Source organism: Lepidochelys kempii, chromosome 1, assembly GCF_965140265.1.
Source record: "Lepidochelys kempii isolate rLepKem1 chromosome 1, rLepKem1.hap2, whole genome shotgun sequence".
NCBI classification, from domain to species: Eukaryota; Metazoa; Chordata; order Testudines; family Cheloniidae; genus Lepidochelys; species Lepidochelys kempii.
In genome coordinates, this window is record NC_133256.1 from 211209735 (window position 1) to 211281823 (window position 72089).

Here is a 72089-nt window from a genome sequence, read left to right on the forward strand (position 1 = left end):
GACCTGCTTATAGCAAATGCAAGCAAGCAGCACCCACACAGCAGCAGCTTTTCTAACCTTTAACTATGTGTAAATGATATTTGTGTGTCTACATGCACCCCACTGACTAAAAGGGCATGTGTCAATGTACCCTGGGACAACCTGGGTACAATCCTGTAGTGAGCAGGGAGTGCACAGAGGACAGCACCAGTACCATATGGAGCAATACACTCTGGGATGTCTTCCTACTCATGCAGCAGGGTAGAGCTGGTTGGGAAATGCCTTTTTTCCACTAAACATTCTGACAAAAACACAATTCTTCAAAATGTAAAATTTTCCTTTTTGTTGAAAAGCTGTTTTTGACCAAAAAAATTTTGATGAATAAATTTCGACCGGCAGCAGGGATGAGATAAAGGAAAATCAGCCAAATAGGTTTCACAGACACATTTTGTGTGTGTGTGTGGGGGGGGGTCCATTAACACAGCAAAATAACAATGTGATGAGCCATTTACAGGAAGAGACATATGCCTCCTTCTGCCTCTGCTGTCCTTGCTTCTATCCCCCCCACCTCTGACTTGATCTCCCTCTACTCCCCTCCCCCCCCCCCCCCCCCGTTGCCAATCCCTCTGCATTTCAATCATGTTCTTTCCTCCTTCTCTTCCTCGCTGCCAAGGTGCCAGAAGGGAGTCACTGAGTGCACAGCGGAGACAGGATCCCTAGTCTCCATCCCCGCATCTAGCCCCACAGCAGCCACAAGGACCAATTACAGGAAAAGTCCTGCTCGGCCCCAGGCTAAAGCATGCTCAGTGAGCTCTGGTGAGGAAGAAGGGTAAAAGAAGTTTTGCGCCAGAATGCTGTCAGCCTCTACCCAGCAGGAGTGAGCCTCCCAGCCCAGGATGACAGACTCGGGCTGATGGGGTTTGCACTAACTCTCTAAAAATAGCTGTGTAGACAATGCTTTGAAGTTGCAGGCCAGGTTGGAGTTTGGGCTTTGAAGCCAAACCCCTGTTCCTAGGCTTCAGTGCCTGAGCCACAGCCCAACTCACAACTTCAAAGTGCTCTCTACAAAGCTATTTTCAGAGCACTAGCATGAGCCCTGCTAGCTCAAGTCAGTCAACCCAGGCTGCGAGGCTCGCTTCTGTAAGCTGTGTAGATATATCCTAAGAAACCACATGTGCAAATGATGGTTTCCAGAAGTGTTTAATTTGGGTGGATTTTCACAGGGCTAGCAAAAAGCAAATCCTTTTCACTATATTGACCCCTTTCCTGCTACCTAATTTCAAATCCCTGCTTCCAATTGGGGATTAATTGGGGATTGGTCCTGCTTTTGAGCAGGGGGTTGGACTAGATGACCTCCTGAGGTCCCTTCCAACCCTGATATTCTATGATTCTATGAAAGCATGGAGGCTACTAATTTTACACCAGTGTAATGCCCATGTGTCACTCCTGATTTCCAACAGTGTGAGGGCAGAATCAGGCCCCATTCAAGGTAAATTCAATAATGCCTGTAAAGTTCTTTGAGGTTCAGAGGTGCTATAGAAACACCAGTTGTTATAATTAGTAGTAGTAACTTCTATGGCTAAGTTTCCAAGGTCTCTGTAACTCTGAGAGCAGCCTAAGGACCCCAGGCTGAAGAGCCAGACCACAGAGCCAGATAACAATAACTCAAGTTACTTCCCACAGCCAATACTTTGCATGAGACATTGGCTGTGGTCACAAGCCACTACATTGGGGGTGACTGCAGAGCTGAATGGCAGGAAGTCAAGAGATTGTCCAGCACTCGCACTCTGCAGTGGTGACATAAGCCGCACTAACTGTGGTCCGGAGTCACCTGCTCACACATCTCCTCTCCTGGGGCACCGTGAAGAATTAATTTGGATAATGATATCCACCTTGAGATTCCTCCTACTCTGCCTTCTCTCTGACGGGGACCTCATGGCAGAGGGTGAGTCTGCAGCTCTGATCAGCCAGTTACATTGAATGCAGATGGTACTGTGCTTGCTAGGGAAGCATGTTGACTTCTCTGGTTTCCTTTCAGAAAGGTGGGGAAGTTATAATTTTAGCATGAAAAATTCACATTGGGTGGGAAATGTGTCAGTTTGGAAGACAGTGGCCTTGTCTGCATGAGAAAGATCCCTGGGTTTAACTTAACATATAATTTAGATAAACCAATGCAAAGGGCTCTTATTTCAGTTTAAAAGTAGTTTATATTAGTTAATCTTAAATCAACTCTGATTGCTGAAAATCAAGAAAATGTCAGTTTTGGAAATTTTGTTGAGAACTCAAAAATTTGTGTAGCAAATTAAAAAAAATTGTAATAAAAAAGTTCATAGGGAAAAAACATTTCACAATCAACTGTACTGGACATACTCCAGTGTGAACACTGAACTGCCCTATTAAGCTTTTTATTGAAAACAAAGATGCATTCACTAAGCTTATGCTTCCTTATTCACTCAGTTCTAATTGCTTTTGATATTTTGACCTTTAAATAGTAGGGAATGTGCAGGGGTCCAGAAACTGTGGAAAATTGGAAAGAATTTTTTTAGGATATTATTATTTTGGAAAGACTCTATTTGTTACTTCTTAAAATGGCCACATCATTAATAATAATTCGGATTTGAGGTTTTTGTTGCCTTTCCTGTTATAGAGAAGACAATGTGATGGATTATATCACATTTACAATTTTAAGCTCGTCTTGTTTCTCTAACTTTTAGTGGCTTTTAAATCAGACAGTAATCGCCAACCCCTACTCTCTGGCCATGTTTTCCCAGACAACTGCTGGCAGATTGTGTCTGACTCCTAATTCTGAAGCTGTAAACTCAAGGTGAATGAAATGGAATCCATTAGAATCACAGAATCATAGAACTGGAAGGGACCTCAAGAGGTCATCTAGTCCAGTCCCCTGAACTCAAGGCAGGACTAAGTATTATCTAGACCATCCCTGACAGGTGTTTGTCCAACCTGCTCTTAAAAATCCCCAATGATGGAGAGTCTACAACCTCCCTAGGCATGCTCTTCTTTTCATCTCACTGATCTGTGGGAGAGATCTCTCTCTCTGCATATTAGGCTCTTACTACCACATTTAACCTTGCATACTGGTCACATAATAATTAATAATACTTTGCACGAGGGCTGTCAAGTGATTAAAAAAATATTGCATGATTAGTCACACTGTTAAACAATAACAGAATACCATTTAAATATTTGTTGATGTTTTCTACATTTTCACATATATTGATTTCAATTACAACACAGAATACAAAGTGTACAGTGCTTTATATTTATTTTTGGTTACAAGTATTTGCTCTGTAAACAAGCAAAATAAATTGTATTTTTCAATTCACCTAATACAAGTAGTGTCTGTGTCATTAAAGTTGAACTTACAAATGTAGAATTATGTAAAAAAAACTACATTCAAAAATAAAACAATGTACACTTTTAGAGCCTGCCAGTCCACTCAGTCCTACTTCTTGTTCAGCCAAGACTCCTTGGGGGAGAATTGTGTCACGAATTTAATTAATACATATTTTTTTTAAATGTGCATCATCAGCATGGAAGCATGTCCTCTGGAATGGTGGCTGATGCATGAAGGGGCATACAAATGTTTAGCATATCTGGCATGTAAATACCTACAAAAGTGTCATGCAAATTCCTGTTCTCACTTTCTGGAGACATTGTAAGTAAGAAGCAGGCAGCATTATCGCCTGTAAATGTGAACAAACTTCTTTGACTGCGCGATTGGCTGAACAAGAAGTAGGACTGAGTGGACTTCCAGGCTCTAAAATTGTACGTTGTTTTGGTTTTGGTGCAGTTATGTAACAAAAAAAATCTGCATTTGTAAATTGCACTTTCATGACATTACTTGTATGAGATGAATTGAAAAAAATATTTTATCATTTTTACAGTGCAAATATTTAATCAAAAATATACACTTTGATTTCAATTACAACACAGAATACAGTACATATGAAAATGTAGAAAAACAGCCAAAATATTTAATGCATTTCAATTGGTATTCTATTGTTTAACAGTGTGATTAAAACTGATTAATCCTGATTAATTTTTTTTAGTTAATTGTGTGAGTTTACTGCAATTAATTGACAGCCGTACTTCATACCTATACAGGAGATTTTTTTACTTAATTTCAAAACATTTTACAGTAGTGGATAAACATAATTATCCCCATTTTCCAGATGCACAGAGAGGTTAAGTGATTTGCCCAAAATCACACAGTGATCGGAATGGAAGTGAGGTCTCCTGTCCACCAGTTTTGTGCCCTAGCCACTGGAGCATGGTGCAATAGTTTGAGATGTGTGTGAGCTTAAAAGGATGGGAGTGCAAGACACCAAGTGATCACATAGTGGCAGAAGACTGTAAGGGAATAATGAAAGGTGGCTACCAGCCCTGAGAACTACTTCAGTTCAGGTTACCTATATATAAACTGACAGGTCACTGGTACGTTGGAGAGTGTGAGAGAATTTCAGCCCTTGGAAAGGAGTACATTGACTCCTCTCATTGATTCTCTTCCCATAGATATTTCTAGTGTGCGACTGGTAGGTGGAGACAACCCCTGCACTGGGTGGTTGGAGGTACTGCATGAAGCCACCTGGGGCACAGTGTGTGATAAGCACTGGGATGCTCATGACTCTGCGGTGGTGTGCAAACAGCTGGGGTGTGGATCTGCATTGGAATCTCCATGGTTCAGCTTTGGACCAGGCTCTGGTCCTGTGTGGCTGGAGGCCACATTCTGCTGTGGTACTGAACAAAATCTCTCCGACACAGGGCCAGTCTCAATCTGCAGTACTTGTCCCCAACCTTGCCCTTTCTCCTGCAGATATCTCTGGTGTGCACCTGGTAGGTGACCAAGGCCCCTGTGTAGGGCGTGTAGAGGTATTTCTCCATGGCAGATGGGGCACTGTGTGCAGCCTGGGCTGGAGCACCGCATCCTCCTCCATCCTCTGTGGCAGTCTGGGCTGTGGATCACCTCTGGAGACATCATCTATGCCAGCATCAGGCCACTCATTGGCACTCCATGGCCTACTCTGTGGCCCTGCAGACCACAACATCTCTCAGTGCAGCTCATGGCTGTCAGAGAGGAAGCTCCACGCTGATGTGAATGCCGTGGTGGTGGTCTGCTCAGACCCAGGTATGACTCAAGGTCTTGTCTTGATCCCACCCCTGATCCCTGTGGTTGAGGAACCCCTTATTCTCCCCAGTCCAAGGCAAAGTGGGCTTGCAGAGGGTAATTGGTGATGGGGAGAAAGTGGGAATGATTTCCTGAGTCCATTAGCCATGAGGAGGGGAACATCACCAGGATAGTAAACCCTTGTGGGAGGCATGTCTCTCTCCTTCCTGCCTCCCACCAGTGGCAGAAAGCCTATGGATTTAGTGTGTAGGTGCTGAGTGGTGCTGGTGGTCTGTGATCTACAAATGGTCAGACAAGATGATCTGGTGGTCCTCTATGACTCTATGGAGGACTGTAGGGTAGCAGAGTAAGCCTGGGAGAGGGGAGTCTTTGGGGAAGGGATCTGAGAGCTGGGGGTGGGGCGAGGCAGGAGTTGTGGGATTGGGAGAATGGCTCTAATCTGGCTCTTCACAGCCCTGGAAACCCTGTGGTTTGGGTTCTTTGTGTGAAGCATGAGGAGGAGGGAGTTTTAAAGGAGTGAGGGCTGAAGGTTTGCCAGGGCTGAATTTTTGGATGCAAATTTTGAGTTGAGTGAGAAGACTTATGGGGGTAGTTGAAATTTGGGGTGAAAGGTCCAAGTTTTTGGAGTGAGAGTTTTGGGTTAGTTTATGCTTGCTTCCACCCTGTCCCTGCTTTCTTAGATGGAGTTTTCAAAGTGAAATTATTTAGCCTGTGTTAGTTTGCATGGAACGCTAACTGATGGCCCTTGGATTTGTCCTGCTGAGTCCTGTCCCGCTTCCTGTTTCCCCAGAGAATTTGTCAGTTGGTCCATCCCGCCACCATGTCTTCTTCTTTTGGAGCTCCTGGATTTTCCGTCTGTTGATCGTCATGGCTGTGTTTGTATCCATTCATCTTGGGACCCACCTGCTGCTTGTCTCCCAGAAACAGAATTAAGATCACAGTCAAGGCTCCTGGGGGGACTGGAAGCTCAGAACAGTCAGGGGATGGGATATGGAGCTTTTCACCTCTTGGTCCCCAGTTTCACTATAGCAGCGGGTCGGGAAGTCTGGGTATCTCAGTATGATTACGGAATGGAATATGACTAAACCATTTTGCTTTGAGTCATGGGACCCTAGGTTAGTAGAGCTGCACAGGGACTAGAATTTCTGCTCTGTGAAAAATTTGTTTTCATTCTAAATCAGAATTTTCCACAGAACACAACTAGATGTTTCATTTCAATAAAAATCAAAGTTTCATTCAAATTTTGACTTTTAAGAGAAAAAAATTTGATACAAAACACTATTCTAAATTAAAAAGTCAAAACATTTCATTGTAAAAATGCTTTTACATTTTATTAAAATGAAATTTTGTCCAAACTGACATGTTTCCACTGGAAGTTTCAATTTTGACAAAATAGCATTTTCAAATAGAAAAAATTCTGTTGGATAAGTTTTGACCAACTCTAATCATGGGTTAATTCCCTCAGCAGCCATTAGATTCCTATAGACCTATAGATACTGTGACCGGGATCCTAGTGGGGGCCAGCTGTGGTCACTCAATTAGGGTGGACTGCAAAGAATGGGGCAGACGATCCCCAAAAAGCTGGTGGATATTCCAATACTTAGATTTACCAAGCCAACATAAAACAGCTTCTTTATTACCTCACTGGTTACTCCAAAGTCCAAACACAGTTCTCTTAAAGTGACCCAGTCTCAGGCCTCCATCGAGGTACCTAAGTCAAACATGATGATTTCCGAAAAATCTTGTTTCATCAAATTAAAGAAAAGGTTCTACCAATCCCAAAGGATCGGACACATTACCTCCCAGGTTAATGCATGTTTCAGATCTTACCCAAATACATGCTACAACCAATTCTTATTAACTAAACTAAAAATTAAAAAACAAACAAGCAAGAGAATGGTTAAAAGATCAATATACGTACAGATGAGAGTTCAATTCACCGAGGTCCAGATTCACAGCAGAAATCTTCTACACTTTCCACAGTATGCATCCGATGAAGTGAGCTGTAGCTCACGAAAGCTTATGCTCAAATAAATTGGTTAGTCTCTAAGGTGCCACAAGTACTCCTTTTCTTTTTGCGAATACAGACTAACACGGCTGTTACTCTGAAAACAGCAGAAATGGTGAGCTTTGTAGTTTCAAAGAGCTCCTTTAGAATTCAGTTCATAGGTTATAATCCAATGTCCAAATATCACATTAAGGTCATACCAGCATAACTGGGACCTCAGTCTTGTGACTCAAAGATGAAGTTTAAGCAGATCTGAGATAAACAGGATCAGGACCCACGGGTCTTTTTATACAGTGTTCTAGCATCCTGGGTAAACAGGCTTTTGATGTAACCTTTTGCTTTCTAAACACCAGTAATTAGTTACACAAATTAACAAAGAGAAATTTATCCATTATCACAAACTTCAAAAAGACAATGACAATGACATATAGACAATGACATTATTTTACCCAAGATTCATCCAAATGTTAATATTCCCTTTTGATCTCTGAATCAGTAGTTACAGTGACAGACAGGAACTGTCTGTTTATGGGTAGCATCTAAGATACACACAATTAGTATTACTTCTAACAATATAGGTTTGCATTTCAAAGTTCTAGCCTATTTATGGCCCTAATTATCATTTGCATACCTTTCTAACAGGACTAAGTCATTCAGCCTGCAAGCTGTTTAACCCTTTCTATCCATGCGTCACACATATCATTAGCAAATATGAGGTTTTATGAGGCCAGCTGGAGGAAGCACAGAGTGAGAGAAGGCGGGATGTAGTTTCTAAAGATAAAGAAGGCTACTCCAGGAAGCCAAAGCCAAAGCGTTTTGTGTCTTTATCTTGGTTAGTAGACGAGACACAGGTTCTCAGAGCAGAGACTATGGCAGTTTTATTGAGCATGGCCAGATAGCCCAGTCTGCAGCATCACAGCTCTAGCAGCCCAGAATACTCCAGTGCAAGAGATCATTTTGTGCACTTTACATGGATCCTCACAGTCTTAGCTTATCACCTTTCTTTCCATGCAATACCATAGCTGCACATTTCTTCCTGACCACTGATGATGGTCAATATATGCCGAGAAGCATATACTGGTGGCCTTGTAATTGTTATCCTAGCTAATTTAACTGCAAGTGCTGTTCTTTCTAGGTTTAAAGAAATTTTGACTCTTCCTAAATTAATTGCCTCTCCTACTTTGAGTTCCTTCAGTACATTACATTAAAATTTTATTTCCTTCCCCCCCCCCCACCATTTTCACTGTTTTCTTTTCATTGCCAGTGGCATTTTACACTTTTGCTCTTTTTAATCTGTTAATCCTGACTCCTTTAAATCCCCCCTGACATATATATGCACATGCAAACATCTCTCATTTTTGTTGCCCTTCTCCAAGCCTGTTTTATTTCTACTATATCTACTTTTTATAAATGAGCAAGCCTGGATGAAGTAGTCAAAGGGTTTGACCCTAACTCCTTCCAAAGTCAATGGGCGGTTTGACAAGGAATTCAATGGGTGGAGGTTCCATTTTAAAGTCAGGATACATGCTAGTGAGGCCTGATTTTCAGTTTGCTCTTAAAAGGGCCAGTTACATTGGTGTCATTTTGTAGGTCACCTCCATGGTCTGATCCTGAGAGCTGGTGAGCACCCTCAATTCCCATGCACTTCCATAGCAGTTGGGAACACTCAACAGCTCTCAGGAGGCGGTCAACACCTTAGAATCATAGAATCATAGAATATCAGGGTTGGAAGGGACCCCTGAAGGTCATCTAGTCCAACCCCCTGCTCGAAGCAGGACCAATTCCCAGTTAAATCATCCCAGCCAGGGCTTTGTCAAGCCTGACCTTAAAAACCTCTAAGGAAGGAGATTCTACCACCTCCCTAGGTAACGCATGAGGGGGGATTTGATAGCTGCTTTCAACTACCTGAAAGGGGGTTCCAAAGAGGATGGATCTAGACTGTTCTCAGTGGTAGCAGATGACAGAATGAGGAGTAATGGTCTCAAGTTGCAGTCGGGGAGGTTTAGGTTGGATATTAGGAAAAAAAATTTCACTAGGAGGGTGGTGAAGCACTGGAATGGGTTACCTAGGGAGGTGGTGGAATCTCCTTCCTTAGAGGTTTTTAAGGTCAGGCTTAACAAAGCCCGGGCTGGGATGATTTAGTTGGGGATTGGTCCTGCTTTGAGCAGGGGGTTGGACTAGATGACCTCCTGAGGTCCCTTCCAACCCTGATATTCTATGATTCTATGATTCCAGTGTTTCACCACCCTCTTAGTGAAAAAGTTTTTCCTAATATCCAATCTAAACCTCCCCCACTGCAACTTGAAAACCTTGCAGAATTGGGCCCCAAATGAGTGACTTTCCCCTACAATTTTGCTGCACCCAGAAATCTCCACTTGCACTTGTTGAATCTCCACTTGCACTGTATGTATGTGCAACTGTTCAATCTCTGGGCCCAGTTCTCCTCTCAGTGAGATCAGTATATCTGCTTTGACTTCAGCATTTATTCCTGATTTACACCTGTGTACTACATATCCTTTGTTTCCTACAGCATTGTTTTTCAGAATGTCTCAATCCAATTAGTTATACCAGAGTGTGACGGTTTATGCCCCTAGGGTCAGGGCAGTGAAGTCTAGTGCCAGAGTCTATGGAGCAGCCCTTATGTGTGTAGGGCTTGGGGGGATATTTTGGGGGAAGACATCTCCAAGTGGTCTCTTCCCTGATTCTTTGTTTAATCACTTGGTGGTGACAGCATACTGTTCAAGGACAAGGTGGAATTTGTGCCTTGGGAAAGTTTTTAACCTAAGCTGGGAAAAATAAGCTTAGGGGGTCTTGCATGCGGGTCCCCACATCTGTACCCCAGAGTTCAGAGTGGGGAAGGAACCCTAACACTGTGCATTTACCAATTTTCCAAAAATCTTTTCAAGGGAACAAGTGTTTCAAGAAAACAATTCTACTCTGAAAAATGATTCCTTGTAAATGGCATCATGGGGCTTCTTGTTTATTGGCTCTCAGTGACTCCAGATCCAATGGGCTCAGTTTACAGGTAAAAATATGTTTATTTCTGATGCCTGGGCTCTGAGAGTCAAACTGAGCTCTTTCCAGCTCAGACATCAGCACCACAAGTAAGGGGTCTGCAGGCTAAATTCTGCCCTGTCACCTGTGCAGCCCTTTTGCCTTCAATGAGTTTGCTCAGGTGGAACTTAATGAATAATTCTGTTCATAGAATCATAGAATATCAGGGTTGGAAGGGACCTCAGGAAGTCATCTAGTCCAACCCCCTGCTCAAAGCAGGACCGATCCCCAATTAAATCATCCCAGCCAGGGCTTTGTCAAGCCTGACCTTAAAAACTTCTCAGGAAGGAGATTCGACCACCTCCCTAGGTAACGCATTCCAGTGTTTCACCACCCTCCTAGTGAAAAAGTTTTTCCTAATATCCAACCTAAATCTCCCTCACTGCAACTTGAGACCATTTCACCTTGTTCTGTCATCTGCTACCACTGAGAACAGTCTAGAGCCATCCTCTTCGGAACCCCCTTTCAGGTAGTTGAAAGCAGCTATCAAATCCCCCCTCATTCTTCTCTTCCGTAGACTAAACATCCCCAGTTCCCTCAGCCTCTCCTCATAAGTCACGTGTTCCAGTCCCCTAATCATTTTTGTTGCCCTCTGCTGGACTCTTTCCAATTTTTCCACATCCTTCTTGTAGTGTGGGGCCCAAAACTGGACACAGTACTCCAGATGAGGCCTCACCATTGTCGAATAGAGGGGAACGATCACGTTCCTCGATCTGTTGGCAATGCCCCTACTTATACATCCCAAAATGCCATTGGTCTTCTTGGCTACAAGGGCACACTGTTGACTTATATCCAGCTTCTCGTCCACTGTAACCCCTAGGTTCTTTTCTGCAGAACTGCTGCCTAGCCATTCGGTCCCTAGTCTGTAGCGGTGCCTTGGATTCTTCCGTCCTAAGTGCAGGACTCTGCACTTGTCCTTGTTGAACCTCATCAGATTTCTTTTGGCCCAATCCTCCAATTTGTCTAGGGCCCTCTGTATCCTATCCCTACCCTCCAGCGTATCTACCTCTCCTCCCAGTTTAGTGTCATCTGCAAACTTGCTGAGGGTGCAATCCACACCATCCTCCAGATCATTAATGAAGATATTGAACAAAACCGGCCCCAGGACAGACCCTTGGGGCATTCCACTTGATACCGGCTGCCAACTAGACGTGGAGCCATTGATCACTACCCGTTGAGCCCGACAATCTAGCCAGCTTTCTATCCACCTTATAGTCCAGTCATCCAGCCCATACTTCTTTAACTTGCTGGCAAGAATACTGTGGGAGACTGTGTCAAAAGCTTTGCTAAAGTCAAGGAACAACACGTCCACTGTTTTCGCTTCATCCACAGAACCAGTAATCTCATCATAGAAGGCAATTAGATTAGTCAAGCATGACTTGCTCTTGGTGAATCCATGATGCTGACTGTTCCTGATCACTTTCCTCTCCTCTAAGTGCTTCAGAATTGATTCCTTGAGGACCCGCTCCACGATTTTTCCAGGGACTGAGGTGAGGCTGACTGGCCTGTAGTTCCCAGGATCCTCCTTCTTCCCTTTTTTAAAGATGGGCACTACATTAGCCTTTTTCCAGTTGTCCGGGACTTCCCCCGATCAGCATGGCCAATGGCTCTGCAATCACATCCGCCAACTCCTTTAGCAGTTTCGGATGCAACGCATCCGGCCCCATGGACTTGTGCACGTCCAGCTTTTCTAAATAGTCCCGAACCATTTCTTTCTCCACAGAGGGCTGGTTACCTCCTCCCCATGCTGTTGATGGTGCACAAGAAGGAATAGACTCCAGTTTCCTCTCATTGAGCTGTGCTGGCTCTGCAGGCAAACATGAGTAAAAAGCAGTAAATATCTGCCTTGTTATTAAATTCAGCAGATTTTACTCTGAATATCCCAAAGGAGCAGGTCTGTTGGGTAGGAAGGGAACATTTTTACCTAATCACTTTTCACAGCAAAACTGCACTTCAGATCATATATCATGTGATATTTTCTCTGGCCAGATGCAACTGTAATTGTAAAAAAAATAACTGGAGAGTAGACACTACCTTTTAGGACTGTGGGTAGCTCAGTTTCTAGCACATATTTGGGTAGGTGGTGTACTCTGGAGGACTAAGTATGCGGTTGCAAGGAAGGATTCCTGAGTTCTAATGCAGGTCTTATGACTGACTTGCTGGCCTTGGGCATGTCATTCACTTCTCTGCCTCAGTTTCCCTGTCTGTAAAATGAGGATAATTATTCTTACTTGCATACATCACAAGTATGTGTGTGTATCTTGAAATCATGATGTCTTTCGTTTCTGTGTAATGCACCTTTAAATTGGTGAAATCTGTGCATTATACAACAACATCCATTTTGTATTCTGAGTGATTCCAGCCTATTATAAGGGAGATACATACACTGTGCTTTCCTTTGCAGGGATCTTATTTTTGTTCTACCGTGTTTTGTTTTCCCATAATCTAAAATAAAAGTCGTTCAAGGTTTGCTTTTTTGAATAGGAAAGCAGCACCCCAGAGGAGTGTTGGCAGAATTTTATAGAATCACAGCTATCATAGAAATGTAGGGCTGAAAGGGACCTCAAGAGGTCATCAAGTCCAGCCCCATGCTCTGAGGCAGGGTCAAGTAAACCTAGAGCATCTCTGACAGGTGTCTGTCCAACTGTTCTTAAAAACCTCCAGTGATGGGGATTCTACAATCTTCTTTGGAAGCCTGTTCCAGAGTTTAACTGTCCTTATAGTTAAGAAGTCTTTTCCTAATATCTAACTGTAGTAATGCAATGCCTCACCAGTGCAGCATCTCCTGCTGCTGGTCCAGGAATTAGCCCTTTCCAGCCTTCGGAGCACCCTCTGCAGGCCAGTGTCTTGCCTCCCACTGGCCCCATGTCCCTCCCAGACCCCAGTGATCTTTACCCAGTGGTTCTGCCCCAACATTCTGGGTGTCCCCTCCCTGGGGAACCCCCAACCCTCTAAACCCACCTTGCCTCAGTGGCTACTGCCAGTCGTCATCTAGCCCCCGCTCACTGGGGCAGACTGCAGTGTAATGGCCACTCATCATTGGCAAGGGGTTAGGATCAGCTGCCTCTGCCTCTGCCTATTCCCAGGTTGCCTGTCTGCAGCCCCAGTAGGTAGGTCTTCACCAAGGCCTGCAGGTTGCCCTGGCTCTGGCCTAGAATAAGCCTCCTTCAGATCCTGGCCCCTAGCCTTCTTATAAGGGCCAGCTGGGCCCTGATTAAGCTGGCTACACCTGTGGTCAGCTACTCACTCAGCTTTTCCCAGCAGCAGCCCTCTCCAGAGCTGCTTTTAACCCCTTCAGGGCCGGAGCGGGGTGACCACCCCGCTACACTAACCTAAATCTCCCTTGCTGCAGATTAAGCCCAGTACTTCTTGTCCAACCTTCAGTGGACATAGAGAACAACTGATCACTATCCTCTTTATACTAGCCCTTAAGATAGTTGAAGACTGTTATCAGGTCCCCCGTCAGTCTTCTTTTCTAAGACTGAACATGGCCAGTTTTTTAACCTTTCCCCATAGACCAGGTTTTCTAAATCTTCTATCATTTTTGTTGTTCTCCTCTGGACTCTCTCCAATTTATCTACATTCTTCCTAAAGTGTGGCACCCAGAACTGGATGCAGAATTCCAGCTGAGGCCTCACCAGTGGGTAGAGCGGGACAATCAACCCCTGTGTCGTACCTATGACACTCCTGTTAATTCACCCCAGACTATTAGCCCAGAGGTCCCCAAACTGTGGGATGTGCCTCCCTAGGGGGGGCGTGAAGGAACATCCAGGGAGGATCGGTGGCGACTGTGCCAGCCCCCACAGGAGGTGGGGAGAGAGTGCCACGCAGCCCATCCCTGCCCCAGCTCTGCTCCGGTCCTGCCCCCAGCTGCGCCTCTGGCTTCTGGCCCTGCACCTGGCCCTTTCCCCAATCTAGGTGTGGTTCTGCTCCTGGCCCTGCACCAGCCCCCAACCGTGGCTGTTGGCTGCGGCTCTGTTCCCAGCCCATGGCCGAAGCTGGGGGAGAGGCTGGAAGTGGAGCCGCACCTAGCCGCAGGACTGGCTACCGGCCCCCACTGCAGCCCAACTGCAGCTGCGCTCCTGCCCCTAGCCTCGACCCCTGGCCGCAGCCAAGCTCCAAGCCCCATCCCCATCCCCAGCTGCAGCCCCAGCCTTAGTTCCCTTATCCCTGGCCGCATCCCACCTGCCCCAGAGCCACAGCCCTGCTCTCAGCTCCAGCTTTGGGGAGGGCGGGGGGAGGGCACAGACAGGTTTAAGGGGATGCAACCCTCAAAAGGTTGGGAACTGCTGTATTAGCCTTTTTGGAGCTGCATCGCGTAATTAGCACCTGAACACAAATAGCACTATACAAGCTCTAAGTATTATGATTAGCTTGAGTCCTTATAACGTCTTGTGTGAAAAGCTTAAACTCAGTATCACGTTTGCGAACTCATGTATACACAAACGAGAACTCAGTGGATCTAGCCTGAAGTGATGTTATAATTAAGTCAGATTCGCTCTTAGAAACCTTTCCCAATTCAGCAGTAAAACCAGGCATTAAAGTTACTCAGGCATTCTCAGTAGGCAGAATTACGCCCAGGGAAAATGACAATAATAGGAAGAGGTAGGTGCTTTACAATTTCTATCTAACACCTTCTCCTATTACCTGCACCTTTGATCTCCTCCCTGCCTCTTGGCTTTCAGCTCCAATCCTCTCTATCTCCTGCCCTCCTTTCCCTGAGGCCCTGAACACCCTGATTTTTCCTCCCTCCCCATGATTATCCACCCCTGCTCTCTTCCTGGCTCTCACATATTTCCTGCTCTTTTCTCTCTGCATCACCTTCCTTCTTCCTTTCCTCCTGTCTCCCCTTCTGCCTCCTTCCCTCCCCCCCCCACCATCCAACCCTCCAGTCTTGCCGCCCTCCAGTCCTTTCCCCTCTTTCCTGGCTTCCCCTGATCTCCCCCACCCCTCTCCATTTTCACCCTTACTTCTGGTTTCTCTCCTTTCCATGGATATCAGGCTCCCTGATCCAGCTTCTGCCTCTTTCATACAAACTCAGCTTCCTGGCCTAAGTGTGCTCTGGCTCCAGGCTGGATTGGCCATTTCCTTCTCTCCAAAGGGCCCACAGAAATGACACTATTCCACCCTCCCTGCCCTAGTCCTATTGTAAGCTTGTCTGCCACCTCCTCTGCTATGAGTTAGACTATCCCACTATCCCTCCTTGACTTGAATGCTAGAGTTTCCTTCCCCTTTTCCCTGCCATGGTTGGCTAAGTTTCCCTGCCATTTGAGCATGGGGAGCCTCATAGGCTTTCTGTCCTCATTCATGGTTGGAGATGAAGAAGCAGGTGGAGGAATGAAAGTAGAAGAGATAGTGTACATAAAGAGGGAGGGAAGGTATGGATAAGGGGTTAAGCAGGGTGCCAGCTGGGCGTGTCACTGAATCTCCATCAGCACTCTCTGCCACTGATGGGCTCTGCCACCTACTGGCTGGTCAGAATGGAGTGACAAAACCCTGAATCAGAGTAACAGTAAATTGGTTAGTCTCTAAGGTGCCACAAGTACTCCTTTTCTTTTTGTGGAAACCCTGAATGGCATCCTCAGTCCTGGCCTATTGGTAAGAGGTGAACTCACCCTGCCCATAGGGTCATCCTTCCACCCTCCACAGTTTGACAGCCTCATGCTGTCTGTGTGTCCTGACTCTCCTCACTCCCCCCACTCCTCCCTTCTCCAGATGACAATGGGATGGTCAGCACTCTTGCTAGCTCTAACAGTATTTGGTGTTTTGCGCTATGTCTCAGCTCCTAGATTCAAGCAATTACTGGAAAATCTCAGCTTTCATATAAAAATAGAAGGAAGTTTCTAGCTCTCATGGTTGCAGAGAAAAGTTTGAAAATGTGAACCCAGTGATCCTGAAAGGCTCCAGAACCAGAAGACAAAGAAACCAACATTTAAAAACAAACAAGCAAACAAAAAACCCTCCTGTTTTTTATGGCAAATTCATAATTTTGTTTCAGAGGAGCAGCCGTGTTAGTCTGTATCTGCAAAAAGAAAAGGAGTACTTACGGCACCTTAGAGACTAACCAATTTATTTGAGCATAAGCTTTCGTGAGCTACAGCTCACTTCATCGGTGGGAAGACTGCTGTTGTATTTCTGCTATCCAGGCCCTCATGCCAATGGGCCAACCCTTTCCCCTGACATGGACAGGCTGCAGCATTATAACAGAACAGAGAACATTCTACGATGTGTTATATTAGCATAATTCACACAACATGTGCCACAGTTTATTTTGCTTGCAGGACAGCCCTGCACTGCATCCTGGGGGCCCAGAGAAGGGATGGGAGAGGAAAGGAATGCAAGGCCTGCTTAAGAGTAGAGTTCTGTACATGGAAAAGGAAGAAAGCCAGTATTGCCATTTCTACAACTCCTGTCACAATCATGGGCCTCAAGGGTTCAGAGCTGTCCTCTGCAGCTCACAGATAAGCTGATAAATGTTCCTGTGACGTCCCCGCTCTGACACCTCTGCCTCCATCAGTGGCCATGAGAAAGTTTCCAGGGAAAAGCATTTTGTCTGCTCTTTCAGTAGCTGATAAGGTGTCTTCGAAGAAATTCATGAGTTAGCAGCAAAAACAACTTCACGTACACAGCACCTTTCCTCCTGAAGGATCCCAAGCTATTTGCAGGCTATATAGACAGTACAGGCATCACTCCTCCATCACAGTCACACTACACAACAGTATAGGGCATGAAGTGCAGAAGAGTTCAATATCCAGTGGAAATATGGACAGTTGAGAGAGATACATGGAGTTTGGCAAGGACACAGGGCTTAACATCCCCTACTCTTGGAGAAAAAACACCATTGAATCTTTAATTGCCAAGGGCCGCTTTATATCACATTTAGATGACTCACAGCACCTTCTTATTGAATTACTAATCACTCTCCCTGCAATCCAGGACTATGCTAGGGCACACACCCCTACTGAGTCACCCTTGGCAGTGCCCACTAACTCCATTCTGGGGCATTCGGGTCAGTGCTGACTCAGAGGGGAGAGCACCCCAAACTGAGCCACCCATACTGCTGCAACACAGCACCCTCTAGTGCCATGCTTAGTCATTGCAGTGAGCACTGACAGAGGGCTGAGTGGTCTCTGTTGAAGAAATGGCACTACTTCCTGAAGCACCCTAGATCTCCGTGGAGGTCTCCTATCCAAGAACTGTTGAAGTTCAGCCCTGTTTAGCTTGTGAGATCTGAAACAGCTCACAATCATCCAAAATGGTCTAGATACTGTACCACGGAGAATACATAGCAGGGTCATAATAATAGGAATTACATTTCTCCCACTGGTGGGGCATACGTTAAAAAAAGCCTATCAGTGCCTAGCATCTGGTTAAGAGATTAACTTAAACAAGTTAACTCCAGTCTCATTCTCTCATTGATGTTTTCCAATGTTGATTGTTGGCCAATTCACGTTTCATAGTAATTTTAAAACCAAATATGTTTGGGGCCTCATTTTCAGAGGGCCTGAGCTGCAACAGCTCCCAAGGACTTCCATCAAAGTTGCAAGGCTTAAATTCTTATAGATTATTTATCAGGGCCACCCCCCCCCCCACACACACACATACGATAAAAACTCCAAGGCCCATCAGGGATGGGGGCATGGTCAGCGCCCTTGGCTTCAGCTGCAGGCTTGTGGGGAGCTCAGGGCTTCTGCCCTGCGACAGAGTGGTGGGGCTAAGGGTTTCTGCCCTGAGGTTCAGTGGGGTTCTGGGCTTCAGCTGCAGGGCAGGGTGTCTCAGGGCTTTAGCCCCATAGGGGGTAGCACTGGGTCTCAGGACCTCAGCCCTATGAGAGACACTGGGCTTGGGGCTTTAGCCCTATGGGAGGGCGCTCTGGCTCGGGCCTTCTGCCTCATGAGTTTAAAAATTTTTACCGAAGCTCTACTCTGGACACCTCTGGCTGAATTTAAGCCCTGCAAAGTTGTAAATGTTCAGCAACTCCGAAAGCTTGACCCCTGCTTCCTTTACTCTGTGTGTGTTTTTAGATGGTTTTTGTTGGCAGCTATTCCTCCATCTGAGCTTTCAATGTACTAATCAAAATTTTGTTTTTCAAGGGTGTGGGTGAACTTCAAGGAAAGGAGATAAAATGTTATTTAAAAGATAGGGCCTAAACAAGCATCAAAATTTCTGGGTCAGGAAAGCTGAATCTAGTTTGCTGAATAGCAGGAAAATTGATCCTATTTAGCAAACCAAATTATTTTAAATTGTATCATGCCCAAAGCATTCTAGGCACTTTACATACAAAAACGGAAATAAGGTCTGCGCCTCAAAGAGCATACAAAGCCCAGCCCCTACTAACTGGAGAGAAGAGAGATAAATACTACTTTATGAGTACATTCCTTAATTTTAGGAGGCTGTCAGGTACCTCAGTTACAGGCAGCATTTAAGTAGCTAGCTAGATATGTAAACAGTTAGAATAAGTTTTCTTCTATCCTCTATTGATGAACCGGGGGAAGAGACTTTAGGAGCAGACTGTATTTGCATAGACACACCTGATTAGCAGAGAGACCTGCTTTGCGAAAGTAATCAATTTTGGCTGTTTTGGGTTAATATGCACTTTAATCTTGGACCTGGGGATAATGAAATGTTATTATCCTGATTGTATGATGAAAGGGCAGCAGAACTTAATGTGTCCTAATTGAGGGGGTTACCCTCACTTTAACCTCACTCTCTTACCTCGCTCATTAAGCAGGGAGTAGTGAAGCCAAATCCAAGGGAAAGTCAGAGAGGATTGGAATGGGTGTTCCTACTGGGTGATGTGGTGTTACTTAAAGAGCCTGTACCAGTTGATACTCCCCTCCAGTGTCTAAAGACAGAGCTGATCAGACTCAAAGGAGAGTCCTTGTCTCTGCTCACTAATTACTCACTAGAGGTGAAATCACTGATGGCAAGGTCTAGGGCAGCACTTCTCAAACTGGGGTCTGTGGACCCCTGGGGGTCTGCAAGGGTACTCCAGGGGGCTTGTGGGCCCCACTGATCAACTCCTCCCCCTCCCTCCCAGCGTCTCCTGCGAACTGGAGAACATCTGTTCAGTGGCGTGCAGGAGGCGCTGGTAGGGAGCGGGAGGAATGGGGACGGGGTGCACTTGGGGGAGGGTGTGGAAAGAGTCAGGGAAGAGGAGTAGCAGAGGTGGAGCGGGGATGGGAAGAGGTGCAATGGGTGATGGGGCCTGGGGCTGATCGGGAGGTTTGGGGATCCATGAAAATTTTAAAATCAAAATGGGGGTCCTCAGGTTGCTAAAGTTTGAGAACCGCTGGTCTAGGGGGTTGAACCTTAGACCTTGCGTAGAGACAGTATTGCACTGAAATACAACACAAAGGATACAGCAACAGTAAGGTTCCCAATGAAATCACTAAGAATCACTACCCAATGAAATCACTAAGAACTGGACTAGGTAGTGGAATCATCACAGCTAGATGCAGAGGTGGCAGGCAACAGGATAGACAACAGCGGTAGCAGTGAGCAGCAGAAGGGGCATTGCTCAATGCCCCCCTCAGGGGTGGGAGCTGAACCCACGTGAAAGCACCCCTGACTTCTGGGACTTTGCTGACTTTGGACAACTGACTGTGAGTGAGGTGCAGCATGTTAAAGGGACATTTGTCTGTCAGGCTTTCACTCCACCAGGTGAGAAATTGAGGCAAAGGACACTGCCCAAGATATTGTGGGGAGGTGTTCACTTGTAGTTTGCATATTTTTGAATCATTATTGTGGTGTTTTCCCAAATTAATGCTGCATTTCCTTTCCCTTGCAATAAAAGTTTTCTTTTGTTATTCACAGACTCCTGTTTGCAAGAGGGGAAGTATTGCCTCTTAGAGGTGCCTGGGATGGTATTTAGTTCTCCCAGCTTTTTGTGTGGGGATGTTAGGATATAGATATTCAGGCCTGTCGGTAAAGGCCTATACTCTAAGAATTTAGGTGTATTCTTATCACTTAGCTAGTTACAGAGATATAAAAGAAAGAATCAAAATCACTGTCTGCTGGTGTAAGAGTCTTCTCTGACTGTGACAGTCTGAGGCCCTGTTCTTAGGCCTTTGGTTAAGCAGCAGAGGCAGCCATAAGCTGGGAAGCGAACGGTCACATCCTCACATTCCAAACTAGCCACACTGAAATAAAGTGCTATTGGGCTGTTAGGAATACTGTCCTGTCCTGATAATGCCTATCGCCTCCAGAGAAAGGGAAGTGCCTAGAAGACATAAAAGGAAACTTAGTTTGATAGCATCCTGTTTGGTAAGAACTCACTTATCAATCGACGCAGCTGGGAAACCCTTATGTCTTTATAGATGTAGTTGTGAAATCCTCTCTTCTGTATTGTTTTGTCATTATACTTCCCACTTTGCTATTGTTTATTTGCATGGTCTCTGTCTGGTTCTGTGATTGTTTCTGTCTGCTGTATAATTAATTTTCCTGGGTGTAAACTAATTAAGGTAGTGGGATATAATTGGTTGGCTAATCATGTTACAATATGTTAGGATTGGTTAGTTAAATTTCAGTAAAATGATTGGTTAAGGTATAGCTAAGTAGAACTCAAGTTTTACTATATAGTCTGCAGTCAATGAGGAAGTAAAGGGGGGAATGGGAAGAGGGAATGGGGGTGGGGAAGTTGGAATCATGTTTTGCTAAGGGGGGGAATGGGAACAGGGACACAGGTAAGGCTCTCTGGTGTCAGAACTGGGAAGGGGGACACTGAGGAAGGAAACTGGAATCATGCTTGCTGGAAGTTCACCCTAATAAACATTGAATTGTTTGCACCTTTGGACTTTGGGTATTATTGCTCTCTATTCATGCGAGAAGGATCAGGGAAGTAAGCGGGAAAAGGAATAAGCCCCTAACAGGGGGCTTGAGGCATTTCTGTTTTGCAATATTAACAGGAATCTCTAGATATGGAACCTGGCCCTTGTTGCTGCCAGCACCACCAGGTGTAAGCAGGGGTGCTAGAACAATTTGTATAGTGGGGGTGCTGAAAGCCATTTAGCCAAACTCTAAACTGTATATAATGGAAACCACTTCAAGCCAGTGCGTGTGGCAGCACCCCCAGGACCCCTAGTTCCAGCACCTCTCAGACCAAGGGTGACAGAGGGACAGAGTCAGAGAGCAGATAGAAGTGAAGAAATTTGGCTAGTTTATTCACAGATGCTTATAGGTGTCATGGAAGATTTATGTTTTGAAAAGGGATATGAAGGAGGAGAGGATGGAATGGGGGACCTATGGATGAAGAGTACAGGAGTGTGAGCCCCAGAGTGAAGGCACAGAGACAAGTGTGGCAGAGGGACATGAAAGGATCAGCTAGACACAGCTTGGAAGGGTCAGGGAGCAAAAGTAATCATGAGCTGTGCAGTAGGTAGAAGTTAAATTGTGCAGGGCCTTGAAGGCAAAGACAAAGAGCTTGAATATGAATATAAATACTGCTGTGATTCATCTTGCCAGTTGTCTGAGAGAACACATACCAAAGTGAAGACATGGGCATGAGGGTCCAGGCCACCTGTCAGGAGAGCCTTATCAACCAATCTGAGGACAGATTGAGTACCTCAGTCACATGATATAAATCACTCTGTCACTTCACAGTTATTCTCCCTACCCTGGTTGGGGACAATAGTTTATGTTGCTCAGGGGATGACAGAGGCTGTGCTAAATAAAGGAACCACGAGGCTGAAGTGGGTTACCTATTCCCACCCTATTCAGGATCCTGGTTCATTGTTCAGGGGCTCCTAATTTAAATAAGTAACTGGTGGTTTGACATAACATCTCTCAGGTCACACCAAGTCATGTGTCCCTGTGTCTGTCAAATGGTTCTGAACATTCTGAGACATGATGCCCTCAGTCTCAGAGACTTGATTTGGGGTGACCCAAGAGCTATTTTCTCATACACAGCTAGATGCAAATTCGAGGAGCATTTGTAAAATGAAGGCTGAGCTGGGGGTGACACAGGATAAAACACTGCACAAAAAGAAAACTTCTACAGGGACCTCCATGTTCCAGGCTATTCAGAATCATCAGATGGATATGGAAATGTATGACTTGGGGTGACACAGAAGTACAAGGAACTGGGGATAAGTAATTGACTTCAGCTTCATAAGGGATCAATATCCTTATCTCATAATTATAAAACTATGAATCTGCATGTGCACGTCACGGATACACAAATAACCTCACTTTAAGATCTTTTTTGGGGGGGCGCTAATATTTGGGAAATTTCTGAATGCCTGAACTGGAATCCAAGCCTATTTGTATATCCCAAAGGCAGTGTGGGAAGACAATAGCACATTCATCTGGAGAGTCTGTCAGAGTGGAGTGGTGAGGGAGGACCCTGCCCCTGGACCTCTGCTCAGGTCTAACCTTTCTGTAAACTCTCACCCCCCCCAAATAGGGCCCAGCCACCCCTCTGTAACTGTCCTTCCCTGTCACTGAGCTTTAGGGGTCTTGAGGGAAGTAACCTAGACTCCCACTCCACTCATGAAACCTTCAAGGGACCACCAGCTGGTTTCTCTAAGCAGAGGAACCACGCCTCTTAAATCCTCCCAGGAACGGTCTTCAGGGAAGTGGGCTGCTGCTATTTTGTACCAAGCTGGAATGCACACAGGGTGCACCTGCCACCCTGGAATGTATACTGGGTGCAGAAGGAAGAGAATCAGAATTCCATTTCTTCTCCTGCTGGAAATAGATACTGGTGCTTTTGTAGAAGCAGCAGGAGAAGCACATCTGGATTTTTGCACCTTCTGTGGGTGGAGGAGCACCAGAATGTGCTCCTCATTATAAGTGTCATTATCTTGGAGGTTAGCAGAGGCCTCAGGGCCCAAAACAGCAGGTTCAGACAGGCAGTTAGAATATCAGAGCAGGCATGTGGAGTGGAGGGAACAGCAGGGCAGCTGGGGTAGGAAAGAAGAAGCGGTGAGTTGGCAGGGGGAAAAAATTGCATATTTGTGACCAACATGGGTTCCTGGCATGGCGGAGAGGGGGCAGGTCCACAGGGTAACTCAGACAGATAGGCTGTGGTGGAACCTTGTTCCCCCAAAGGGAAGGAGAAAGCGAAAATGCACTGACGGGGGAGGAACGGGTATCACAAGGAGAAGGTGGGCGGGGAGTTGCAGAAATGTATCCATATCTCTCTCTCTCGGCCTCTTGTTTTCTTTAAGGGTGTTTTTCAAAGCCCTTTTTCTCATCTCCTCCTCCTCCGAGCACTCAGCCAAGGTGGGAAAGAGAGACTGTCTGTGATCTGAACTGTGTTCTTTACCAGCTCTTGGGGAGGAGTAGGGCATAAACAACCTAGCAGCAGCAGCAGTAACCATACAGGGAGCAGGAGAGTCTCCACAATGAATGGCATAAGGACGCCTCAGCAGGTAGGGAAAGAGCTCTAGTCCCCTATTCATATCATTTAACACACTTGTGCTCCCTCTCTTTTCCTTCCTTTCTATGTCTCTCTTTCACTCTTATCCTGCTCTGTGCCCTAAGGGGGGTTGAACAGCTGGACTCAATCGCACTTGAGAGTTGGGGTACAAAAGCACTTGCACAGGGCCCAGCACTAGGGGTTCAGGTTCCAGCATGGGGATCTACAAAGTTTGAGTTTCAACTTTGTTTTGGATTTGCCTAATTTACACATAGATAACTCCTGGCCCTCCCTCCCTGCTGCCGGTGAGACAAGATATCAGAGTTTTCTGTCTCTATATTTATCTGTATCCCCTGCTTTGCCCACATTTGTCTCCATATCTCTGTATCAGAGTGAGTGAATTTGCAGGGGAGGCTCATTTTGCACGATTCCAGTTGGTAACTGCTGCTAGAACCACCAGCTACAATTCAGAGTCATCCGAGTGGACAGTTTTGTCTTGGAGTTGCTGTCCACAGTTAAAGATTTTAGAAAACTGGTTCCCACTGGTGGCCATTTTGAGGTTATACTGAGACCTAAGTGAACAATTTGCAACAAATAATGTATCTGATGAGGTTTTTTTTATAGTATCCACAATATGTCCACACACAAATTGCAGAATTCCAGATACACTCTTTATTCAGAATTATTTGCAATTTTTTTCAACATTTTTTTTTTAGTGTGAGCTCATTCTTCAGTTGGAAATATTTGCAAATTGAAAATCACATTGTATTGGCTAATTATATGTCATGTGGTTTTGTTTCTCTTTCCTGACTAGATGTCTTATGTAATTAATCAACATAACTGCACATTTATAATCAAATGTACATTTGCCAAGCAGTGCTAATTTGGTTAAATATATAAGATCCAAATGGAACAGAAACAATACCATATGAGTTATGTAACTAATCAACATAACATTAATTTCAAAATGTCTATTAGGTTATAATTAAAGCTGTTGAATTCAGCAAAAAGCAGAGTTCATAAGCCTTTGTTTGTATTCTAAATTGCTGTTCCATTTGTTCGTGTTCATACCCATTTTTATTTTCTGTTCAGACAAATGGGGTTTTGTTGGCATGTATATTTGGGGAATGGCTGTTTTACATACAAATACCCACATTCTCATGAGAACAAGAGTAGTTGTCATTCATTATTTCAATTTTTTATTGGCTGTTTTTATGCTTCACACTTTTCAGTCTTCCAGGCCAGGGTTCAGCAAACCATCTCTGTTCAGCAAAGCACTTTAGTCTATGCTTCACTTTCAATGTGTGCTTCAATCCCACATTTTCCAGGGATTTATGCACGTGCTTAAGTGCCTTGCTAAACAGAGATGGATTTAAGCATGTGCTAAAGTGTTTTGCTGGATTGGGGCTCCAAATCTGAGAGGATAAGGTCTTTGGTGCAAGTGCATCCACGGAAATCAGGCCCAGATTAACCAATGTGCACTGGGTGCACTTGCACAGGGCCCCCCATATCAGGTTTTGCCCAGTTGCCCCTCCACTATGATGGAGGGGTGTTGGGGCCCTCTGCACCAGGTTGCAGCACCACTCAGGTTTGGATCAGCCAGTCCTCTGTCATGATGGAGGAGGGCGCTGGGCCAAATCTGAGTGGTAGTGTGACCCTGGGTGCCAGGTCACAATGCCTGGAGCAGGGAGCCGGACAGAGCCCCGTGGGACAGAAACCGCTGCCCGGGTGGTGAGTGTGAGGCAGGCTTGTTCTCCAACCCACCCACTTCACCCACCGCTCCCTGGGACCTCCCATCTGCCATGGGACAGTATTAGGATTGTAGTGCTGAGGTGGAGGGTGCTGCTGCTTGTGGCCAGTGCTCCCGCAGCAGGGCAAGGAGGAGAGGCATTGTGCTTCCCATTGAATCGGGAGACTACATCCACCCCTGCATGTGATTACTGTGGCAAATCATGCCTCAGGCCCACTGAATAGCAAATGGTCAAAGTGAACAGTTTGTGAACAACCCAATGGCTGAAAATAATTCATTCAAGTTATTTAGAGAATACTTACAAATAATAGCTCTGATTCACCACTGCCTTGCACCTTTTGTTTCATCATTTACACCCATACTAACTGAGTGCAAATTAGATATAAAATGCTACCATTCTGCTTTGGTAGTGTTTTACACCTGCTTTGTGCTCATTTTGCACAAGTATAAATGTTAATGACAAGGGAGAACCAGGCCCAGTGAATGCATAGGCAGAAATCTGTCACAAACAGAAAAAGGGCTAAATTATTTGGAGAATTTATTTGCAACAAATAATTCTACTAGCTTTAACTGTAACAGTCTCAGTTCATGTCCTCTTAGTTTATAAATCACATGGTTGTTGTATCAACCAGACAAGGTACTAACAAGCTTCAAGAGGACTTTATTTTCAAAGTGGAAACCTTTTTACCAAGCTGCTTTTGCACCCTCTCTAGCTCTCTCCCAGCCTCTCAACTCCTCCCCCCTCCTTCCTGTTTCCTGTCCTTTCAGACTCCCAACAGCCCGTGCTCCCAATTCTAATAATTACAAACAACATCTAAACACCACATTTCCTCCTTTCTTAAGAAACTCTCTCAATTAAAATAAACATTGTTGTTCTAACCACAGGAACAAATATGAAACACGACACTATATTGTTGGCAAAAATATTACACTGAAAACACTGTAGATACTACATAAATCGTCTCTAGTCCAGACAGGAGGTCGTCTGGGTCTGACAGGCCGTCTCTCAAGCCCTGGTTCCAGTGTAATGTCTTGTGGTGTTGGTATTACGGTGAAGTCATCCACTGCAGACTGGGTGTTGGCATAATTTCCTCTTGGTGGATAGGCAGGTGCAAGATAATAAGCATTCCATACCCACCCATCAGAAAGTCAATCGGTGTAAGGTCCTTTCTTCTCCATGATTTTAAGAGGAGCTGTGAATTTATGGTCCCCTTTGCATAAAATTCTTGGTTTTCGTATTCTAACAAAGGAACTACACTCAAACTTTGGTTCCTTAGCATCTCACTGCTTGTCTGTGAAAGCCTTATACTTTGCTTGGCTCTGTTCAGCTGTTTTTCTCACATCGTCCTTGTTTGGGGCATCAGGTCTTGCCTTTAACAATCCAGCAATGTTCAGTTTAGTTTTCATCTGTTTTCCACGCAGTAACTCTGTGGGTGATCTTTGCGTTGTGGCATATCTTGTAGCCTGGTATGCTTGCAAGAAAATCAGTAGTGAAGGGTATCCACAATCGTCCTTCCAGTATAGCCGTTTGCATACTCTCTTTCAAACTTCTGTTAAACGGTTCGATTTCCCCATTGGCTTGAGGGTAATATAGGGATGACCTTCTGTGTAAAATGTTCCTCTGTGCTAGAAAAATTTCAAACTCCAGGGAAGTAAATTGACTACCATTATCTGAAACCAGTCCTTTGGGGTTACATTCCCTGCTAAAAACTGAAGAGAGGAACTTAATTACTGTATCAGAATAGATTTGCGATGTAAACACAAATGTTTACTGTTTACTCAGGCCATTTACTGAAATAGTCTATTAAAGTCATGGCATAATGGCAGTCAGTTGGAGCAGTATCAAAGGGTCCTACAATGTCAATTGCCACTTTTTCCCATGCAGATTCAGGAAGAGGAACAGGCTGTAATGGAGGGGTACATATCACTGCTGTCTTATCATGCATTTGGCAAGTGACACAGGATTTTATGAGTGCTTCAGTTTGAGAGTCCATCTGTGGCCACCAATCCAGATCCTGTAGTCATTGTTTGGTTCAGACAATTCCCTGATGTGTATCTTGTGCCAGGTGTATGAGTTTTGACTGTAATTCTTCTGGCACAAGGAGCCAGTGTGTACCTCGTAGCACACAGCCATCAAACAAAGAAAGTTCATCCCGAACTCTAAAATAAGGCAGCAAAACTGAGTAGATGATTTATGTAATTAACCTACGCACTGTAAATTCCAAATTGTGTATTTTACTCTTAAATAATCAGTTAGAAATTAGCTTCCAGTGACTATTCAAGCATTTGGGCTGACATGGCAAATTTGGCAAGAGTTGGTGTTAGTAAAACTTGAGTGCCTGAATTTTCATGGGAAGCAAATAGGATTGTGAACATGGCTGAGTCAAAGTACACCTTCCCCTTCAGACTAATATTCTTAGAAAATTGTTTCCTTGCTTTGTTCACCTCTAGATATATCTTTGCTTTAAATTCTTTCTCTTTCCTCTCCCTCCAACCACCAAGAATTTCTCCCACATTCAGCACTTCAGTATCTGAGCACTTTACAAAATTATCATTACCACAAGACAAAAGCTTCTTCCTTAGACACTCTGGGTTGTTTTTTTTCAGCGATTTCCTCTCCTCCTCTATCATCCCCGTTATTGCAGATGTGGGGAAAGATCAGCTGAAGAAACAAGTTTTATACTTTGCACTAAGAGCTGTGAGCTCTGAGCTTATTTTTCATGGGAAGTGAATTCTATCCGCTTGAGACAACTGCTGAAAAAGCTCTGCCTTCTCCTCTCCCAGGATTAATTCTCCAGACTAACATTTTCATAGTTCCTTATTAGACATCTATGGAGATGGACAAAGATCTTTTCTAGCACTGCACTAGTTGAAATTATGGGCCAAAGATTCAGCAAAAAAATTCAAAAGTAAATTGAACAGTTTTGTTTTGTTCAAAATTTTTCACATTGTTTTCAATTTTTGAAAAAAAAAGGGAAAAGAAAATTACTTTTGAAAAAATGTGTTTTGAATTTCTGGATTCCCCGCCCCCCATATCAGTTTTTACTTCTGCCCATTTTTTAAAAAGGCAAGGGGGTGTAAAAATGCGGGGGAGGGGAGTGATTTTCTCTCACTATATATACACATTTTCATACATTTCCTGTAGTGAATCATTTAAATAGAGATAGTCGGGTTTTTCCACGTATTTCTCTAACTTCTTTACCTTTCCTATCCCCCTTTTTCAGGGGAAGGAAGTTAGGAAGTAAGTAAAATTGAGAGAAACTGGGAAATTTCCAACTATTTTGAAATAAAAAATTCAAACGTTTAAAAGTTTTGGATATTTTAACATTTGTGTTTAGAAATTTTTCTAAACAAACAAGTCATCAACAATAATATATTTTTTATATATTTATTCACCAAAAAAAATGAATTAAACCCTATTTTTGGAGTCACACACACGCACACACACACACACAAGTGTATCTGCCCAGGTGTTTACTTGGCTTGGCTTGATTCTGTGTCTAACCTTAAAGACTGAAACAGAAAATTTGAATTTGGCCATTTATTCTGTGAGGAGCTCATGAAGTAAGCAGAGCTTTTGGGAGATCTGCTTTTATTGACATTGGAGCTTACCTTAGCCCTGCTGCACTGCCGAATGGACTTTTAACGGCCTGGTCAGCGGTGCTGACCAGAGCCACCAGGGTCCCTTTTCGACCAGGTGTTCTGGTCGAAAACTGGATGCCTGGCAATCCTATCTTTATTAACATATGTAACCTATAAATGACAGGGTCCATACCCCATTTGCCCATGCCCATCCCCCACCCTGGAATATCCAGTCCCCACAACATGGAGCAGCACTGGAAATGTGACCCACTCCTCAGTCTCCTGTAAACCATTCAGACTCCACACTCCTTCATGAATTGAAGCTAGTGATGGCTTGGAGGTGAAAGGCTCTCTATCCTCTTCCTCAGTCTCCTCCAACCAGACAGCCAGTTTACCCACTCACTCCTCTCTTACCTGGAAGGGGCAACCTGCACATGATAGGCTCCATATCCCATTCCTCAGTCCCCTGTAAGCTATCCAACTGTCTTGCACCCCACAGCTTCAGGCCAGATTGGAAGATGTAAAAGCTTCCATATCCCATTGCCAAAACCCTTTGAGTATCCAGACCTACCTGAGCTGAGACCAGACTGAAGCCAGAGACTATTTGAAAAATTCTGTAGATCAGTGGCACCCCTTGCCCCCTACAGTTTCCCAGAGACATTTTATCCCCTTTGGACCTAAGGTCAAGGGTAGTTAGTTTGTGTTGGGCCATGTGTATCTAGCCATGAGAGGCAGAGGAGGCATTCCCCCATTCTGTATCTTCTTCCCACAGCACTAAGGGAGGAGATCAGTGTCCTTCTGAGCAGACCCAGGACATTGTTATTTCAAAAGTTGAATGTCATTCCTTCAAACCCAACATAAAATACAGATAAGCTAAATCCAAACGCTATTATTTAGGAAATATGAAATGTTTTAGGAACATTTGTTCTTGTCATGATCTTCACAGCACAGACCCTAAAATCTCAGCTTCTTCGCATTATTCAGAATTGTGGGTTTGGAGGGAGCACTGTAAATATCCGGTTTGTTTGCTTGCTTGCTTGCTTCTTTGTTTTAATCACTGTTCTTTAAACAGAGGCATTATTTAATAAGGAACATATTAATACACTTTATGTAGGGTCTACTGTGAATTATAGATTACACAGCGAATGAAAAGTCATATCTTGCTGCTTCCTGTCTTCTTATACCACAACTTTCAGCATTTGAGGAGATATAAGTACCCTTCAAAGACCACAAGACCACAGTACTCCAGGATTTTGAACACCTTGTAATCAGGCTGCCAACCTGAAAAACAGAGAAACATATTGCAGGGGCAAGGAGGGGGCACAAGGGATAGTTTTGGAGGGAGTGAAGGAGTTGCACACAGAAGAAAAGGGTACCCACTCCTCTCTGTTCTTAAGCCATGCAAATTCTCCCTCCCTTTCCACCCCCTCCCTGAGACTGTCTTCACTTTTAGAGTAAAACCCAGTGTGTGTTACCGTCACAGTGAGGTGGAAGAAAACCATTTTTCTTCTTTTTTTGTGTTTGGTCTGGTCACTTTCTATGTTTTCTACCCTATATGTGTAGGCCCAGCTCCTGTGTATTTGATTTCCTTTCTCCTATTCCAAATCCTGCCTTAATTAGTTGGGGGCAGATTTTCAAAGGCACAGTTATGCACCCATTGAAGGCCAATGGGAACTGGGCACCTAACTGGAATGTCTGCCTTTGAAAATCCCACATTAATGATTGTGCTGCCTTTCAAGGATGTAAAATACTAGATGTGCTAAGCATTATGGCCCCAGATCCATAAAAATATTGAGGCAGGTTCCTAAATTCCATTGAAATCAATGGAAGTTAGAAGCCTCAATACCTTTGTGGATCTGGGGCTAGAACCCTGCTTTTTGCTCTTCTTCTATTCAGCTCTGTATAGGATCTTATATCATGCTCATCACTATAGTGTGTGAGCAGCTTCCAGCAGAGATAGGAGCACTTTCCAGCAGTGCATTAAGCAGCGGGACTAACGTCTGCCATGTCTGGTTAGTTCTCTTATATTCTCACATGGGGAGAAGAGTGTGTAGGAGTGTCATAAAAATAAAGGGAAGGGTAACCACCTTTCTGTATACAGTGCTATAAAATCCCTCCTGACCAGAGGCAAAACCGTTTTACCTGTAAAGGGTTAAGAAGCTAAGATAACCTCGCTGGCACCTGACCAAAATGACCAATGAGATGACAAGATACTTTCAAAGCTGGGGGGGAGGAAGAGAACAAAGGGTCTGTCTGTCTGTGTGATGCTTTTGCCAGGAACAGATCAGGAATGCAGTTTCAGAACTTCTGTTAGTTAGTAAGTAATCTAGCTAGAAATGCGATTTCCTTTTGTTTAATGACTGGCAAAATAAGCTGTGCTGAATGGAATGTATATTCCTGCTTTTGTATCTTTTTGTAACTTAAGGTTTTGCCTAGAGGGATTCTCTATGTTTTGAATCTGATTACCCTGTAAGGTATTTACCATCCTTAGTTTCTGGAGGAGTCCATTCCACGCTCTCAGATCAGCCCCTGAGAAAGCTCTGTCTCCTGCACCAATGACCTTATAGAATCATAGAATATCAGGGTTGGAAGGGACCACAGGAGGTCATCTAATCCAACCCCCTGCTCGAAGTAGGACCAATCCCCAATTTTTGCCCCAGATCCCTAAATGGCTCCCTCAAGGATTGAACTCACAACCCTGGGTTTGAGCAGGCCAATGCTCAGACTACTGAGCTATCCCTCCCCCTTCTGTTTCTATACCATCTCCACATTCCTCCTCCCCCACCTGGTTTTTCTGTTATCTTTTCTCTGCTTTTATTATGATTATTGTTTATTATTAATCATGTTTATGGCAGTAGTGCCCAAGGCCTAGATACAAACACAAAGCAGCTGCTGGTCCCAGCCCAAAAGAGCTTACAGTCTGAACAGACCAGAGAGACACAGGGTTGGGGCAAGGGGGTAAAACACAAGCAGAATGAACAATGGGATGGCAGCATGTTAGTGCCATGATTTTGGGGGAGGATTTGGGGAGTCAGCTAAATGGAAAGAAAGGGAAGGATCGCTGCAGTTGGTGAGGAAGAGGTGCAGAAACTGCTGTTGAGGGTTCTGCAAGGCATGGATAGAAGCAACTGGGGAACTGGTACAATTAGTAATGTCTCTGGTTACCACCCCTCCTGTGTCAATACTAGTTGAACAGGTGGAGCTAGGAGGGCATGTGACCTGGTGTGACTTTAATAGGAATGTTTCTCTCTTCATCTCCTCTCTTTTCCTCACTCCCCCTTTTCAGGCCTGTGAGGAGGATCCGAGAGAGGCTTCAAAGAAAGGAAGATGGCTCCGGGGGAAGAGCCTGCTCCTGTGTGCTCTCATGCTCAGCACTGTCCTTGGGTTTGCATTGCTTCTTGCCTACACCATCCTGACCGGTGGCCTGGGTACAAGACATGACAGTCCTTCTCCTTTCCCTCACACCCGACCCACCAGTGAGACCCCTTCCTCTCTCCTCTCCCTTCATTGCCTTTTGGGCTGAGCATCTATGCTAGGTCCAGGCCCTGGATGATTCCTAAATCTTAGGAAAACAAATGTCTGAAGTAAATAAATTGTAATAAAGAGATATTGCCCTACCCCTCTCCAAGCCCTCCCTGCCATGTGAAGGCCTCCTCACTCCCAAGCTCCCACACTTCCCAACCTAGTGTGGCCTGGCCCAGCTTCCATGAAGAGCAGCATTGCACCTTCTAAAAGCTATTGTATTACAGTACTCTCATCCCCTCTCTCTTACCCACAGCTTCTGTATCCCTGAGCAGTATTGGTCTGTCTGTAGGTGACCCAGCAGAAATAGGGATAAGTCTGGAATTTGGGGCTGGGGCTTGGAATTGCCCTTCCTTTCCATCCCTGAATTCATAGGCCCGTCTTAGTTTTCACAGATCCAACCAATGGAATCCTTGTACTAATAAGACAATTAGAGAGTTCCTGTCAGTGGCAGAGCTGGAAATAGAGCCCAGGAATCCAGATCCACAAGCAGTCCACTTTTCTAACCACTAGACAGATCTCTGCTATAAAGGATCTATAAATATGAAGAGGCCAAGTCATACATATCCTGTTCCCCAGTTTACTTATTTTCCCCTTAGCTGGCATTTCCTTTTAACTCCTCTCCTATCCTTTCCCCATTTGTGAGGGCTGGGGATACCCTCACTATAGACCCCTAGAAGGCTGCATTATTTCAAATCTCCCACCTTTTCCCACGTACATCATACCAACCAGCGATGGTCTGAGCCCTACTTGTATATTATACAGAATTTGTTTAGGTCAGTTTCCTATGTCTCAGACAATGGCCCTTCCACCCTTCACCTTGAGACATTATGCTGCAGCCTATGGCCTTGTCTAGACACAAACATCCAAGGGTTTAACTAAAGATGTATTATTATTTTGACTGAAGAGTAGCTTATTTCAGCGAAGAACTGACTTAACTGGAAACCAACATAAACCACTCTTAAAACAAAATAAGAGTGTCTACCCAGGAGTTTACACAGGCTTAATTAAATCAGTTTTTAAATCAACATAAGTTGGACTGGTACAACTTTCCTCTGTAGAAAAGGTCTGACAGATTTCACTTTTGGGAAATGCTTCCTGATATATCATTGTTCAGGTTTCTCTCTTTTCCCCTAGCTATGCCCTTCTCTTCCTCTCTGGTGTTTACACCCTTCCTAACCTTGTAGTGGTTATCATGTTCCCTTGGGGTCATTACTTGGCCAAACACCCACTGACACAGTGAATGTGGTAAGAAGATGGAAATAGGAGAAGTTCGCTGATAATCAGCTTTGTGGCCGCTTGGGTTGTGCCAAGATGGGACCTCCTCCCTGGGGTGACCCTACAGCCTTTATTTTAATGGCTTCCCTTAATTGGTACTTATTGTCATCCATCCACAAAGTCAGACATAGGATAACACTTTATCCTCTGTTCAGCAATCGTTTTTCAAAGAATCCAACACTGTGCCAAAAGCATAGGATTTTTACCACAAATAAAACTTCAAAATAACCTCTTTCCTATATTTTCATACAGTTGTCCTGAATTTCCTTCACCCTGCTAATGATGGCTCCTGTCTTTGCTTCTTGCCCAGAACCTTGTGACACGGAGGAATGTCTCATGCTCCTGGCCAGACTCCTGGAGGTGAGAAATGCCACCATAGACCCCTGTGAGGATTTTTATGGCTATGCCTGTGGCAACTGGGAAGCCAACCACTTGCGCACGGAGACTATGGAGTCATCAAATGTGTTTGATGTCCTGCTGGAAGAAAACCAGCTGATCCTGAAGAGGCTCTTAGGTAGGGAGGGGAGATGGATGGTGTATGTACTGCCAGCATCCTCTTCAGTCAGAGATGTGATTACTGACATACAACAGTGCAGCCATTCCCAACAGGGACGAAACCCAACCCGTCACCTCTCTGTCACTGCAACCACAAGCATGAGCCCCAGCATGCACCAGTATGGGACCGCACCGCTGGGAATAACACCATCCCCGTCACCACAACCACCAACATGCATCACTACAACCTTCCCCAGAAAATGATCAAACAATTTCAGTCACCATAGACACAGTGACAACCACATGGTCTCTCACTACAGCCCCTTAAACTCCAAATCATTTTCCTGACATCTCACACCACCACTGTTGAAGTAGCCATGCCAATCAGGCAGCAATACAACCAACTGTGCATTGACACACAACCACCCCCATGTTATCTCCCTGTCATTGCCACCAGAGCTATAACCATCCTAGATGGGAACATAAAGCTCTCTTGGGATTCTCCAGTGCTGACTTGTGACTGTATCCCTCTGTCTCGTAGAGTTCGGATGTGATCATGTCTCTCATTACTCTCTTGGCCCCTAGAAACTATAGCAGAAACCTCCTTGCTTACAGCTGAAGCTACTGCTTTGGTTTAGGTGATTGTGAGTTGTACTTTTTAGTGTGGAAAATCCAGATTTGATCTGCACTGGTGGCCATGGCGTTTCTCTATGCAGCTCCAGTATGCTGTATTTTGTCATGGCTTATCAAACAAGCTGTAGTTCCTGCTTCAGGATGCACATTACCTCTTACCCACCCCACCTCCTCACCTGATGCGGCTTCTTGCTCTTTAATTTTTGGCTTGTTAGCGTTGTGTGCTTTCCTTTTCTCAGAGGTTCCACAGCTCAGGGTTGAAGGCTCAGCCAAGGGAAAAGCCATCCAGTTCTACCACTCCTGCATGGATACCCAACAGATAGAAGCAGAAGGGGCTCAGCCCTTGAAGGAGCTCATAAATCAGGTGATCATTGTTCACACTATATTATTTCTGAGCATACGTATACCCTTACACTTCAGAAAAGAGTTCTACCAGGAAAAAGGATAGAAAACAATAGGGGGAAAGGTAATCTGCTTCATTATTTGCTCCTTCATTATTGCACTTGCTAGCACCAGGTCATTGGCGACTCAGGTGTCAGTGATGGCAAGTTGGTGGCTTCTGCCCATAGAATGAGTATAATTTGTAAATGAGGAGTCATAGCCTAATTTATAACTGACGAGACTCCATGGCACAAACAGCATTTCCCTAATAGATATGATGGGCCCAACGCTCATACTTGGCTGCCTGATTTCAGGCCCTGACTATGTATTTATTACCTTAATGTCCGTTCAGGCTAGTGCAGCCTTGCAGTTTCAGAATTCCTCCCATCCTGAAGGCAGGGATATTTTTCTTAACAGAAACTCAGTGTAATTCAGTAAGATCCAGCCTGCAGGATAGGAAACTCCCTGCAAAAAACAGATGGAATTTTGGGGCCCAATGAATGTACGATCTGATTTAAGCACCTAAATCCCCAAGTATGAAAAATGAGCCCTAACTGCCCTGCTTGAGGGTCACAGTGAAGTGTAGACACTTTCCTTTCATCCCCCTCTACCTTCTTAAGTCACCTGTGGCCATCATGTGGCTTTCTCTCATCCTCTTGCCCTCCCCTGCCCTGTATGGCAATTTTATGTCATTCCATAAAGATAAAGTGACAGGGTCACTTTAGGGTCACAGAGTGAGTGTGAAGATTTTCATGGGTTCTTCCCTTTCTTCTTCATTATTTATACTGATCCTGAACCTTGGCTGTCATATTCATCATGTTCCATGGGGTGGAATTTGGAAATCAGTATCCAGCAGCTGTTCTTGCTTCTCTTTCCACCAATGGTGATCAGTAAGTTCTCTGTTTGTCACTCTTTCCTCAGGTTGGTGGCTGGAACTTCACAGGCCCCGGGAAACAAACCGATTTTAACCAGACCCTGCAAACACTCATGGGCAAATACAACACTTTCCCCTTCTTCAGAGTATATGTGGGACCCAGCTCTTCTGACCCCAGCACCAATATTATCCAGGTGAGAGGATCAGCAGGAGATGGCAGTCGGAAAGGACAGAGTCAGAGCAGTACCTATTGGCCTTTAGGATCAAACAACTGCTTAAGCTACTGCGAGTGGAAACTGGACATATCTTACGAGTATTATAAACACATTAGCTCCATAAAAAGATCTCTGCAAATCTATGCAATTAAAACAAACAAGAAGAACTGTTTTGCCATGCAGAGTGTAATTAAGCCGTGGAACTCACTGCTGCAGGATATCATTGATGCTATTAGATCATTGAGACTAGAAGAGGATTAGGAACTTTCATGAACTGAACCAACACCAGCAGTAACACTATGTAAGGGACAAATTGTTTTGGTCATCAATCCTCATGAGCTGGGAGGCCAAGGAGTCCTCCTTGCTCCAGTTGTATAATATTACATAATAAGGTATGCTGTGGATATTTTAAAGCCTTTGTCTGTCAGAGACTGGAGACCAGATACTATTTTGTACCAGTTCATTTTCTTACATTTTCCACTAATTTCTTAATTTTGTAATTACTTTTTTAAAAACAACAACCTTTATCATTCATTTCTGGAAATTGAGCATATGGGGAGTGGGTTAGGGTGAGCACATGCAGATAAAGTTATTTCCCTTTCTCCCACCCTTTATCTGCCCTTGTCTAGTTATATAGTAAGCTGTCTTAGAAGGGACTGGCTCTTGTTATGTGCATAGCACAATGGGGCCCTGGTCTCAGATGGGTCTCTTGGCATCACTTATATAAACAAGTTATGAATTTTTATTTATTATATGTAATAATAATTAGGGCTGTCAAGTGATGAAAAAAAGTAATGATTAATTGCATTAATTGCACAATTAATTTCACTGTTAAACAATAGAATACTATTTATATAAATATTTTTGGATATTTTCCACATTTTCAAATATATTGATTTCAATTACAACACAGAAAAGGTGTACACTGCTCACTTTATATTTTTTATTATAAATATTTGCACTGTAAAAACAGTATGTTTCAATTCACTTAATACAAGTACTGTAGTGCAGTCTCTATCATGAAAGTTAAACCTACAAATGTAGAATTTGATGTACAAAAATAACTGCATTCAAAAATAAAAAACAACAATGTAAAACTTTAGAGCCTACAAGCCCACTTAGTTCTACTTCTTGTTCAGCCAATCACTCAGACAAACATGTTTGTTTACATTTGTAGGAGATAATTCTTGTTTACAATGTCACCTGAAAGTGAGAGCAGAGGTTTGAAGGGCACTAATGTAGCCAGTGTTGCAAGATATTTATGTGCCAGATGTGCTAAAGATTCATATGTCCCTTCATACTTTAGCTTCAACCACACTATTCCAGAAGACATGCGTCCATGCTGATGAGTTCTGCTCAATAACAATCCAACGCAGTGCAGACTAACGGATGTTCGTTTTCATCAGCTGAGTCAGATGCTACCAGCAGAAGGTTGATTTTCTTTTTTGGTGGTTTGGGTTCTGTCGTTTTTGCATCGAAGTGTTGCTCTTAAGACTTTTGAAAGCATGCTCCACACTTAATCCCTCTCCAATTTTTGGAAGGCACTTCAGATTCTTAAACCTTGGGTCGAGTGCTGTAGCCATCTTTAGAAATCTCACATTGGTACCTTCTTTGCATTTTGTCAAATCTGCAGTGAAAATGATCTTAAAAACGAAAAACATGCTGGGTCATCATCCGAAACTGCTCTAACATGAACTATATGACAGAATGCTGGTAAAAAACACAGAGCAGGAGACGTACAATTCTCCCACAAGCAGTTCAGTCACAAATTTAATTAACACATTATTTTTTTAATGAGCATCATCAGCATGGAAGCATGTTGTTTGGAAAGGTGGCCAAAGCATGAAGGGGCATACAAATGTTTAGCATATCTGGCATGTAACTACCATGGAATGCCGGCTACAAGAGTGCCATGCAAACATCTGTTCCCACTTTTAGGTGACATTGTAAATAGGAAGCGGGCAGCATTATCTCCTGTAAATGTAAACAAACTTATTTCTCTTAGCGATTGGCTGAAGAAGTAGTACTGAATAGATTTTTAGGCTCTAAAGTTTTACATTGTTTTGTTTTTGATTGCAGTTATGTAACAAAAAAAATTACATTTGTAAGATGCGCTTTCACAATAAAGAGATTGCACTACAGTACTTGTATAAGGTGAACTTAAAAATACTATTTCTTTTATTTATCATTTTTACAGTGCAAATATTTGTCTCAATAAAATCAGTTTATGACAATCGTAAGCTGCTTGCAGACAAATTTCTTGAACAGATAAAGAAACAAAAGTCATTGAATACATTATCTCTAGTGTTTCTGGTATTAACTAAGTGTTTTTCCTTCATTTCGTTCCTCAGATTGACCATCCGGAGTTTGAGATGCCACCAGAGAGTGACTACAATGAAAAAGCAAATTATCCCGAGGTACCATATCAGAGGCTGGGGCAAGGCAAAAAATGCCTACTGGGTTAAGGGATCTACTTTGAAATGTCCCCTGATTTGGAATGGTTTGTGAGTGGTGATCACATGGGCTCAGTGTCGGATGAGATCATGGGGCTATTCTAGGGCTTGTCAACACTAGGACAGGATGGGGGTGTTTTGGAACATTTTTAGCTAACAGGTTTTTAAGTCGTGGTGTAGGAAGGGCATGTTGAAGTTTTTTAATGTGTTAGCTTGTCAAAGGGAACATGGCTTACAAAAAACTTGTCCTGATTATACTAGGACTTTATAAGCTGTTAGCTAAAATGTAACGCATTTCATCCTAGCGTGGATGAGAGCCCTTGGAATCAATCACCTTTGAATTCAGTCCAGAAAATCCAATTCCGTTTAATCATTTCATCTTCTTCATCTTCCTGAACTGGATCAGCTGAATTGACTGCAATTTACTGAGTGTGGGTCTTTCAGAGATCTTAAATACCAAAGTTCTGTCTTCCCACTGTGGATATTTAAGATCCCCTGATAATCCAAGTAGAAACAGGAGTCTGGTCTGCTATCTCTGTCCAAAATTTCCATTCTGTTTGACTCACTGTCTGGAGTGGCTAACAACTGTGAGTGCCAGTCTCAGGGCAGACTGTCAGAAAACAGGGCAGACACCCCAAACTGGTGGTGTATTCTATAATTAGATTTCACCAAACCAGTAACAAATGTGCACTCCTGGATCACTACATCAGCCTTACCATGGAGTCATAGCCTCTCCAGCCTATCTTGCCACCCAGACAAACTGGATTTTATGATAAAAGGTTGTATAATCCAATAATCACATCACATTAGGTTACTCCCAATCCCAAAGGATCAGTCACTTACCCCAGATCAACTCTGGATCTCACATCAAAGACAATGCTGGCAGCCAATTCTCTAGTAAACTAACTAAAGATTTATTAGATAAGAAAAGAAATGAGAATTAATGAGAGGTTAAAGCAGGCAAAATACATTAATAGGTGAGTCAAAGTTTGTAAGTCCAAAATGATAGCAGCTGATATAATAAACTTCTAGTTGCCCAAAAGTCTTTTCAGGGAACACAGATGTTTCTGGGGATCTCCACATTGGACTTTTACAGGGAAGATACCAAACATGAACAGTCAGAGGTGACAATTATTCCTTTGACTCAGTATTTATAGTTTCTGCTCACAGAAGACAATCTGAAGAGAGTCTTCAACCACATGGGCCAGTAAATTTCCATTGTCAAATACAATGGCCCTTGCTTTGAAGTTAGCACTCTTCTTCATTTAAAGAAAAGGAGTACTTGTGGCACCTTAGAGACTAACCAATTTATTTGAGCATGAGCTTTCGTGAGCTACAGCTCACTTCATCCGATGAAGTGAGCTGTAGCTCACGAAAGCTCATGCTCAAATAAATTGGTTAGTCTCTAAGGTGCCACAAGTACTCCTTTTCTTTTTGCGAATACAGACTAACACGGCTGTTACTCTGAAACCTGTCCTTCTTCATTTAGATTTCCAAGGCTCCAATCACTTTTAATGGGTAATTTAGTTACAGGGATATATACAATGTAAGAGGTAATGTAATAGCAAACAATCCTTCATTAGTTTTCATGAAGTTTACACATCAAGTACACCCTCATTTTAACACAAACACCTTTGATCTAGGGTTATCTAGTTACAGGGATATACATAATGTAATGTGATAGCAATCAACAGGTTATAGATAAGCAAAGACAGTACCATTAACAGTTCTTTTGTGTGTTCACAAATGAATTGGCCTGATTACACTCCAATACCTTTGGAGAGGAAGGATAGCTTGGTGGTTTGAGCATTAGCCTGCTAAACACAGGGTTGTGAGTTCAATCCTTGAGGGGGCCATTTAGGGATCTGGGGCAAAAGTTGGGGATTGGTCCTGCTTTGAGCAGGGGGTTGGACTAGATGACCTCCTGAGGTCCCTTCTAACCCTGATATTCTATGACACTCTTTTGATTTCTATTAGCATATGGATGAATTAGCTACAGCCCCGTCCTGAGCTGGCACCAAAGAAAACAGTACCACACTGTTCACTGTTGTTCACTTCTGCTTCATGCAATTAAACAGCTGCCTCCTCTCACCCAAAAGTAGCTGCATTTCAGTGCTAAAATTATCCCTATATTTAAACCATTTATAAAGTGTAAGGGAACTATAAGCTATTATTTCTCACTGATAATTCAGTTTTGTTCACAGGTCCAACAGCCCTACTCAGCAAACCTTGCTCCAGGCAGATACACAGGAACATTGGGATGAAAGGGGTGGTTTGTGGTGATGAGATGGTGGGGAGCAACTCCTGAAAGATTGAGGGTTGGGTGGGATGGCTCAGATCCCAATTCAAAGCTCTTCTACTGGTGATGGGTTTTAAATCACAGGTTGTCCGTGTGTATTTCTCATACCTGATGAAGCTGGGGACATTGTTGGGAGGGCCACAGAATGTTACCTCCACCGTCATCTCCTTCGCCTTGTCCTTCATCTCCAACCTCCAGAAGGAGGTCACCCCACTGCAGGAACGGCAGGAGAGAAGGATGCTCTTCTATCACACCACTATCAGAGAGCTGCAGGTGTGTGTCTTGAACTTCCAGGTGAGAGAGGATGTGTGGCACCCCTTGAAGGAGCCTGGCAAAAATTGCCACTCTCCTGCCTCCTAGAGTCTCCTCTGTCACTGAACTGTCAGTTACAGACTAACACGGCTACCACTCTGAATCAGTAAAAACAATGAGGAGTCCTTGTGGCACCTTAGAGACTAACACATTTATTTGGGCATAAGCTTTTGTGGGCTAGAACTCACTTCACCAAATGCATGGAGTGAGAAATACAGTAGGCAGGTATAAAGATCCATCTTTTCATGTGCTGTATCTTTATACCTGCCTGCTGTATTTCTCACTCCATGCATCTGATGAAGTGGGTTCTAACCCACAAAAGCTTATGCCCAAATAAATTTGTTAGTCTTTAAGGTGCCACAAGGACTCTTCGTTGTTTGAGCTATCAGTGCATCCCCAATCTGCTGAGGTTGTTCTTTGCTGGTTCCAGGGTGAGACTTCCATTCTTCACCCTTTCAGTCCTGGTAACTCCTCTCCCTGCACTGTCACTGCCCCTGAATCTCACTCTGGTGAGATTGGTACCACAAGGGGGCAGACACACATTCCTATTTTCCCCATTCAGTCCTGGGGATAGGCAGGGAAGTCACATTTCAGCATTTCTGTTTGGCTTTACCTTTAGGAAAAGGCACCCACAATCGATTGGCTGTCATGCCTCCAGGCAGCCTTCCATCCTGTGCAGCTGAACATCTCCCAGCCAATCGCAGTGCACGACATGGATTATTTGAAAGGCATGTCACGGCTGATTGAAAAATGGCAGAAGGGGAGGTAGGAGCTGATGTCTGATACCGTAGCCATTGTGCCTTGAGGAGGTGGTGATAGCTTCAGGTGTTAAACTAACCATGAATGGACTTAGTCAGTGTTCAGATGGGAGATGGCCAAGGAAACACTAAGGCACTGCAGGAGGATGACCCAGCAGGGGCTGTTCCCACTTGTAGTCATTAAAGATCCTATGGCACTTTCTGCAAACTTTGACCTGTTTCCTGGCCCAGTTCCAGCTCAGGCAATTATATTCTGCCAAACTAAATTCTTCCTGCAGTTCCAGGCAGAGGTATTGTTAATCATTCCTTGTCTTCGCTGTTAAATGGTATTGCTATTTGAAGTTAAACAGCTGCCACAGTTTACCCAAGATATGAGTGCATTTGGTGCTGGCTGAAGTGTTCCTTATCTATTAATCCCTATAAATGTGCTGCTTTGTGTCTTTTCCCCCAGGGTCCTACAGATCTATATGATCCTCTGCCTGGTTGGAAATCTTTCCCCAGCCCTTGACAGCCGGTTCCAAGATGCACGCAGGGAGCTGTTTGAAAAGCTGCATGGAAAGACAGGGGAATCTGGGATGGTGAGTCAGCTTCCCTTCAGTTCCCCCAACCCCCAAGGGAGCTCTATAGATGCTCTGCTCCCATGGCCACCCCCACTGGCTGCTGCCCCCGATCTCTAGTCATAGAATCATAGAATATTACGGTTGGAAGGGACCTCAGGAGGTCATCTGGTCCAACCCCCGGCTCAAAGCAGGACCAATTCCCAACTAAATCACCCCAGCAAGGGCTTTGTCAAGTCTGACCTTAAAAACCTCTAAGGAAGGAGATTCCATCACCTCCCTAGGTAACGCATTCCAGTGTTTCACCATCCTCCTAGTGAAAAAGTTTTTCCTAATATCCAACCTAAATGAAGTAGAGTTTCTCATGTTGGAGGGACAGAGTGGAAGGACATGCTGACCGTGATAGCAGTATTACTTCCTATTTCCCAGCACTTTCCCCTAGTGATGATGCCATCAAGGAAGCCAGCCCTGTACCTACCGCACCCATGGAGTCCAATCCACATTAAGAGGCTTCCACAAGGACAGGGGTTGGAGAACAACATATAGATGGGCAGGTTTCCCTTTTCTGTCCCTTCCAGCCAGGATATGAGTCCCCTCCACTTGTGGAAGTGAAGAGGGTGAACCAGCCTTGAGTTTTATGGTCATGTTTTCTGAAGTGCTCAAAGCCTTTTAGGGTTGATAAAAATCTAATTAAAATAAATTAAATTCTTGATTTGCTATGATCATTACTACACATGTACACATTTCTCTGTCCCTCTCTTTCTGTGTGTTGTTCTGCCTTCCTCCTTTCTCTCTCTGTCTCTCCCTGCCCCCCAGGTACTGGCCCATCGCTGGAGGAAATGCCTGAGGGACACCAGCACTTTCTTTGAGCCTGTCCTTGCGGAGATGATTGTGCAAGAGATTTTCCCTCAAGAGACAAAGGAACTCGTAGGTATTCTTCTTCCCCCACCCAAACACAAACTCAGCTTCATTTGCTTCTCCTCTTTCCATTCTTAGCTGATACACTGTCAGGGTCTTGTCACTTCCTTATTCCTTACAAATGTCCCATCATTCTTTGGGAGTGAGGTAGGTTATGGGATCAATATACTTATTGCTAAAATAGTGAGTACTAGGACCTCCGTCCTTATCCTCATCCCTTCAGTAACAAAGCAGAGAGTGGGGCCCCCAGTACTCATGTGTGATCCTACACTAACAAACCACTGTGTGCAGCCCCAGCACTCATACAGGACCCTACAATAACAGGCCAGTGCATGCAGCCCCAGAACTCATACACAACCTACAGTAACAAACCAGTTCAGCTCTAATGTTCATGAGTATCCCTACAATAACAAACTAGTGCATGTAGCTCACGAAAGCTTATGCTCAAAAAAATGTGTTAGTCTCTAAGGTGCCACAAGTCTGCCTGTTCTTTTTGCGGATACAGACTAACACGGCTGCTACTCTGAAACCTGTCAGTACTTTCATGTGAGCCTACAATAACAAACCAGTGCATACATTTCTAATGTTCATGAGTAACAATACAATGACAACCAGTATGAACATCATTTATGAACAACCCTAGAACAGTAAGTGCAGTTCCAGCCATCTCATGATAACAAACTAGCATAGATTACCCAGTGCTTGTGAGCAATCCTATATTAACAAACCAAAATGCCAGGGCTTCTGAATGGTTCAGTAATAACAAACAAGTCTGCATACCCTGGGGAAGGGGAACCTTTTTGCTAAGGGATCAGATTTCCATTTCCATTTCCAAGTGTAATGGGGCGGGACTCACCCCTGCAGCACCTCCTGCTGGTCATCCAGGGAATTAGCATTTCCAGCCTCCAGAGCACCTTCTGCAGGCTGGTGTCCCGCTTGCCACTGGGCCCAAGTCCCTCCTCAATCCTGGTGCCCCTTTCAGGCCAGGGTACTGCCCCCTGGCAGTATCCCCACAGATCTGGGTCTCCCCTCCCCAAGGAACCCCCACCCTCTATCCCCACCTCACTCTATGGCCACTGCCAGTCATCAACTAGCCCCCATTCCCTGGGGCAGACTGCAGTGTAAGTGCCACTCATCATCAGCAAGGGGGGTTTGGACCTGCCGCCTCTGCCTACCCTTGGGCTGCCCTCTACAACCCCAGTACCTTTCTTTAGCCTTTAACAAGGCCTGCAACCTGGGGGGTTTCCAGGCCAAAGCTCCCCAGCTCCTTTGGCCTTCCCCCAGCCCTGGTACACTGCTTAGCTCCTAGCAGCCAAGCCCATCCCTCTCCACATCTAGAGAGAGAGAGAGTGTTTGCTCCTGGCCCACTGCCCTCTTATAAGGGCCAGCTCGGCCCTGATTGGGGCATGGCTGTGTCTGTGGCTGGTTCCCCAATCAGCCGAGGCTTGCTGCTTTTCCTAGCAGCAGACCTCTCGGCCACCTCAGCCCTCTCCCAGGGATGATTTCAAGCCCTTCAGGGCAGTAGCAGGTGGCCACCCCACTACACCAAAGTTATTGGCACAAGCACTGAATTTATAAAGGGTTTGCAATGTATGGAAAATGCCATGAAAAAATAACCCAGGGACATGGGACAATGAGAGACTGAGACCTGAAGAGGAAAGAGCAATGAAGAAGCAGAGAAGAGAAAGAGGGAAGAAGGACACAGGAGAGCATGTCAAAGTACAGCACTCAGCACCTTGTAAGGGCAGCAGTGAAGTGAATTTGCTGGGCTTCCTCCAGGGCAGAATATAGGTTCCACTGTGGGAGAAGTGTATGTGTGTGTGTACATGCTTGTAGCGAAGCCCTGAACGGACTGATTGAATCCCCCTCAGATACCACCAGCAAAGAGGAGGGTCAGATTGTGTAATAGAGGGAGTTGGAACTAAATGCATTCTGAATTTTCCTTTAATTCAAGCAAAGGGAAAGTAGTCTAGAATAGATCCCATCCCATGTTAGGAGAGCAGAAGTCTAGAACTGAATGAACAAGGGATTGTGTTTTCCTCTCACCTAAGCAGAGGTAAGGGGGAGATGAGAAGAACAGGGCAGGGTTAAGGGAGCAGTGTATAGGGACAAGCCCATGGCTGAAAGGATATAATGTCTTCTGTAGTTTCCACGGTATGCATCCGATGAAGTGAGCTGTAGCTCACGAAAGCTCATGCTCAAATAAATTGGTTAGTCTCTAAGGTGCCACAAGTCCTCCTTTTCTTTTTGCGAATACAGACTAACACGGCTGTTACTTTGAAACCGATGTAAAGAATGAATTTCTTTCTCACTTCCTGGAAAGAGGGATCCTTACCAGGGCTGGGCTGTAGCTCAATTTGTGGAGCATGGAGAGAGAGTAGCCCAGGACTGAATAAACATGGGCCCCAGTTGCTCCCCTCTCCTCTCAGACCCAGATATGGCATTTTCTAAGGAGCGGCTGCTTTTCTGTAGCCCTGAGTGTATCTCTTTTTCCCCTTGGCAGGCTGAGAAGATGTTCTCTCTGGTCCGAGATGCCCTCCAAAGTCGGCTGGATCAGGTGGAGTGGATGGATGAGCAGACCCGACAAGAGGCCAAGGACAAGGCATGTGTGGAAGACACAGGTCACTGGGGTCTTTATGTCCCAGAAGCCCCTGGAGAACGGATGGGTGTCTGCACCTGCACATACTTTGACATGCATGCTCATGTACATGATCCTACATGGACAATTTTATACATACTTGCTCAACACTTTTAAGTGGATACATATATACCATCATATGCACATGGTCATACACTGACATGTATATATGGAGAAGCTCAGTGTTTATCCATGCGGACCCACAGCTGCATACGTGCCAACATATATGAGCACCAACAAGCTTACACATGGAGGGAGATAAAAAACAATTCCATGGGCTTCATGAGAGCAGCTGCTCTTTATATCAGATATCTTTATATCTTTATATCATATATATTTGGCCTTAGGGCACTGACTTGGGAAAGGAGAAGAGCAAGGGGAGATGTGTTCCCTGGAGAAATCAAATAGGACAGCTCTTATTTTTACAGAGCTAATTTATAAGTCCTACTTACCCTGCCCTGAAACACATTATACGGACATTCAAAATGTAAGGAATCCTCTTGGTTATGTAAATTATTTAATTTTATTTTATTTTAACGATTTAAGGTTTCTAAGCTTCAGGTGGAAATTGGCTATCCAGACAGCATCCTCCAAACTGCTGAAATGGACCAGGAATTCCAGGATGTGAGTTATACAATGCAAACATACCTGTCTTGTTACTGGTAATATACCTGTTCCATACCCAAGGGCACCTTCTGCTGGAGGGGAAGGGAGCAGAGCATACTCCATACAACTAGCATACCTTCTCCTTTCCCTCCAATGTCTTGTTTTGAAAGAGGTTGGGTCTGGAGAAGCTGGGAGATCCAGCCAGTGCTCTTGCGTCTTTGCCTACTCTGCCTCCTGTTACGGAAGGAGAAGTTGGGGGTGGCACAGTTCATCCCCCAAAGAAGGCATGCTCTGCTTTGCTTGTGATAATATCTCCTGCAGTCCTTTTCCACATCTTAGGTTGGAGATTTTGAGGGTTGGGAGAGAAAAGAGAGAATATTTGATTTTTGATTATCCCCATTTTCTGCCCTGTTTGGTGTTGTCTCTTTTGCGCCATCCTCTCTCTGATTCTCATCTCTCTCTTACTCTCTCTTCTGTGTCCTTTTAAATACGCTCTCATTGCCTCTCTCTTTCCTCAGCTGGAGATACATGACAATACCTTTTTGCTCAATGTGGTGGCCTGCCTGAAGGCTGTGAGGGAAAATTTCTCCCTGAGGCTCCTTCAGCCCCACCTGCAGGATAAGTATGTTTCAGCCAAAGGTGGTGGGGGTGATGTGTGGTAGGGGGCAGGTTCTAGGAGGTATATAGGCATTGGAGAGGAGGTATAGGAGCAGCTGATCAGATACAGAAGACGATACAACAAAAACAAGAGGATAAGTCCTCCTTTTCTTTTTGCGAATATAGACTAACACGGCTGCTACTCTGAAAAGAGGATTTGAGATATGGTATAGGAATGGGCCAAGACAGTGGGGAGGAAAGTTGCTCTTGTGGTTAATGAACTGAGCAGAAAGTCAGACAAGTTGGGTTCATTTCCCTGTTCTACCACATGCCGCCTGCATGACCCCGAGCAAGTCTCTTCACCACTCTGTAAAATGAGGCTACTAGCACTGGCCTACCTGACAGTGGTGTGGGGAGGGTACATCCATGAATGTTTTCAATGGTAATAAGTGCCTAATAAATAAATAAAGGCAGATACAGTGTTTGTATTGAACACATGAGGTTCTGAATAATGTGAACCTATAACTCTGCCTCCTCTCTGTATGGGATTGCACTGGGGAGTCCTTTCTCTATGTCACCACCATTCCCACAAAGGTCCAGTAGGGAGAGAGATCAGGAGAAGGTCCCAAGCCATTAATAGTGGGTGTTCTCTCTCCTTTCTTTTTCTGTTTCTAGTTGGGAGGTCTTCCCTTGGTCTGTCCATTCCTACTACTCAATGAGGCGCCACACGGTGGTCTTCCCTGCGGGAATGTTCCGCAGCCCCTTCTTCCACGCTGAGTTCCCCAGGTACTAAGAGGCTGCAAAGCCACCAACATAAATCTCACCCCTTCAGCACACTGGGTTTCCAGCATACTGTTTCACTGCAAAAAGCCAAAAAGCAGGAGGGAGGGTCCTGCTCTGACTGACCTCAGTGGGAATTTGGCCACTGGCTTCAGTGAGAGCAAAATCAAAGCCTAAGTGATTTCCATGTGGGGCTGAGATAAGCCGCTGACGCTGAGTAACCTCAGACTCTTACCCTGAGACTCAGGCGGGCAGTTTTCCTGGCCCTCACAGGCACGCAGAATATATTAGAGCAGAAGGAAAAAAGACATGAGGCTTATCAAGACAGGCTACAAAGAAGACAGTTCCTGAGCCCACCTCAATATTGAGTCACTCAAAGATGGGGATATATTATTTTCTAGATTCCAAGAATAAATCCTGTGAAACCTTTCGGCAATCTCCTGTCCAAAATGTCTTCAAATGGATCAAAGACAACTCTGCTTCCCCTTTATAAAAAGACCACCTCTACTAAGCAACCATTTATTTATTTATTTATTTATTTATTTTTGCATTATGAGGTTTGTGTGCCTTCCTGTGAACCATCCAATAGTACAATTCTGTTCCTCTATTATAATGAGAGCACCTCTGTTGAGCAACCAGTTGTTGTCATTGAGTGGTCATTTGAGACACATCAAACATTGTTTGATGTAATTTTTTGTCCTCCTGGAGAAAGGTTTGCACAGAGAGAATAATCCCAGACTCATTAAATTCCTATTGTACAAAAATAGGCTCTCACTATGGGAAGGAATGAAACAGGTGGTCTGATCAATATAATAATTCTTTTTAGTCTATAGTGAAACTTACACCCCCTATCTGTAGAACACCCATGTGCCCTTGATGACTCATAAAACTCATAACAGGATTAAGAATGGGACACAGCTGAAATGAATAATAGCAAAACAAATATACTTTTCTAATGCTATGTGCTTCCACTTAATGAGTGAGTCACTTCAGAATCAGCAGATCTGCCGCCTGTATCAGTCTGATCAGCCGATTAAATTGACTGTGACGGAAGTGCGTTTGTTACGACTGTTAGCCCAGCAGAGCCAACCATTAAGAGAGAGAGAGCATTAGATTCAGGAGTCAGACATCCAGGGTTGGTTTGTTTTTTTTCCAAAAATGCAGTTTGAGGTTGACAAAAACATTTCACGAATTCATTTTGAATTCTCCAAGTTGTTTCAGTTGAAATAAAAACAAAAAAAATCAAAACATTTTGTTTTGACATTTTTTAAATGCAGTGTTTTGATTTTTCAATACTAAATGACTTTTCATTTTGAAATTTACTTCAATTTTATTAAAGAAACTTTTTTAAAAACTGAAAATGAAATTTCTTTTCAGGTGGAACTGAATGTTTCATTCAGCAAATTTTTTTTCAGCAGTTTGCGGAAAAAAAATTAAATTCTTGTCAATCCTGAAATAAAAGTTAGTTTTGATTTTTCAGAATGACCAGTAAACTGAAAAATCAGTTATACATCCAGCTGTAGTTGCAGATAACCTTTAAAATGTGAACTGAGTGTAACCAGTGCAGTGATGTCTACTGAGTCTGCAGAACTCTTAAAGCAGCAGCTGTTAGAGAGATGCGAGCTGCTCCTATTCACTTCAGTGACCTATTGATTCTGAAATCTAGTAATGATCACTACGTACATGTCAGTGTTCTTTGCTTTTTCATTATTGATCAAGACATGTAAGAAAGGAGAGGGATGATCATACTGTGGAAATTTGATTGTGAGTGGACTCATTCTGGTGTTTCAAATGGGTGGAGCTTGGTTTGTGGGTGGAGTTTGTGGAAGTACCACAACTATTTCTAGTGAAACTCCTGATTAGATTACTATCTTGCACGTCTTTAGCAGACTTGTTAACAAACATCCCGTTGCAATTGTTCACTTGTACAATCCCACTGTCTTTACATTATACATTTACTGAACATGTTGATATGGAATAACAGAGACGATAAGCGTGTAGCCCCTGATACTGGTTTTACATCATCATTTGGCAGAGTAGACTCATACTTGATGGAGCAGGGCTGTACAGAGAAACCCGTGCTTCCCCTGCCTCCTGCAGGTTTAGCAGCTGATACCGCTTTATGTTCTGTGTTTTTCAGTGCTGTGAACTTTGGAGCCATGGGAGTCATCATGGCACACGAGCTGCTTCATGCCGTCTATGATTATGGTGCGTATTGTGACCCATTCAGGGTGCAGCAACATCCCCTGGTTTGAAGTAGTAATAATAACTAAATACATGGTTTCCACTTTCAGCACCCTGACTTTAAAAATAGTTCCAGTGACCCGAACCATTGCTGGTAATTTATAATAGAATCTGTTCCCTCTGCTCACTGTCACAGGCCTCAGGGGTGTGTTCCCTCTGGAGAGCTCAGGGGAGTTCCTCCAGGACCTGCTCCCTATTTAAATGTATAGTGCAAAGGTGGGTTTGGTAAATTCAAAAGACTCAATCCCAGACCATGCTCATTACTGATGGGAGAAGTGACTGAATCCCAGTGGATACTGATATTGCATTTACCTTCTTGGATTTCCCTCTTCTCCACAGTGGTGCCTGAGAGCTGTCCTAGATGCAACAGGGATGCATTAGTGCGGGGTACAGACTGCCTGGTGGAACAGTATGAACGCTACTCTCTGCAGGGCCTGAGAATCAATGGCACTTTCACCCTGCTGGAGAATGCAGCTGACACAGGAGGACTCGCCATCGCTTACCAGGTATCACAAACTACCTGCTGTTCTAGTCTTGTAGTTTCACACAACTCTGCCTGTGCCCCTCAATCCTGCCCTGCAACCCCCTGCCCTGCTATTCTGGTCCTGGGCTGCCCAACTTCCTGTCCCTATGTAACTCCACAAATGCACCTCAATCCAAATTAACTGCACTCCTTGCTGATCCAGTCCTCCACCCCATTCCCTCCTTCCCCCACAGCTCTACCAATGCCCCTCAGTCCTGCCCCTCAGCCCCCTGCTATTCCAGTGCTGGGCTCCTCACACAGCCCTATCAATGCCCCTCAGCCCCCTGCTATTCCAGTGCTGGGCTCCCCTCACAACTCTGGCAATGCCCTCAGTCCTGGCCTGCAGCCCCCCTGCTATTCCAGCCCTGGGTTTCCCACACAGCTCTGCCAGTGAACCTCAGTCCTGTACTGCAGACCCCCTGCTATTCCAGTCCCTGGTCTTTTTTATTCCAAGACGGTTCTTTGTATGAAAATAGGTGACTATTATTTCAAGCTGATACAGGCCCCTGGAAACTAAACTGATGTCCTTCAATTCATTTGTCTTGGTCCTTGATGAATCAATACCCATATCTATGGAGGTGAAAGTACTCTGTAGAAGGAAGTTCCTCTTCAGTTTTCTGTTGCTGGGGAAGTTATGAGGTTTAATTAAATAATGTCTGTCACATGCCTTCAGATCTTTAGACAGAAGGTACCAGTGATATGAAAAGCATGGCAAGAATTTTTTGAGCATGGGTGACTCAAGTTGAAATAGTTTTTATTAAATTATAGTGCATCAAACAGCATCATCTTCTGACCTTCTGCTGCCACTGTGTGGTATTGTCTGGAATGGGAAGCACAACAGTTAGGTTGATAGGGAAGAGGGCAGGGATAAGCCATCTCAGAGAGCAAGGAGATGGGACGGGAGAGAAAAGGATGCTACACTTTCTCAGTGAGTGGGTGGATGGATGTCTATGTCCCAGCGTAAGAGCTCCAGGGCAGCACCAGCAGGCAGCACCAGCATTCACACTGGGAGGATGAAGGCTCCTGATTTCAGCTCTCCCTTGTGCATTAAACTTCAATGATATTTGTGGGACACAATCTGAGGTTTTTTATTTTAATTTATCTGTTCCTCTTTCCCCACAGGCCTATAAGAACTGGCTGAAAAAGCACAAACAGGAGAGGAATTTACCCAGGAGTGGACTCTCACACCATCAGCTCTTCTACATCAGCTTTGCCAATGTAAAGAACATCCTGCTGATCTTGTCTGTCCCAGCCCATCTGGCCTCTTTTAATGTATCTTCCTCTCATACTTTCTGGTCTGTGTGTCTGATTATCGCCATCTCCCTCCCTTCTGGTCTGAGTCTCTCCCCCAACTTCGCAGCACTGAACTGCTCCCTAGATGCTGATCAAAGGCCTCACTGAAGACCTACAACTTACACTGGGCTCTGAAGCGATAACAGACTGTCAAAGGGACCAAGCACAACAATATCTATCTACTATCCATCATCTAAGGTTTATCTAAGGCAGCAGTCACTGGAATATCTAAGAACCCTTGGTTATGATGACTGATGATAATGAAATAAAAAAAACAAATTATATTTAACTTCCCTGTCAAAAGATAATTTACTTACCGGGGAAGAGTGGACAAGAAGAAATTTAGGTTTGCAGGAAGGAAAAGACAGCAAGAGTGAACCTGCACCGCCACTATGATGGCTTTAGGGAGAGAGCTGATCAAGTATTTTAGTGATGGGGGTCAAGCACATAGATGGATGGATGGAGTGAGATTTTTCAGGTACCTTCCTCTTAGCAAGTTTAGGGCTTATACATAACCAAACCCTTGAGCTGCAAGTGAAGTGCACTTCATAGATCGCTGGTGTTATGCTCTCATAGAGGTTCAGGGAACATAGAGATCAGCCATTGTATTTGACACTAGCTGGAGCTTCAGGGTGCTTATTGATGGTAGCCCTGAGAAGAGTGCAGAAGAAGGTGATCCAGTCCTGAGGCTACAAAGGATTGGGTCACTCTGGTAAGGTCTGCATTAGAGAAGGGATGTGGCAGCTCTAGGACCAGCTGTCAGTGAATGCAGGCAGGATTAACCAGAGTGATCAACTGGGCTTCCAGCAACAATGATGAGTCCAGTATGACCCAGACACTGCAAACCACCTGAATAAAGGCTGGACACTCCCCTCCAAAGAATGACATATTCACAGCACTGCCTGTCCTATAGGTGCTTCCCCTTCCAGCCAGCATAATTTTTGCTTTGTCAGGGCTGTGACTAAATCAACACACTGAAATAAAATAGTGACAAGTTTAGGACAGATAGATATGGATACATGGAAATCTACCCCTCTGCTATGTACTAGGAAATGGCAGTATCCAGGTGTTGATCTGAGTGTCATCCTCTCTCCTGGCACGGTTGTCCAGCATATCTCTCTGTCTCTCCTGTCATGCTCATGTTGCTCAGGAAGGATGACAAGCTGGAACCCTGCAGAACCTATGTGAGGGCTCGTGGGCAAGTAAGCCTTTGGGATCATTCTTAGATGCTGACATGATTGTTTTGTTTCCCTTCAGGGGATGTGTGGGCACCAGAGCCCCGAGAGACTGCGAGCCTTCCTGCACAGGGACCCGCACAGCCCCCCACCACTCCGTGTCCGCGGACCCCTCAGCAACAGCCAGGACTTTGCCAGGCATTTCCACTGCTCCAGCACAACACCAATGAATCCAGCCTTCAAGTGCCACATCTGGTAATCCACATGGAGAAGGAGGGGGAGAAAGAGAGACGGGCAGATGTATGGAGACTGGAGCTTTGTAGAACTTTTCCCTGCTGAAGAATGGCCTGCCCTCACGCAGAGACATGCTGGAACCTAACCAATTCCTCCCCATCCCTTCTTTCTCATCCTTTTTCCCCGCCAACAGGTCGTGGTGGCAGAAGGTTCAGGTCTGGGTAGCAGGAGGGAAGACAGGCTAAACATAGCAGCCAGTACAGTGTGTGCTATTCCCCAACTGCTCCGCATGCCCTGCCCCAGTTAGGCCAAACTTGCTCTTCAGAGTGTGGGGGCGCAGGCTTGCAAGGTCAATAGACAAGCTGCAATCATTAACAACTCGGGGGGAACCTCACAAGTCCCCATGCACACCTCCCACCCATGCCACCCACCCTGGACCACCAGGGATAGAAGAACCTGGTTCTCTCACTCTGAAAGCACATTGGGGTGGGGGGGAGGGAGAGACATGCTGGTTACTGCTTCCAGATGGGAAGATGAGACATTTAATTAATGTACATTGCTAAAAACCCCAGCTAGATATGTTATGGCACACCTGTCTTAGCACCCCAATATGAGTGGGATGGTCCTGGGATTTTATCTTATTTTCTGCTACTTAGCCTAGTGTCCTGGATCTGACCTGCCTAGCTCTTTGGGATTGTTTTTTCCCCTGTTCCTCTTACCTCTGACCACTAGGGGCCTGGCCCAGTGCCAGCTTGAATGGCAAGCTCAGTTCCATTAACTTCATTGGACTTTGGATCAGACCCTAGATACCACTCCTCCAATGCAGCAGCTGCCTCTCTTTTCTGATTGCTCCCCCTGCTGACTTCTGCCGAGAAGGAATAGCAGCAGCAGTAGCAGCTATGCTCAAGCTTTTTCACACTCAGAAGAAGGGGAAGAGCATGCACTGGCTGAGGGCGAAGAAAGGCTGGAACGGTGGAACCCCTTCTGTGGAGAAGAGGAAGTGGGGAAGCAATTCATGGACAGGACAAGGAGTGGAATCTCAGGAGTCAGTGATGTAGATACAATGTTGCAAGTAATGAAGTTCCACCAGAACCATTGAGTTATGAGGTTATGGGGGACTTCCAGATGGAATGGCGCTCTGGCACGTCACTTGGTCCATAGGGTGGCAATGTCGCTCAAACAACTTTGCCCTTACCCCACTGGGGCCCAGGCCAGATTTGAGCGGCATTGTGACCCAGGTGACACCACTCATCACTCAGATTTGGTCTGCTGTGTGATGTGGGGTGGACAATGGGGTGAGAGGAACTGAAGGGCAGCCGCCAGCCAAGATTAGGAGTTGCGTCCCTAGCCTGGGATGGGAGCGGAGTGCTGAGTTGGGCACTGGTGAGTGGCCTGGAAAGTCCTGGGGGCTGGTGAATGAGGGGTTGAGGGTGTGAGGTGTTGGTGTACTATGGGGCAAGTGGGAGAGGTGGGGGGAGTTGTGGCAGACAACTGAAGATGTGGGAGGTGGTGGGGTAGGATGTGGGCCCAATGCTGGGCATAAGCAACATTTTAGATTTTGGAAGGGAGCCCCTAACCTAGTCCTGCACCAGGGCCTCGTCGTGTACAGTCAGGAGGAAATGGGGTCTGGGAGGGTGTTAGAGATTCCTACTCGTTGCCCCCAGTCACTCCATATGAAGATAACAGACAAGTCTTGTTCCCTCTCACAAAAAGGCATTGGGTTAGGGTGACCATATATCCCATTTTGGCTGGGACAGTCTCTTTTTTAAGCCCTGTCCTGGCTGTCCCGACTTTTTTTTTTTTTTTTTTTGGCAAAACTGGGCATTTGTCCCATTGCTCATGTCAACTGATCAGTTAGCAAGAGGAAACTGTACACATGCTCAGTTTTTCCAAAAAGGTTGAGTGCAAACCTTAGCGGGGCATGGAGGAACATGTGTGTGAGGGCGAGCAGCAATGCCAGCCCTTTGCAGGAAGAGGGCTTGGGAGAGCGGCTCGAGCTGGGCCAGCCCTCCACAGGTGGGTGGCAGGGAGTCTTGGGCTGGCTCCACACAGGAAGGCAGGCGGGGGTGGAATAGCTCAATGCTTTGAGCATTGGCCTGCTAAACCCAGGGTTGTGAGTTCAATCCTTGAGGGGGCCGTTTAGGGATCTGGGGCAAAAATTGGGGATAGGTCCTGCTTTGAGGGGGTTAGACTAGATGTTCTCCTGAGGTCCCTTCCAACCCTGATATTCTATGGTGCCTTGGGCTGGCCCCATATGGTGTCCCATTTTCCCTTTGGGAAAATATCATCACCCTACATAAACTTAGCTAGGGCCTGGGCCTGTTTAAGGAAAGGTTGGGATGGTAGGGGATGGTTTCCAGGGTTTATGGGAGCCTCCAGAGTCAGACTAACCATCCAGATTTTAGAATGCTTCTCCAAATACCAAACTGCTTTTCAGGAATTTTTGCTATCCAGATAGGGGAGTTTTGCTGCTGTTATGTTTTTGTGACCTAGTATCGTTGTAACCAAATGTCCTGTAGCAATGCAGTGTAGGGGAGGCAAAGAGTGAAGATATAGTGGATTTCAGGAGCAGCAAGAAAACTGGCATTTAAGAATGTTTGTGTGTTACTAAGAACAGCCTGAAAACTATCAATTTGGAGGCCCTGATAATTAGACCTATATTTAAAAAAACAAAAAAACCTAAAATTCACTAGAATTGGTGAACACACCCCTCCTGCAGCTCACGGATGCCTGGTTTCTTTGTAAAGCTATCTCTGGGAAATTTTTTAAATGGTGGGAGCTGTTTTATTCTGACCATTATACAGTAACTCCTCACTTAATGTTGTAGTTATGTTCCTGAAAAATGCAACTTTAAGTGAAATGATGTTAAACTAATCCAGTTTTCCCATAAGATTTAATGTAAATGCGGGGGGTTAGATTCCAAGGAAATTTTCTGGGGGCAGACAAAAGGCATTATATACTGTACGGTACTGTACTGTACTGTGGTTGGAAAGTGCCCCTGGCTTACTCCACACAGGCAGAGCCCGCTGCAGGCAAGGACACTAGGAAGCACCTTCGCAGCAGCAGCAGAAACTTCCCCCCTGAAGAACAGGCTCTGACTTTGCCGGGGAATGCTCCAGGCCCGCCTCTTCCCATCCCCGCTCCACTCCAGGCCCACCTCTTCCCACCCACAATCCACCTCCTCTCTGGAGCACACCGCATCCCTGCTCCTTCCCCCCTCCCAGAAAGTCCTAACAGCTGTTTGGCAGTGCTAAGGACTTTCTGCGAGGTAGGGGGAGGAGCGGAGAAGAGGATTCTGTTCAGTGAGGAACAGCTGTTTGGTGGCAGAGGAAGCGCTGGAAGGGAGGGGGAGGAGGCAGAGAAGAGGAACTTGTGCAATGCTTCCTTGTAAAGTTGCTGCTCTTCCACAGAACCTTACAAGCAGTGGACAGAGCAGGCAGCCAAACCTGTTATAAGAAAACATTGCACAACTTTAAACAAGCATGTTCCCTAATGGAGCAGTGACGTAACTTCGAAACAACATTAAGCGGGAGGACATTAAGTGAGGACTTACTGTATTACCAGTGTGGTGATTCTTTGGGAGTAGATACTGGTATTGGGAATGAGCATCAAAATTAAAGCTGGAAAAGACCTATTAATTGTCTTATGACTGTGACAATTAGCAAGGGTTGTGGAGGATTCTCAATCTTTGGCAATTTTTAAATTAAGACTGGATGTTGCTCTAAAAAAACAGGAATTTTTGGGGGAAGTTCTATGGCCTGTTTATACAGGAGGTCAGACTAGATTATCACAATCATCCCTTCTGGCCTTGGAATCTATGAATCCAGTGCCAGCCAGCGTAGGCCAACACAGTATATTCTTCAGCAGCACTTCTTTTGAAAGACTATTCCACTGTTCTGTTCTCACTGATTAAAGCCAAAGAGAATGTACATGAATAAAAGGTTCCTTACCTGTGTTGTTATTAGTAACACTTTTGACTGAAAAATTATAATTGAAATAATTTTAAAATATTAAATGTACTATTTACTATTAATGCTGATTGATTCATTTTTGAATTTCACTCAGTATGAGAGAATGAAAATAGACTGCTGAATTTCACTTTTTTTCTGTCAGTTTTATTTTCCAGCTCTCAAGCACTAGGTCATTGCTGTAATATCAGAGTTACAAATGCTGCAGGAGAATGTTTAAATCCAAACAAAAATCTGTATTCCTTGGAGTGAACAAAGAAAATCATAGAAACATTTCTACTAGTCTTGAGAAAATGGTGTATATCAAACTCACAGTTTGATATAAGTAATAGCACATATGCTGGTGATTTTCATACATAGATCTCAAAGCACTATACAAAGAGGGTTAGATATCATTATCTTTATTTTACAGATAGGGAAACTGAGGCACAGAGACACTAATGACTTAACCATTATCGCACAGCAGGTCAGTGACAGAGATGAGAGAAAAAAGAAAAGGAGTACTTGTGGCACCTTAGAGACTAACCAATTTATTTGAGCATGAGCTTTCGTGAGCTACAGCTCACTTCATCGGATGCATGCCGTGGAAACTGCAGCAGACTTTATTTATACACAGAGAATATGAAAAAATACCTCCTCCCACCCCACTGTCCTGCTGGTAATAGCTTATCTAAAGTGATCATCAGGTGGGCCATTTCCAGCACAAATCCAGGTTTTCTCACCCTCCAACCCCCACACAAATTCACTCTCCTGCTGGTGATAGCCCATCCAAAGTGACAACTCTTTACACAATGTGCATGATAATAAAGTTGGGCCATTTCCTGCACAAATCCAGGTTCTCTCACCCCCTCACCCCCCTCCCAAAAACCACACACACAAACTCACTATCCTGCTGGTAATAGCTCATCCAAAGTGACCATTCTCCCTACAATGTGCATAATTAAGGTGGGCCATTTCCAGCACAAATGAGATGAAATCCTGGCTACCTTGAAGTCAGTGACAAAACTCCCTTATGATATTAATACGGCTGGATTTCACCCCAGGCCTTCCAACTCTTACCCCTATGCATTATCCACTGCATCACACTGACTCCCTTTAAAAAAAACAACCTAATATTACATATTTAAGATTACTTCCAATGAGAAACAAATGTGGATTTCTGGGGTTTTTCTTTTCTTTTATTTGTTTGCTTCCTGAATGTGTTGGCATTCCCCCCCTCCGCCAATATTTTTTCTTTTTTTTTTTACATTGGAAATTCAGGTCTTGTGAGCCATGCTTTTCTTGGAAGCCTCTTGGACTACCAGAGAGCTAGGATCTTTATGACATCAGAGAAATCATGCAAATGAAACCTGATTCATTGAGATGGAAAGAGATATTTTTCTACTCTAACTGTTTAAAACCATTTGTTTGGTTGTTGGTGGTGATGCTTTTGTTTTTTAAACATCTGTTTAACAAACTCAAATACCTGAATAATCAGTGTGAAGCAAAGCTCTTGTAAATAGGGCATACCTTGCCCTTCCTGTATGGGCTGTGAGATCTGAGAATCTACATATCCATGTCTTCCAAGAAAGACCTCTAGCAAAACAGGAAAAACAAGATTTATTTTCCTTTTATTTCTAAGGTTAAAAAAAAAAAGAAGGTGGTGAATACCTTACAGCTTAACTACTCATGAAGTTATTCAGGGACAGCTATTATTGAATAACTCCATGTGTTGACACACCCTTACTTGGATTGTAAACTCTTTAGGTAGGGCTCCCTTTTTGTTCTGTATCTGTACAGTGCCTAGCAATGGAGTCCAGGTTCATGACTGGGGTGCCACCTTAACAAATCCTGTTAGGCCTTTTTTGTCCCTCACAAAGAAGAGCACAAGCCAAATGTTGCTATCCTTTGCAGATCACTCTTAAAGTGTTTACTGATTCCCACACCCGAACTTTTCCTCTGTGTTCCACTAATTCCTAGTTCAGTCACCTCAAGCAAGACTCCCTGAAAAATACTCCTCTTTCCTTTGCATTTATTTCCTTCAGATACTACAGCCTGACCTAATGAATTATGAGCAATATATACTGAGAATGATTCAGCTCATTTTGACTCACTCCATTGTACTTGGGTTGCATGTCTCCTCCTTTGCTTCTTTACAAGAAGGCTTTATAAAGAAAACCTTTACAAAAAATAAGGCTTTCTTTTCTGGTTGGTGTTTGCTTTAGAAAGATCAGCCTGATCTTTCATGGTTTTTCCAGAGGACTTCTTGTGGGGTGTCATAATACCTGTATTCAGAGTAACAGCTGTGTTAGTCTGTATTCGCAAAAAGAAAAGGAGTACTTGTGGCACCTTAGAGACTAACCAATTTATTTGAGCATGAGCTTTCGTGAGCTACAGCTCACTTCATCGGATGCATACCGTGGAAACTGCAGAAGACATTATATACACAGAGACCATGAAACAATACCTCCTCCCACCCCACTCTCCTGCTGGTAATAGCTTATCTAAAGTGATCATCAAGTTGGGCCATTTCCAGCACAAATCCAGGTTTTCTTACCCTCCGCCCCCCCCCGCCCACACACACACAAACTCACTCTCCTGCTGGTAACAGCCCACCCAAAGTGACCACTCTCTTTAAAATGTGTATGATAATCAAGGTGGGCCATTTCCAGCACACGGTATGCATCGATGAAGTGAGCTGTAGCTCACGAAAGCTCATGCTCAAATAAATTGGTTAGTCTCTAAGGTGCCACAAGAACTCCTTTTCTTTTTGCGAATACCTGTATTGTGAGCTTCCATAGCTCAGCTGAAGGGGTAGACATCCTTTGTCCAAACTGTTGATTCATTGGATTTTAATAAAAACAAAGAGTTCTGAACTATCTATAAACCTTTCCCATCACAATTGCTCAGACTTCAGTCTCTGTTGACTCTAGTAATGTCATCTTTTCTCTACTTATCCAATTTCTGTAAAGTCTTTTAGGATGGACAAGACCTGAATTTCAAATATATAAAAAAAAAAGAAGGAAAATAAATTAATAAATCCTTCCCAGGACAGCAAAAGTTGGCACAAGCCCAATTTTTAAAAATCCTTTGCAGGTCAATTTTAATATTTCTCATATGCTTTCTATTGGCTATTTTGGTGATTTTTTTTATAATTGACAGGTTTCAGAGTAACAGCCGTGTTAGTCTGTATTCGCAAAAAGAAAAGGAGTACTTGTGGCACCTTAGAGACTAACCAATTTATTAGAGCATAAGCTTTCGTGAGCTACAGCTCACGAAAGCTTATGCTCTAATAAATTGGTTAGTCTCTAAGGTGCCACAAGTACTCCTTTTCTTTTTATAATTGGTATCTCAAAGTGTATTTAGTTATTTTACTCATAATTTTCATCATCAAAAAAAGATTGTGTTATGTCTCCAACAAACCTATTCTTTATTATTTAAACTGATTCTTACAGTAATCTACATTGGGCTCTGTTTTGACTTTTTTACTCCTTGTTAATCAGGAAAAAAACATTTTCTCTGAAATGTAGTTGAGAAAAATGTTTGTCATTCAATAGTTTCTTTTCCAGCAATGTATGTAACATAATTGTGTAAGCCCTTTACACTGCTGCTCTTTCAAAGACAGAAACATCTTTAAATATGGGACATTTTTGGCCATTACAGTGTCTGACTTTATTACACAGGGCATAGTTGGCCTGTGGAACTCATTGTCTCAACATATTATGGAGATGCAGAGTAAAGTGGGATTCAAAGCAGGTTGAGATGTATCTGAGTAAGAAAATATCTGCAGGGACATTGGATAGGATCAGCTCTTATAAAGAATATCAGACCTACTAGTTTATGGATCAAACAAACACTAACTGCTTGCATTAAGAAATACCTTCCCCTGTAAGCACATGTTTGTATAGTTATGGTGGACTTTGCAGCTTCATGTGAAGCATCTGGTAATGGCCCCTGTTGGAGACAGAATACCAGACCAGAGGGACCAGCTGCTGCCCTTTGTGTAGCAAGTTCCTTTCACTCATTCTCATGTGAACAATCCATGTCATTGGTTTAACTATTAACCATTAAGTACCTACAGGGTGAGTCACTGCGCTGGTGGACCGTTAGGTATTTTGGCTGCCACACTGTAGAAACTGGGTCTCTGTCACCTTAGCAGCACCAGGTGAGAAAGGAATTGAGACTGTGACCCATAGGTAGGTCACCAACATGGCAATGCAGCGCATAAGCCCCTTTAGAGCCCCCTGGCCCAGCTCACTGAGGAGTGCTCTGCTCTGCCATAAAAAGCAGATGGGAGACAGAGGATGGAGATCCTGAGATGGGGAAGTCTGGTTTATAAGAGATTCCACAAGCTTTGGATTGAGGGTTTATTGCTGTTCTCAAGGGAGTTGGGAGATGAGCCAGGTCTGGGTGATGGGGAAGGTGCCTGTTGTCGTCACTTGGTCTCACAGGTTCCCTGGGGTGTGGGTAGTGGGGAAAAGCACTGCTGCCTAGTAGGCAATCATGAAACGCAGGTAGACATTCAGGTTGTCTTCATCCATGAGCATGGCAATGATTTCTGGTTCTATGTCACGCATAAAAAAAAGAGCATGATGCTGCCTGTGTTCAAGGAGATGGCCAGATCCAACAGCAAATCCTTCACCACTGCGTTCCTCAGTCTTTGTGCATCCTCGTTCTGCACCATGTCAATCACCTCCATGCCTTCCCCTGTTGACGAGGCCACAAAGGTTTCTTCCATTTGCTCCCAGCCTGCAACCCGAGAGGGGGAATAAGCTCTCCTCTCTGCCTCTCTCAGTCCTCTCTGCCTCTTTCACTGTCCATCCTGTCTGTTCTCTCATTCTTTTTGGTCTCTTACTGCTTCTATGTCTGTCTCTCCTCTCCTCCCACTCCTTTCTCCATTCTCTCCCTCAATTCCTCCTCACCCCATCTCCATGCTCTCACTCCTTCACTCCCTTCTGTACTCAGTCCCCTCCAGCTCCCTAACTGCTTCCCCTCCTGTTCCCTTTTCTCTCTTCCGAACTCCCTCCCCTCACTATCCTTCCTCTCCCTAGACATGTCCCCTTAGCCCATCCCTCACCATATTGTTGTCATAGCTGCCAAATTCTATGTAGCTCCTTGTGTGACATGCTTATGGATTTGTGTGAAGTGAATGAACTTTTTCTACACCAGCAAAATCATCTAATGCTAATAAATGAAAGCTAATGCTAGTAAATGAATGCTACACTGTCATCCGAGGCTATGAAGGTGCTCTCACCCACCTGTGACCCAAGATCATTATAGATGGGGAAACCGAGGCAAAGAAGAGGGATGAGACTTGCCCAAGGTCCTACCGCAAGTCAGTGGCAGATCTGGCAATGGAACTCAGGAGTTCCAGGCCTGTGCATGAGCCACATGACCCTACAGCATTTTCCCTCCTCCCTTTCCCTTTCTCAACAACAATCTCTCATCTAGTCCCTCCTACCTTTATTTCTTCATGGTTGGCCCTCTCTCTCTCTTTGGTCTCTCCCATCCCTTTCACCTCCCCTTTTCTGCCTTCCCTCTTCCCACAGGGATCCAGTGCCCCTCTCCCAGAGCCTTTGCTCTCCCTGAACTTGTGAACTCTGGTCCCATCTCCCTCATTGCACAGAAGGCTGCTGGAGGTGGAATGTGCACAAGCTCACAGCCTGCTCACTTCTCTCTCCCCAAGTGAGGTAGAAAGCAGTGGGGCCAAGTGAGGGTGGGGCAAGGGGAGGAAGCCTTGGATGCCTGTTCAGAGAAGGTCTGAGAGCAAGCCCTGCTGGGAAGGGGAGCTGAGCGGATGAAGGGGAAACCTTGCTCCCTGCCTATGAGTGGCATTTCAGCTGGCATGAGTGAGAAAATGGCAGGACTGTATCATTTAGTAATTATATTTGTAACACCGACACTCCTGGATGGGTCATCAGCAGCGGGGAGCAAACCTGAGACCTCTGGATCTTAATGCAGGAGCCCTCTGCTGCCTGAGCTAAAAGACAGAATTTTCAGCAACAGTTGCAGCAGGCTTACCAATTTCTAGTTAGCCTAGCCATCCCTAGAGAAGGACAGAGTGCCAGACTGGGTATGCATCATTTACATATCATAGTACCACTCAGAGGCCCTGGTCCAGAGTAGGGCCTTATTGAGTTGAGGCATTGCACCTATAGATAACTAAAAAACAAGCTCCTCTGAAATCGCCTCTCTTTATATGTACCCTTCCCTTATGCTGTCACTTCTTATCACCTTTCTTCCCTCCCCATCCCATTCCTTTTTCCCTCTCATTCCTCTTTGCCAACCCCATTCCTGCTTTTCTATCCATTCCCCTCCCTCTTTCTCCATCTCTAGCTGTCCCCTTGAACCCTCCCTTTTTTTTAAATCCTCACACTCTAACCCCTCCTTCACCACATCCTTTCTTCCTTCCCACTCTGCCATCTTCTCAGTCCATCCTCTCTCCTCATTGTCTCTCCACATAGGAAAGCCAGAGACAGCCTCTCTAACCTGGTGGTGAGCTCCTTCCCTCAAGCTTCCTGTCCTTGACTCCATGGAGCATGGTCTGGCTTTTGGATGGTATGAAGGCATCAGAGAACACCAAGAAGTGGGTGGCCAGGAGTGCGGCCAACAGATGGATGGTGTACCCCAGGGAAACCATCAGGATTGGATCACCCCTCCTCCACCTCTCCCGTCCAGCAGGAGATGCCTGTACTCATTGCCCCTTGAATTAATGAAGGACCCAGGATCCTCCTGGCAGACTGACTCCAGCTCAGGGTGGGCTATGACATCACTAGGCCCTTGTGACATACCGTGATGTCATACTCTGTTGTGCATCTGCCCTGTGAACTGGGGGTGGTGGGGGGAGGAAGAGTCCCCTTCAGAATGGAGCAAGGACTCACTGCTAACAAGAACCTAGAATGTGGAGAGAGTGGGAAAGCACTTTGGGAATCTGTCAGATCATGATTTACTTACAGCAAAGACTGTACAAAACTAAAAGGGAGGCTAAGGAAATTGGGCTAGCAAACTCTAAGACCATAATTAAAGGGAGACCACTGATCTGAAAATCACACTTCACTCTGAACATGTTGTACCTATGATTGTTACAAGTTTCACTTCATACATTATAACAGAAACAGACTTCACAAATCATATTTGTCTCTGTTTTTGTGCCAGGGGGAAGGGATTGTGTAGTAGTTTCCCTGTATTACCAGTTAGCTAGAATCCCTGTTGTTTGTACAGATCTTTCACACAGCGCCAGTGGAGAGAATTCAGAGTAACAGCTGCGTTGGTCTGTATTCGCAAAAAGAAAAGGAGGACTTGTGGCACCTTAGAGACTAACCAATTTATTTGAGCATAATCTTTCGTGAGCTGCAGTGAAGTGAAGCTGTAGCTCACGAAAGCTCATGCTCAAATAAATTGGTTAGTCTCTAAGGTGCCACAAGTACTCCTTTTCTTTTAGTGGAGAGAATCACATTTTTAAAAATAGGAAAATGTGCTTGTAAAACCATAAAAAATGTGAAAGGGACTCAGGGGCAGAGGTGGGATCTAAAACTACATTCTACTTAAGAAGGAGATGACTAGATTTCAAGATGCTTTAAATAGAAGCATATGCCCTAAAACAGCCTCCAGATGGTGCTCTAGCATCATCAGTGAAGAGACACAGCTGCTGTTATTGAGTAGTTTTATATTATAGATGAAAAAGTTATTTTAGGTCATGTCTTGTCCGTCACTTCTCTTTCCCCCAGCCTCTAGTGGATTGTCCACTACAGTTTAGCGTTCAGGTCTTTGTCTGGACCACAGTTATATGTCTCAAGTGATGGGGTTTCCAGAGTGTGGCTTGGGAAGCAATTTTCTCTAATCATTTTCAGACTCACGGTGTAACCACAACTCCATTTGCCGTTAGGAGATGCTGACAAAGTTTGTGGAATTTTAAGCAGAAAGTTTTGCACCATCATTTATAGGCTGGTCCTCTGCCCTTTGCCCTCCCGCCCCTGCACATTTTCTTATTCCTCCTATTTGTTTCACATTTTCTACCTTTCATCTATTACTATGGGACAGGCTCCTGGGCTATTTACTCTTTCCTGGATATAACTGTTGGGCAGTAGCCAGTTAACAAACTTATCTGTGTCAAACCCAAAGTAATCTTACACTCTTTCTTCGGGGATGCTGCTTCTACTCTCAGGTATTTGCTTCTTTCCTGGGTGCCTGGGTTTTTTAGCCTTATGCTCAGGATACCATTTCTTTCAAGCCTAGGAATTTATCAGAAGACTGAATGGGCTGGAATATGATTTTCTACATCCTGGGATGTTCTGCGGCCATCTCCAGATTCCTGACTGGGACTTTGAAACAATCCAAAAAGAGACTTGCCCCAGGTAATCTTTCCCTGTTTCTACCATGAGCCCAGGCCGTGCTGGCTGGGACAAGACTTCAGGAGTTTGTGGCCAAATGTTCACAAAGGCTCAGCATAGTGAGGGCCATTAGTGCCACAATAGGACCTGCAGTGTGCTGAGCTCCCTTGAATATCTGGCCTTTAATGAGTGCTGTATATATGTCCTGCCGTGCAGGTGAGACCAATAAAGATCACTGTTTATGAATACCACTATCAAGTCTCAGTGCCTTGATTCAAGGATACTCTAGTACACAAGACACCACAGGTTCCATATGATCCCCAGATATAGGCAGTGCACACCGGATGGCTCAAGGGGAATGAGATTGGGCTATGGAGTTTTTCATTTCTTGATCACTACTTGCAATCAACTTGTCCCTGTTTAAAATGGGTGCAGTCGCTGGAAAGGTAACTCCCAGGAGCATGTTCCCTACAGAGACCCAAGGGGACCAACTGGACCCTGTTCCCAATTTAAGGATGGTGTAGTGTGTATCCCAGTGGTCTATCCCTATGGGGACATATTTATTGTTTAAAGGAGGTGCAGTACCTAGGGAGCTGAGTCCTAGGTTAGAAACTCATGGGCCCATGTCATAAATATAAAGGGAAGGGTAATCACCTTTCTGTATACAGTGCTATAAAATCCCTCCAGGCCAGAAGCAACATCCTGTTACCTGTAAAGAGTTAAGAAGCTCAGCTAACCTGGCTGGCACCTGACCCAAAGAACCAATACGGGGAGAAGATACTTTCAAATCTTGGGGTGGGGGTGGGAAGGCTTTTGTTTGTGCTCTTTGTTTACATGGTTGTTCTCTCTTGGGACTGAGAGAGGTCAGACAGAAATCCATCTTCTCCAACCCATCCTAATCCAAGTCTCCAATATTGCAACCAGTATAGGTAAGCCAGGCAAGGCGGATTAGTTTATCTTTTGTTTTATGTGAATTTTCTCTTTGTTAAGAGGGAGGTTTATTCCTGTTTTCTGTAACTTTAAGGTTTTGCCCAGAGAAGGATCCTCTGTGTTTTGAATCTGAATACCCTGTAAAGTATTTTCCATCCTGATTTTACAGAGATGATTTTTACCTTTTTTTTTAAAAATAAAATCCTTCTTTTAAGAACCTGACTGATTTTTCCATTGTTCCAAGATCCAGGGGTTTGGGTCTTTGATGATTTTGTAACCAATTGGTTAGGATATTATTCTCAAGCCTCCCCAGGAAAAGGGGTGTGTAGGGCTTGGGGGGATATTTTGGGGGACGACATCTCCAAGTGGTCTCTTTCCCTGATTCTTTGTTTAAAACGCTTGGTGGTGGCAGCATACTGTTCAAGGACAAGCCAAAGTTTATACCTTGGGGAAGTTTTTAACCTAAGCTGGTAAGAATAAGCTTAGGGGGTCTTCCATGCGGGTCCCCACATCTGTACCCTAGAGTTCAGAGTGGGGAAGGAACCCTGACAGCCCATGAAACGGGAACAGGATGATTGTATTATCTTCCCCTGATTACACAAAGGTCTGGCCACTCTGCTTTCACTTAACCCACAGAAAAATGAATCTGGCAGCAGAGCAGACACGTAACTGAGATAGCACTAACCCATACAGAGGTGCTGTAGAGAGTGATAGGACTTTGGGCTAATGCCAGCACTACTTAAAAACAGTTCTTGACTGAGCAAAAAAATCAGGAAGTAAAATTCCTAAAAATAGAGACTCTGTGCAGGGTGGAACTGGGGGGCACCGATTGGTGAGGAAGAGGCAAGTTGCCTTAGCAGCCTCATCAGAAAGAGGTGCTCAGGCACCACCCTTCCAGCACTTGAGTGTATATTGCTCTGACTCTATGCTCCCATCCCCAGATACAGGCAGGTACTCTCGTCGGAGGAAGCTCAGGGTCTGTAAGGAACTGGGAGGCATTGGGGCAGTGGGATATTTTTGCCTAGGCCATCAAGCTAATAAAACACTCAGCACAGCGAAATTATGAGTGAGGCAATACACACAGGGGAGGAGCCTGGTAATTTCATAAGGCTCCCAAGCAACTAGTATGGTGCAATCCAGTGTTTTCCCACATTTTGAAAGCTGACTTCCCCCACCTCCCCCTTCAGGAAAATGACCCCAATCATGGTCTGTTGCTAAAGGCCTGCCCAGCTTCTGCTCTGGTCAGCTAGTCCTTCATGCCCATCCCCACCCCCATGTTTGGGAAATGCTGGTGTCAATCTTAGCAATATGATTCTTCATAGTCTTTCCTACATGCTGTGATGAACAGCATTCTCCTTTGGCAAATCTCCCTTGGTTCATCATAGGGCCCCTGCCTGGAAGGCTTTAGCAAGTTCACCAGCCAAGCCCCCTGCTGTGGAGGGTTAAGTTATCCCTCCCGCCTGTAACCTCCTCCAGAGATCTGCAGCAATAGTTCAGGTCCAACCATGTGCTCAGATGCACAACTTTAACTCTGACCTTGTATTTTCTCCTGTACAGACAACACACTGTAGATGGTTCCACTACTTGTCTGTGTATAGCACCAGGCCAACTGAATGTTTAAACTTTTATATATATTTTTTCAGTGAAAGGGATATGGGTCAGCTGGGATGTTGGGATCTGGATTGAACAGCAGGTTGTTCAGAGGTGGGATTTTGGTTTGTGTCCCGAATGAAACCCTAATGAAAATAAGTATCAGAGAGACTTTAGCGATGTACACAATACCACTTAAGTTGGCAAAATTTATGTTGTTCAGGGGTGTGAATATTCCACCTTCCCGAGTGACATAAGTTACGGTGGCCTAAGCACCAGTGTGCACAGCGCTATGTCAGTGGGAGCGCTTTTCCCACCGACATAGCTACTGACGCTTGTTGGGGATGGATTAATTATGTCGATGGGAGAGCTGTCTCCCACTGGCATAGAACGGCTACACGAGAGATCTCCAAGCAGCACGGCTGCATCAGTACAGCTGTGCCACTGTAAACTCTCTAGTGTAGGCATAGCCAGAGTAAAAAGGGGAAAAGGGAAGAGTGAGAGTGGGGGCTTGACTACACTAGGAAGTTTTACCACTTTAGCTGTGCCAGTATAATGAAATCCACTCCACCTCACCCCTAAGTATAGATATAGTTATATTGGTCTAAAGGTGCTTATACTAGTATAGCTGAGACCATGTATGCACTAGGAAGGCTTTACCAGTATAAGAATACCAGTGCACTATACTAGCCAAGTGTTCCTAGTAGGGATGCAGCTTATGTCAGAAAAGCTGCACATTTGTGAACATAGCTTCTACCACCCCCCCGCCCCCCTCCCACGTGAAATAAGCTATACCTATAAAAGTGCAGATCTGCTGCTATAACTTTTGCCAGCACAGCTCAGTTGGTCAGGGATCACACCTCTTCACACTCCCTGAGCAACCGAGCTGAGTCAGCAGAAGTCTGTAGTCTAGAGTTGGCCTTATTCTGGTTCAGTTAGGGGAATAACTTGTACCAGTATAAGGCCCCTTCTTACTGAAATAACTGTGTCCACACTAGGGGCTTTTATTTATACAACTAGTTTGGTTTAAAAAAATCACCCCTTTAATCAAACTAATTATACCAATAACACTTTTAAGTGTAGTCCAGGCCTAAGAGAATGAGACCAGGAGACAGGGAGAGGGTGTGAATCAGAGGAGGGGGGGAGGCAGGAGAGAAAGGAGGGGGGGCAGGAGAGACAAGGTGTGGAGAAAGTGAATATGGAAGTGTTATTTACCCCTTCACATAACACAAGAACCAGGGATCACCCAATGAAATTAATAGGGAGCAGGTTTAAACCGAACAAAAGCAAGTATTTATTCACACAACACAGTCAACCTGTGGAACTTGATGCCATGGGATGTTGTGAGGGAGAAAAGTAAAACTGGGTTCAAAAAAGAATTAGATAAGTTCCTGGAGAACAGGTCCATCAATGGCAATTAGCCAAGATGGTCAGGGATGCAACCCCATGCTCTGAGTGTTCCTAACCCTTTGACTGCCAGAAACAGGGACTGAATGACAGAGGATGGATCACTCAATAATTGCCCGGTTCTGTTCATTCCCTCTGAAGCATCTGGCATGGGCCACACTCAGAGGACAGGATACTGGGCTAGAAGGACCATTTATTTGCCCCAGTATGGCCGTTCTTATGTTCTTAAGTAAAGAGAGAGAGGTTAGCAGGTGTGTGTTGGAGTGGGGAGGGAGGGGGTGAAAGCCCCCTGGCTCTGACATTGCAGTGTGAATGGCCATTCTGCATTGCTGGCTTCCCTGTCTCAGCTAATTGTTCTTTGTACTCAGAATCTCCTCACGCTTGGACTCCCCCAGCCTGCGCTCTTACAGATTGCAAGGCAGATTAAACACCACTTACCATTTCTGAACTAGGTCGGCTTCCCCCGTGCCCCTGGAAACCTCACCGCACTCTTCCCCCTCCTGCAGTGGCAATAGCCCCATTCTGCTAATATCAACCCTGACTCCTACAAGCTACCAACCCTGGCCCACCCCCGCTCTTCACCATCCAAAGCCAGAAACAACTGAATTTCTGTGCCCCTTGCAATGGAGTCTAGGTGCAGCTCCTATAGCCCTTGCAGAAGGCAGCCCCAGGTGCGAGAGAATAGCCTGACTGGATCTAGGGTTGCCAGTCATCCAGTTTTCCACCGGAACATCCAGTCGAAAAGGGACCCTGTGGCTCTCGTTGGTACCACCAACTGGGCCATTAAAAGTCCAGTTGGCGATGCAGCAGGGGCCCGGGGCTAAGGCAGGCTCCCTGCCTGCCCTAGTTCCACACAGCTCCCAGAAGTAGCTTCCAGGTCCCTGCAGCCCCTAAATGTATGGGCAACCATGGAGACTCCGTGCACTGCCCCCACCCCTTGGGAAGGCTCTGCAGCTCCCATTGGCCAGGAACCACGACCAATGGGCGCTGCGGGGGTGGCGCCTGCGGGTGCGAGGGCAGTGTGCGGAGCCTCCCTGGCTGCCCATGCACCTAGGGACCGCACTTCAGGGACCTGGCAGCCGCTTCCTGGGAGCTGCAGTAAACACCATTGGGACCCCGCACTCTGAATCCCCCCCACATTCCAACCCGCTGCCCCAGCCCAGTGAAAGTGAGTGAGGGTGGGACAGAGCGAGCGACGGGGGGATGGGGGATGGAGCAAGTGGGATTGGGGCCGCGGGGAAGGTGGGAGGAAGGGGTGTTTAGTTTTGTGTGATTAGAAATTTGGCAACCCTAACTGGATTCCTGTGCCCCCTAAATGGATTCTGGGATAAGCTGCTTAGAAGAGAAAGGAGGAATGAAGCAATGAAGTAGCAATGTAGGAATGTAGCAATGAAGTAGGAGGAAGCCCAGGACAAGGGCATTCAGGGGGTTTGCAGGTGACTACATCTTTCAGGGCTCTACCTAGCAAGTGCTCTCTGACATGATCTAAAGGGAGGGAGAAACAAAGGCCATATTTCCCAGCCACTCTCCAACAGAGGCAGGTCCAGCCACTGCACATGGATCAGCAGTGGGAGAGGGCTAGGACAGAAGGGTTAATGTACCCTCTTCCCCGCCAAGGTGAGTGAGCTGGCACATGAAATCCAGTCAAGCAGCTCTACGGTCCAGTGGAGCACAGAGCCATCAGCCACACCAGGGGGATTATTACTCTCCACATCTGATGACTCTCCTCTTTTGAGGCCGAACTCCAATACATTTGCAGGGGGGAGGTGGAGAGGCTGTAAAGTCATTCCCAAGATGTGGGAGTGAAAGCCTCGAGGCAAAAAGCAGCCAGTGGAGGGAAGAAAAGAAATGGATTGAGAGATCATATCAGTGAGGTTTCTGCATCCTCCCCCCAGGTGCTGCTCCTCAAAGGACAGGAGAGAGTTAAATTACACAAAGACTCCCACAACCTGTCTGTGAGCACCAGGTGCAGCAGGCTGGGACACTGGCAGAATTAGGGGACTATGGGGGCCCAGAGCTGGGATAGAATGGAGGTTGCAGGGCAGGACTGTGGGGGAAAGAGGGAAGGGGTGGAGGACTGAATCAGCAAGGAGTGCATTTAATTTGGATTGAGGTGCATTTGTGAAGTTACACAGGGACAGGAAGTCAGGCAGACTGAACTGCAGGTCAGCAAAGCAGTGCATTGGCACAGGTGTGTTGGGAGTACTGCACTAGGAGTACT

The 72089-nt window shown here is 44.9% G+C and overlaps 1 protein-coding gene across 3 annotated transcripts; it reads left to right on the forward strand.

The window, feature by feature from the left end:
- The first annotated feature begins 23060 nt into the window (after window positions 1-23060).
- KEL (Kell metallo-endopeptidase (Kell blood group)) lies at window positions 23061-57697 on the forward strand. 3 transcript variants are annotated; one of them, XM_073312597.1, is made up of 18 exons: window positions 23061-23411; window positions 32166-32355; window positions 33990-34193; window positions 35047-35171; window positions 36110-36256; window positions 38629-38694; window positions 41114-41302; window positions 41961-42106; window positions 42551-42677; window positions 43473-43583; window positions 46078-46176; window positions 46759-46836; window positions 47337-47440; window positions 48091-48201; window positions 50336-50403; window positions 50779-50945; window positions 52085-52180; window positions 53513-57697. In XM_073312597.1, the coding sequence occupies exons 1-18, from the start codon at window positions 23166-23168 to the stop codon at window positions 53687-53689; spliced, it is 2451 nt and encodes an 816-aa protein (XP_073168698.1). In that variant the 5' UTR covers window positions 23061-23165; the 3' UTR covers window positions 53690-57697. The 3 variants fall into 3 exon arrangements, with proteins under 3 accessions (XP_073168698.1, XP_073168708.1, XP_073168717.1); XM_073312607.1 differs by having other exon boundaries at window positions 23322-23560; XM_073312616.1 differs by lacking the exon at window positions 23061-23411 and having other exon boundaries at window positions 32219-32307; window positions 33990-34039; window positions 41114-41323.
- The last annotated feature ends 14392 nt before the right edge of the window (window positions 57698-72089 follow it).

Excerpts from the sequence above, each read along its gene's own strand:
- KEL (XM_073312597.1), top strand. The coding sequence starts at position 23,166 with ATGGCGGAGAGGGGGCAGGTCCACAGGGTAACTCAGACAGATAGGCTG. Across the intron at positions 32,356-33,989 it reads CCCTCACACCCGACCCACCA|AACCTTGTGACACGGAGGAA; the intron begins GTGAGACCCCTT and ends CTTCTTGCCCAG. Across the intron at positions 50,404-50,778 it reads TCATGCCGTCTATGATTATG|TGGTGCCTGAGAGCTGTCCT; the intron begins GTGCGTATTGTG and ends TCTTCTCCACAG.